The following is a 60948-nucleotide window of genomic DNA, read 5'->3' as shown; positions in this document are numbered from 1 at the left end:
TGTAAACATTTTTAACATATCCTGATTTTTAAACTCACATCGGGTAGTGGAGTCAGACACATATGAAAATTCAGAAAAAATCTAAACTTGTGACTTGTAGAAAATCAACACTGCATCGCCACAGTTTCAATTCAGAAATACGTATGAGTCAGATGAGCCTGATGATCTTTTGTCAGAACTTTTAGGTTTGAGGGAAAAAAAGAGTATATGGAGAAAATCCATGCAGACACAATGAAACAGTGACCAGATTGGTATTTGAACACAGTGCCCTGGACAATGAGGAAGGTATACCATTCACTGCATGACCCACTAGCTTGACATGTGACACACATACAAAAATATCCATCAGTTTGTAACATCTAAGTATACTGATTATTTTCAGAAGTACAACAAAATCCCAAATTTGGTAAACACTTAAATGAAGATAATATACCAAATGTGGCAATACAACACAGAGGCACATTCCTTTGATGTTTTAGGAGGTGCTTTGTTCCCAATAAGTGTATGTAGGCCCCAGTGCCAAAGCCACAGACTCTCCACCAGCAGGGTGGTCCAGCTTGACAAACACAAACAAAAACAACATGGGTTTACATGAATAGGCAGTTGTTTTAATAAACAGTAGTGAGACACAAATCTAGGAAGGTTAAGCATATTTTTTTCCCTGTCTGGTACCATAAAAGCCCAAAGCTTCAGACAGAAAGTCAAGAAACCACTAGGTCCCTAGGTGACAGTATAAAGAGAAAAATCTCCTCAGAGAAGCAAATACACAGACAACTGTGACGTGAGTGCAGTGTGTACAGATACAGCTCTTTTGCCGATTTGGAAAAACCCACACCTACCCTAAGGGTACTTTTGGTGGAAAACAGACTTTAGGAATCTTATAGTCACACTGAATTTAGCTTTTGTTGCCAAATTGTAACTTGTAAGGTGTGTCACACGGAACTGGAAAAAACAAGACTTTGATCAATAGTAAAGGTGATAATTAAAAAGCTGATGTAACTTCCTATAGATTTTGGTGGAGCAATATTGTGTTCCTGAGTGGGTAAGAGTAGTTCCCACCCACTATAAAACTTATTGATGCATGGCTAAACAAGACTGGTTAAATATTTTTTTGATTATTCAGAGGCCTGTGTGAGACCTGTCTGTATTTTATATGGTTGCTTGTGAGTGAACTTCCCTATTGTTATCTAATCGAAGTTGAATGCAGATAGAACTGGTACACAAAAAATAGGAAATATTAGCGCATCCCACATTACCACATTAATTTGGCAGTGGCAGTTTCTCCCTTTGGCCCATATCAGACATACAGTCCCAAAATCATGTGGCTGCAGGGTTGGTGAGCATTTCACCCTAGTAGAAATGCTTACTAATAATCACATTGGCTTCTCAGGCCCAGTGCTGCTCTGCATATGCATTTAACAGTCATTATGGAAATAAAAAGGTTGTGGATTTTTTATTTTTCAGTTGTGTGCAGTCTACCATTCTAGATGGGATAGAGGGGTGACGGTGGGGTTCTCACTTCAACATTTTAGTAAGGAAAGTGACTGCTGATTTTTGACAATGTGCCTTTATTTACAAGCCAACTCATTCATACATCCATGACGACTAGATTTGAATTCTGGCCATGGTCAAATGTGGACCTTACACCCTCTCCCTGTGCTTTTTAGGAGTCCTTCTCTTGGTAATCTTATTTTACTCTTACATCCCAGACACGTATGTGCTGGTTAACTGGCAACACTAAATTGCCCACGTACCCTGCAATAGACCAATGCTCGAATTAAGGATTAGTCCCTGCCTTGTGCTCAGTGCTGCTGAGATAGGCTCTAGTTTTCCAATACTCTGATTTAGACAAAATAGATACAGAAAAAAGGATGCCGTAACATCCTTTTGAACACAACGCAATGTTACATATTACAGTCAAAAATTCTGAACAATATACTTAACAGTGGTTTAATTGCTTTCAAATGTGTGGGTGACTAATCCAGAATTTGCAAAACTTTGCAATTCCCACAAAAAATATCTTGAAAAAATTAAAAGTATGGGTCTTCTAATAGAACCAGAGAAGTACAGAACATTTATATTCTCTGTGTCATTACCAGTGCTATGCAGAACTAACACATAATTACAGTTATTTTGTTTTGTGTGATATGTTATCTTTGTACTGCACTTGAGGGAATGTTCATTGTTTTTATTTTGTGCCTAAGGTAATTGTAAACAACAATTATCATTTTTATAATGGGTTTTTCTAAGTGTAGCTTTTACATTCAAAAATGTATATTGTTAAGAGCTGGAAAGCTCAATATTTCTCTTCTTTATTTGTGACAGAATGTCACATGACCACATAAGTATGACATACTTGCAGAAATCATGGTTACAGTCAAGAATAATAAACATTATTGGATAAACATGTTAGTAACTTTTAAATTATTTGCTATTTTATTGGGAGAAAAGATAGCTCAAGTAGAGGACAGAATGAAAATTATTAAGTTTAAACAGAAAAAAAATGCAAGGTGGTTGAAACTCTCTGTGCTGATAAGTGTAAACTGTAGGAATATTAGGATCCTGACCAACATATTTGTAGATGTGTTCACCTTTAAAAACATCATCTTCCTGATAAAAATAAAATCCTCAAATATGGAAATATTAGTGAGTCTGCAACTGTGCTTAATTTACTAGGTATCATTAGTCTGAGAGTTCTATTGATAATGCTTTTGAGACTAGCTTACAAAATATATACAAATTCTGAAATAGGACAAACATTTTCAATATTTATGGTATCATCTGAAATATGAAACCTGTATTGACCTTTGCTGCAGAACTAATAAACAAAATTATGATTCACAATGAGACAAGAAATAAAACAAGGCAGCACGACTACTCTTGATTTTTTTTTTTTTTTAAATATCCAGCGTTAAATATAATTTACCTGTCAGCTACATACAATACCATCTGTTTAGCTCAGTGTGATTTCGAGTGTGACCTGCAATGAATTGGTGTCCCATCTAGGGTTAACTTCTGTCTTCTGTTCATCACCACACAGATGGGCTCGGGCTTTGGTGCTCTGTTCTGGAAAAAAGTAATTTCAAAAATTGTTGGAAAGACCAAGAAAAATGAATAATGTCCCTTAGCATCTAATTAATATTATATTTCCTCCTATAGTTCTTTCCCATTCCACTAAATCTGCATGAAAATGAATCCAAACAAACAGCTGCTTGACTCAGAGCGCTGATATTTACTATTATCATGCTATTTAAGAAACTGTAATAAATATGATATAATGTGCTTGTACAAGATAGGTCAGATGTACATCTGTTTATTCTGAAATCTTCTTTATCCATATCAGGTTCACAAGTGCCTGAGCCCATCTTAGCAGCTTTAGGCACAATCTAGAAAACAAATGTAGACATGGATGCCTGTCCAGTACAGGGCAATCTCACTTACCTTGGGTTAATTTACAGTTGCTGATTAAGGTTGAATGCCTAAGTTTGGGGGTGGGTTGGAAAGCAGAGTTCTCAGAGAAATCCTCAGGAACTGTGGAGAAGTAATTACTGCTAATTATAAGAATACAGTGTAGTTGTCCACAAGTAAGGATGTGTGTGTGTGCCCTGTGATGCGGGACTGGTTACTGTATTATGCCTAATTCTCTGGCTCTCATGACCTGCAGTAGATAAAAGGGCTTGATGATGGATAAAGGAGTATTTGTTATATGGTAACAGACATCATAAAGTTATCCCCAACTGGCATTTACAGAAGTTCTATGTGACATTTCTAGAACTCTGAGATAAAACTGAATAACCAAAGAAAAATGCTTAAGACATTAATGTAAATGTACAAGGTAGTACATATATGCCAGGGTTACAATATCATAAAAATGATAGGTGATGTACTCCATGCATTTTGCAGTGGCTTCTTACTGTGCAATATTTCCACACATTCATTTACTCATTTTTCCAAACCCACTTACTCAGTTTCATGGTTAGTCAATACAATTTGGAAAAGAACAGGTTAGGTGGATTGGCGATTCTAAATTGGCCCTAGTGTGTGCTTGGTGTGTGGGTGTGTTTGTGTGTGTCCTGCGGTGGGTTGGCACCCTGCCCAGGATTGTTTCCTGCCTTGTGCCCTGTGTTGGCTGGGATTGGCTCCAGCAGACCCCCGTGACCCTGTGTTCGGATTCAGCGGGTTGGAAAATGGATGGATATATAATATTAAAATAGTATATTTTTATTTAAAGACTTTTTATCCTAACGTCAGGAGCATGCTGTTTAACAGACGTTAAAATAAATACTGCATAACAGATAATGATCATTATTATCATTATTTAAAATAAATCTAAGGAATCAATGTGATGTTCTTAGTTAAAATATACATCAAAAGCAAATAAATGAACAGATGAACATAATGACAACTCTGGGTAAGCAGGTTAGGAAATGGATGGATGGATTTCTATAAATATACCTAACAAAATGCTCTAGTTTCAAAAAGAGATGGATGCAGGTGCATATATACTGGAAGGTAATTTAAAGAAATGGAGATAAATCAAAATCATTTCTTTATGGTAGGGATATGCAAATTGAAATGAGAAAGAAATACAAACAAAACAAAAATAATACACACATTTTAATAGTTTGACAGAACAAAAATTAAAAAGGCTTGAACAAAACAACAGTAAAAAACATTTTATTAGGTTTGGTTACAGATGTTAAGTATAAAAAGTATATAAATAATGCAACAAAATGAGATTACAAATGAAACAGATCACTCATTATAAGAAAACCTGAATGAAAAACATAATACACATAGAAATATGATTTTAAAACAAGGCACCTAATGCAATTCAATTTGGTAGTCTACAGCAGAAAAGTGCAAATCTTGCAAATGTGAATCCTTTCTATATATTAACCCACAATTCATCTGTTTATTTTATTATCAAAAATTCAAACCATCATTACATTGCTGTCAGGCACAGCATAAAATATATGAAGATAATACAAGCCATGATGTCCAAAGTAATTCTTTTCTAGGACCCTTGTTTTCCTTTAAACCTATAACAATTTAGATTTCAGCATCGTCCGAGAATTTCAAATTAGTCAGAAGCACACCATATAATTTTAAACTAATATGTTTCCTCACAATATTAAAATGTGGCATAATTCATGCAACCTTATTACCAATTGCACCTTACCTTGTAATCGGTGCCTATCAATTCTAAGACATTTTCTATCGTCTAATATTGACAGGATTATTTTTGGCAGCAAATACAGTTTCCAATGGTAGCTCTAGCATGGCTAACACAGACCAATATTATTTTTAAAACATTCATTCTGTGTCACACACATGCTTCTTCTATGGTGTATGGTACTGGGAGATGAAAAACAATATACATCTTCAAACACACAACCAATGAACACAATTACATTAAACTATATTATGCAAGTACAAAAAATAACACTTTGTAATGCCAAATAATAGAACAATTGCGAAGCTATATTCATATTGAAGTGACTGCAACAAAACTTAAAAACAAATCTACATTTCAAGCAAAGGGCTCCCAGCTCAGTGACAATTTTCCATCTATTTGGACAATCTTCTCGCTTATTAAAAACATCAATCATTACTCATACCAGCCATTGAGAAATCGCAGTGTCCAGTTCTCCCCCTGCAAACAGGATTTGCACAAACAGTCTGAGCTCATCTTTTGTCAAAAGACTTTATCCATGTAGCAGCAAGAACATAAATGTTCTGCCTGATGCTTGTGCTTTTTAACAAGATATTATCATATTTCTGTTTCGTCTTCAGCAGCTGGAAGCAAGTTATCAAGACAGCAGTCTCCAGAGATAAAGCACTGGAAAGACAGCAGTAGAAAATCTGCAGGCCTTTTAAAAAGGATTCGGAATACATCTGGTGGCTTTAATTTCCAAAGAAGGAAAACAAGCAGTTGGTGTCACAGTTGTGCCAAGAACATGGTGTTCGTGCTCATCTGGGAATCATCTCCTCTGGTAAAGCTGTGAAAAAAAATGGACTTGTTGAAATGGCTCACACTTTGGGGAAAAATGTGAGTGGCTGGAAAAGCACTTTCTTTAAATATAGTACATAGAACACAGATATCACTGATATACATTTCTGAATTTCCCCCTCTGAAAAACACTGCAGAAAGCATTATATATAGCCTTTGTAATAAAATAATATAAGGCAACATACATTTCCTTGTTACATTCTCAAACCTACTTTAATGGTTGTGGGAGATCAAATCTCATTTCAACAGCACTAGACACATAAAAGAAAAACAGCCCAGGACAGGGCACTAGTTTATTGCAGGCCCCCTTCATTCACACACCAACAATTTTAGGAATCACCAATCTAATAAGCAATTTTTTGGGATATTTGGTAGGAAAATCCCACACAGACATGGGAAGAATATGCAAAAATTGCAACTACACAAGTGAAACATTGATATTAATTTTTGAAAACCAAAATAACACTTTAACAGAACACAACAATTCCTCACAAACTAAAACTATAAACCTGAGAAAGAGCAAATAAAAGCTGATGACAGTTAAGAGCAAATGTGTGCAGTATTATTTTAGGTTCTTTTTTATATCTCACATACTTTAGATAGCTTATTTGTAAGCAAAGTCTGTTGAAAAATTTAACAAACACAAGAAAAATGAGAAGGGTGACTTTACTGTTCTAATATTAGTAAGCTGCTTAGGATAAAATTTTATAAACTTGAAAATAAGATATTGTACTTTTATGTTTGTGACAGCGGGCAGCACGGTGGTGCAGTGGTAGCGCTGTTGCCTCGCAGTAAGGGAGACCTGGGTTCGCTTCCTGGGTCCTTCCTGCATGGAGTTTGCATGTTCTTCCTGTGTCTGCATGCATTTCCTCCGGGTGCTCCAGTTTCCTCCCACAGTCCAAAGACATGCAGGTTAGGTGCACTGGCGATCCTAAATTGTCCCCCTAGTGTGTGCTTGGTGTGTGTGTGTGCCCTGCGGTGGGCTGGCGCCCTGCCTGGTGTTCGTTTCCTGCCTTGCACCATATGTTGACTGGGATTGGCTCCAGCAGACCCCCATGACCCTGAAGTTAGGATATAGCGGGTTGGATAATGGATGGATGGATGTTTGTGACAGGTTGTTGGGCTGGCAAAGTAATGTAGAGTTAGAAGTCAGGAGACAGAGGCTGAAAAGGAGGCAAGGATGATCTATACTATACTATACTTTATTTGGAGGACCACTGTTACAGTTAGGCAGGTCAACATCTCTTAATGGGATACCTTTCTCCTGAATATACTGTAAAGTATGAAGAGCCCACAAAACGAAAGAGATTTAACAGTTCTGGGATGGTTGGGTGTGCCACAACATTACATTACATTAGTATTTGCCTAAAATAAAGGTCACAGAAGACAGCCAGGAATGCTCCTGTGGACTACTAAGTAGTAGATTATGTCAGACTGTCTCCTGTAATGGTGAACCTGTAACCAAGCTCTTTGTATATGTATTATGAATCAGAAGTGCACTGAGAATAGTAGTAGCCAGAAAAACCTCTTGGGATGATTCCACCAAACCCAATTTTGGGGAGGTTCCTGACGCTGGAAGACATTCTAGAGAATTGCCTCAGAGTATGGTGTGCAGCTGTCACTTGGAAACAGGTCATTTGAATATAGAATTGGGAGGAGAGACAGGCAACGGTTCAACATGGACAAGGGTAGTGCATCCAAGACTGAACTTTTACCTGTGGCATAGTACATTTAGACGATGGTTAAGTGGAGAAACAACTCCCCTTCACACACAAGACTTAATACTGGCTTGCTGGGATAAGTTCAGCTCCACTTTCCTGTGATTATGCTTTATAAAAGAAGGTGCAGAAAATGGATGAATGGTTCTGGTGGTGCTCTATTGAAGCGATATATGATAGAGTCTGTCTGAGAGGGAAACTGAGACACTAAGTGTGGGTGAATCAATGCCACCTAAAAGATCTAGATAAGGGCTGTTTAAACACACTAATCACATATTTAAATGACATCTAGTTAGTCTGGAGATGAATGTCTGAAACTTGTTGACTGTTACCAGAAATTGCGGTACATGGTTATTGCTTTTCACCTTGATACACAAGGTGTCTAAAGACCAGAACCTGTGGAAATTAAAATATCCCCATCTGAACCTCTTTTTTACACCATGTTAAAAGTTGCGGTTAAATTCTAAGTAGTAATTTCTGTAAGTCATATTCAGCTAATTAAAATAGATGTTAACCTTACATACACTATTGAAAAGTAAAGAATCAAAACCATGAAATAAAAAGAGGGAATGGCAAGAAAAAAACCAAAGAAGGTTATGAAGGTTAGTTAAAAAGAAAAAAAAGGTACAGATTAAAGAACATATAAAACAGAAGCAGTGAATGCATAGACATCAATTGTTATAATGAGATAAAAACAAATTTAAAAATGAAGAAAAGCACATAAAATCCAAGAGCTGGCCAAAATAGTCCAGTAAAGAAAATAAGAAAGCAGGAAACACTATGTAGGGCGGCACAGTGGCGCAGTGGGTAGTGCTGCTGCCTCGCAGTTAGGAGACCCGGGTTCGCTTCCCGGGTCCTCCCTGCGTGGAGTTTGCATGTTCTCCCCGTGTCTGCGTGGGTTTCCTCTGGGTGCTCCGGTTTCCTCCCACAGTCCAAAGACATGCAGGTTAGGTGCATTGGCGATCCTAAATTGTCCCTAGTGTGTGGGTGTGTGTATGCGCCCTGGGGGTTTGTTGCCTGCCTTGCGCCCTGTGTTGGCTGGGATTACCTCCAGCATAACCCCATGACCCTGTAGTTAGGATATAGCGGGTTGGATAATGGATGGATGGATCGATGAAACACTATCCGAAACTACAGTGAAATATGGAATAACATAAAAGAAAAAACATAAATATGCATCGAAACAGTGCAAAAGAATTAAAAAAAGAGAAAAAACAATGACTTAGGAGACTATTTTTCTGTAAATAACAATATTCTAAAATGATTAGTAAAATTGTTTGCAATTAAATGTATGAGGATTCTCTGCGGTGGGTTGGCACCCTGCCTGGGACTGGTTTCTGCCTTGTGCCATATTGTTGGCTGGGATTGGCTCTAGCAGACCCCCGTGACCCTGTGTTCAGATTCAGCGGGTTGGAAAATGGATGGATGGATGGATTCTATAGTATAACACAATAATATATGAAAGGAACATCCACTATAGCCAGTTTAAAACAAACAAAGATGCTGTAAGAATACACATGAAAAGCAGCACATTTTTAAATATTACAAAATCATACAGAATAGAGAACAGTAAAAAAAAAAAAACAAAAAAAAAAAACAGGAAAGCATTAAAACACGAAATCTAAAATAAAAATAAAAAACTAAAGACAATAAAGAAGTACACAACAATAACTGTACATGTAATGCCCCAAATGTATGTAATGTAAGTTTTAAATAAGATATGGTTCCTGCCTTGTGTCCAGTACTGCCAAAATAGGCCTTGGCTCACTGCTCCCCACAAATTGGAATATGCAGATTCAGAAAATGGCTGAATTGAGTAACAAGGTACAACACAATAAAAACTTCTTACGTTTAATTGCAAGCATTGTATTGCCATGGCAACATGCAACTGAAGTTACTAGGTAGGGAAAGCTGTTGTCCATCTGGACTAATCTGGGAACTCCAGTGTCCTCCTCCTTTCTCCCCAATCTGCCTCTTGCTCCTTTACCCCACGTGTAAACCTCTCCATCTGGTGAGACAACACAGAAACACAAATATGTGAAATATTGAATGTACGTAAACCCAGCAAAAAAAAAATCCCTGAGGTCCGATTAATAATCATGCTACCATTTTACTCCCTCGCTAACTGGCATCAGAGTGTCTTTGGCAGTTAAGTGCGATACTCAGCATGCATTTGTATTCCACTTACAGTAGTTCAATCCAGCTATCTATTCCTTATAAAACACATTATAATAAAAAGATTAAACAACGGATACTTAGGAAAAGAGCGAAGTAATGGAAATGGAATTTAAAATAAATCAGTAATAATTGAAAAATAATTTTCAAACACATCAAGAAAAAAGGCTTCTAACATAGTTACTAAAGATTAAAAACAGCCTACTTACACTGTGCCTCTCGTGTGCCAGATAAAACAGAATGAAATGTTCTCTTATTAAAAAAATCTCATAGCTGGTATAATGTTACCTGCTCCAATTGCAACAGTGAAAGCATCTCCACAAGATACCATGATGACTCTGACACCCTCAAGTCCAGCCACAAGATGGGGCACACGGCTGTTCCTTCGGGTATTGCTGCCAAGCTGGCCATGCTGATTACTGCCAAATGTATAGCACAAGCCATCCTCTGAAAGCATACAAGAACTTAATTGTCAGTAATAGGAAAGGAGTGTGAGGACTACAGGTGGCATAAACACTAACAGAAATTCCACATTAACTTCAACCTATTTGCTTTTTTTAACGATCTATTCATTTGATGATTAGCAATATTATATGCACAGGTAAGCATAACCGTTCAGCAAAAAATAAGTTCATAAAATTTGAAGTTTTATTTTTTAGTCTATACCAGGAATTCTTAACCTGAGGTCTGTGGAGCCTTAGGAAGTCCATGGGTGGTATTCAGGGGGTCCGTGAGGGAGTAGTAGAAACGTAGTAGTAGTAGATCTGTTTTAATTTGCACAAGAGGGTTGTATTTCATAATTATAATGAGTGGCCATTACTTTTTGCATAAAAAAAAGTTTTGGTTTTTTTTTTAGATTATTTACTTTAAAGTTTAATAATACTTTGTGTTTGTCATATATGTATGAGACAATCAAACATCGATAAATACAGTACATTACATTCATATCATGCAAAGTTGTGTTTATGTGAATATTTCTGGGGAAGGGGGTCCATAGCTTTTATCAGATTCTTAAAGGGGTCTAAGACTCAAAAAAGGTTAAGAATCACTGGTCTATACAATCTGTAGGTTTTAATGTTAGGATAGAAATACACAAACTGTGATCCTTGGACTAATGCTCATAAAATTATTTAATATGAGATTTCATCCAGAAAATATCTTGCATGCTCATTTGTGTGTGTAAAAATGTGTTTTCACATGCAACCACCTCATAAGGACTGATGAAAGGGTGAATAACCTTGATATTTCTGCAGTTTGATTAGAACCTAACTTTTCTTTATATCTCATGTTACAGTAATAAACTACACTTACTTATATTTTAACCTGAACTATCTACAGTCTATCATAAAATATAAACACATACCAAGGGACTCAAAGTGTGCCATGAAAACCTACTTTTGACTATTAAAACTCCTATTTGACAAATACGTTCTGAGACTTTTATGAAGGAAGAAAGATAGAACTTTCAAGATAAAGTAGTCATTTTTGGGTAATGTTGTTATACTCATTAATCATGGCACCACATGCAAATAAGAATTTCATTGTATACTAGAACATGTAGTAAAATACTACAGACATCAATATTTGAAAAGTATAACTTTGGAACTACATTTGACTTAATGTGTCTATAATGAAAACTCAAACCCAACCAATAAAAGGAAGAATTACAGAAGCAATGTGACGTGATGAATTGAGAACCAAGTTACAAACGTTATCCCACTTAAGGTAATATTAGAAAAACTTTCATAGCTATTTCCAGGTCAGGTTTGATAGTTTAAAGAGACAGCACATAATAAAAACAGTTTATATGTATCAATTTGTACGATATTATGACTATGACTATGTGTTCCAAATCACACTATATTTGAGCATATCCACAAAGATTAAATATATAATCAGGTATTGATTAGTTGAGAGACTTAATCATATAATGCACTAGCCTCATTTAAACTGTAGTCATAGCTTCCATTTAAAAAAAAAAAAAAAACAGATTCTCTTCATAAAGAAAGGCAACATGAGCTGTAAGCAAGGTGCAAAATACAAGGGTCTTGGTCTCCTGAAATCCTTAAAATCCAAATTGTCTGGGGTTCCTGAAAATACATTTTAAAAACATGCTATGGTGTTATAAATTACTCAGTGACATTTACTAGGCTTGTGAGGAAATAGTCAAATACAAATTTACAGGAAGATCATTGGTAGGGTGTTTCCTTTTATTTCAGCTATCCATGGCAAGGTTCTGCCTAATGCAATAGAGTTGTAGCACATGCAACATGCCATTAATCAATTAGCCCAATTCTGCTTTTACGCAAAGAAAAGAAAACTAAGTTGTTTTCAAAGTTTAGTTTGACATTTAAAAAATTCAAACACATCAATCAAAACAATGAAACTTCAGCCGAATGTTGCACTACTTTTGAAGTGAACATCTGCACCACTACAGCTTGTACATAAGAGTGCATGTGTTTCACAAAAAGTGGATTTTCTACACAGTGCTTGTCAGAAGTATGTGAAAGTGTGCCTTTCATTTGGAGCTTGTGTATCCAATTATGATGTGATTAGTGTATTTGTGATATTCATATTAGTTATAGCATTCTCTGTAGCTAACTGCATATCCCATGTACCAGGGTAAGATTTCAATATTCAGTCAACAATGGAGTGTTATTGCCACACACTGAACATAACCCTGTCATCCTTCAATGGCTACCATAGGGTATTTCACAAACTGAGTCTTACCAAACAGGGTACAGAAGCTTTACTAAATACTGATGGTGGTAATTTTAAATACTCACCTGTAATCGCAGCTGAGTGAGCTGTTCCAATATCAATGTATGTGATCTTCTCCACATTGAGGGGGTTAGACTGTACAAGAGTGAAAATGTGGACTTCTTCAACTTGCTCAGAAATAGGTGGATCTTCAGAGTTATTACTTTTATCTAACCCTAATTTGTTAAACCTAAAATGAAAAGCATACTTTTTTAAAATTAACTGAGTGCATGCCACATGGTGCTAAAAATATAAATCACAACACTGTTTATATGAGTCAAATATTTCTAAATGCAATAGGTAGCTATTACATTATCTTCAAATTCTCCTCTCACTCCTTTGTGGTCACATCAGCAAATGAAACCACAAGCATCTTCTGCTCTAAATTTTTTACTAGACACTGAAGTAAACATGTAGCAATTATTTCAGACAGGATGTATCAAATTTCATTTGGTTTACTTTTCTCCTGCCTAAATAAACTTTCTACAAATTCTTTTACATAATGGCCAAAAGGACATGCATCTTCATAAATAAGCTATCAGTGGAAAACGGGCATTACCATGACCAAAATATACATGTAAAGAGATTAAATCAGCAAACAATTTGTGTGACTGAGTGATTTCTGTGTACTTTGCATTCAGTTTTAATGGAAACACAACACTAGTGACACTGTCTAGAATTTACCAGCAGCTCTCCAACACAATTGCAGGTCAACTAAACTTTATAAATAGAGCTGTATGGCTAGTTCTATTTGTCACTCCTTTTCAGCCCAAAAACCGAGCCAAGATTAGAATATCTCAGAACAATTTTAATGGTCTTCCACTCATTTTTATAAACTAAACAGCTTAAGAATGTGGTAAAGTATAACATTCATCATTGGCAATACTGTTGTATTTTATTGTCATCATGACTGAAATGTAAGTAGCATGGATACAGCCCAATTTGCCTTAGATTTAACTTGTGTAAGATTATCAAAAGGATGTTAGATACACTTAATAAAAGATATTACCAAAATACTGTTGAAGACTACTAGCACAAAAATACTTTAAATAATTGTAAATGTGGATGCAGGGAAGGAACACCATTTTTAAAGAAGAAATTATAAGTAAGGAAATACACCCAAACGACAAAGGTAACTTCCAAACTAAACTTCCTACTGATTAGGATGAAAGGATGAAACAGTACAGATTACAAAAATGTTCAATATTAGGGGAGACGGAATCCTTCAAGAGTCTGTGCTAGAACCGTTACTCTTTTAATTTACATTAATGACATTGAATCTTATTTAGATAGTCATCTTGTAGTATTACAGATGACAAATATAACTTGCAGTTACCAAATCAAATACTAAGGAAGTAACAAAAACAACTGAACAAGACAATATTCACAACTTTGCAAACAATTGGAAAATGTAGTTTGATGTTGACATGTGCTGCAAACAGTCAAAGAGATGAGCCTGCTGACATACAGAAACAACCTAAAAGAGACTCAGGGTAATGTATAAACACAATATATAGGGATTTCTGGAGATACATAGGGATATTCTAAATATTAAATTAAGGAATATTATACTTCAAGTGTATAATGCACTAGTGAGGACACATCTTGAGTACTGCATGCATTCTGGCCAGGATTCCACAAAAAAAAAAAGACATTAACTGTAAAGATTCCTGGACTAAAGTGCACACATTATACTCTGATACATTAAGGAAAAGAAAATAGACCTATTCAGTCTTGAGAGAAAGCTACACTGGAAACCAATCCAGGAATTAAATCATTCCCAAAGGCATCACTAAAGCATATACAGAATTATTTCAGTTAAACAGTGTACCACTTACTCAAGGACACTGATGGGATGGAATTTAAGGGGAAGGACAGTCAAGAATGAAACCAAGCAACACTTCTTCACACAAGTGGTCATGAAACTCTCAAACAAATAACCAAGCCATGAAGTTGAAAGCTCTGGCGGCTTTTATGTGGAAGAGATTGTGGGACTATATTGAAACTAACTAACAGAAACAGGCAGAATGGCCTCCTACTGTTTGAAAGAAGTTTTGTACTGGCCAAAGCAGGACCTCATTTAACATTACGGGTACAATGCTTCCTTCCCAAATAATGTGGACAGCAATTTCATTGTCTCACTGGATTACATCTTTTGTTGGCGAGCATGTTATGTAGTCCTTTTGGGGGTTTGTGTTAAGTTAAATTTCAAAAAAAAACAAAAAAAAAAAACATTTTCCCTGTTTATATTATACAGGTCTAAAATGAGTGTACATTGTTGTCAAACACTCAAGGAGCAGTGTTCCTTTATTTCAAGAACCCAAAATACCAATAGCAAAGAAAAAATAAAATGGTTAAAACTACTACTAAATCAAAATCAATATACAGTGCCTAGAAAAAGTATTCATTCCTTTAAAGTTTTTACATACAATTACAATTTGCAAATAATTTAAATCACTTTGTGTAGATCAGTTTTCATTTTTACAGTGTCTTTTTCTATTGATCTGTGTCAAAAAAGTCGAATCAAACACACCGTCATTCAATGTTTTATAACAATAAAATCAGAAACCTTCCAAGGGGTGAATACTTTTTATAAGCACTGTATTTGCCCTTCCCATGCATTGCCTTTACTTTATATGGTTACAAGTAAACAGTTCATAAATGTCTGTAACATATAATTTCATTTGTATATTGAACAGCTCAAAACCAGGCTTTATTTTAATTGACTTTACCATATGAAAATGCACACATTTGTCAAGACAGAATCTTGCAAACAAAAAATAATTATCTTCTCTATAGTACCACCTAGAAAGAAACGTAATATATTCATAGAACTTGAAGACCCCCTGCAGTATATCTGCATTTACAATACAGATGATTGCAGTTTCTAGATTTAATAATAAACTGGCATTTGCAGACTAGTTAGTCTGCATTTAAATTGTATTCTACTTTCATAAATTTTACCTGCTTAAGAATTTTGTTTTCATTTAGCAAGATCATTATTTTCATGCAGGGAATTCACACTAAACTTGAGATAAACAGAAGCACTGGGAAAGGCCATAAACACATGGAAGGATGAACTAACTAATTACCCAAGATAATGCACAGCACATGGGAACTAGACTGCTGTAATTTTAAAAAAGACCCAGAGGAATTCTCTGCTGCTTTAAACAATAAGGTTAACTATTGATGGCTATCTCAAAATTTATGGTTGAAACACTCTTTCTTCAATCAATTCTGCATCTCCACATCCATTACAAAATAAATGACAAATTTTAACTTTCAGGAAAAGTATCTTTCTCTCCAATTACTACTGTCATAAACCTAATACTGTGGATTACAATGGCAATTTACATATGTTCAACAGGATATGTGAACATTTCTAGTTGCAAAACCAATTTCTGCTTCCCTGACTTGCACAGACTGGCTAAAAAACAGGTTGGGTATAAAACATGTAAAGAACTACAAGAGATAAAGATATTAAAAGAAGATGGACAATATTCTAATGAATTGCCACATTATATGTTAAGGGGAAATGGAAAAAGATCTACAATATTAGAATAAGCACACCAAGAACACAAGAAAAGAAGAAAATATCAAGGAAATTAGAATTTTAAAAAATCCTTAAATTTCATTCTCAAACCTGCTTGGTTTCAGTCAGGAATCACAGACAGTTTGTATAGCAGTGGGAGCAAGGTAAGAAACAACACTGAAGAGGATGTGGGTACATCACTTGCACACACACCCACACCAAGACTCACATAAGGGCCATTTTAAAATCACCAATTAACTTGTTAGAAAAAAATTTAAAAGACAGTTAACGCCACAGAAAAAGTTACATTAAAGAAAGGATTGTGGACAACATACTTGTTATTTCTGCAATATATATTCATATAGTGTATCTCTGGCTCTCTACCCTTAACCTTTCGCATAACTCCACTGCTTTAAGTATACAGTAATCCCTCCTCCATCGCGGGGGTTGCGTTCCAGAGCCACCCGCGAAATAAGAAAATCCGCGAAGTAGAAACCATATGTTTATATGGTTATTTTTATATTGTCATGCTTGGGTCACAGATTTGCGCAGAAACACAGGAGGTTGTAGAGAGACAGGAACGTTATTCAAACACTGCAAACAAACATTTGTCTCTTTTTCAAAAGTTTAAACTGTGCTCCATGACAAGACAGAGATGACAGTTCTGTCTCACAATTAAAAGAATGCAAACATATCTTCCTCTTCAAAGGAAACAGAGAGGAAAGCAAACAAATCAATAGGGCTGTTTGGCTTTTAAGTATGTGAAGCACCGCCGGTACAAAGCTGTTGAAGGCGGCAGCTCACACCCCCTCCGTCAGGAGCAGGGAGAGAGAGAGAGAGAGAGAAAAACAAAGTCAAAAATCAATACGTGCCCTTTGAGCTTTTAAGTATGCAAAGCACCGTGCAGCATGTCGCTTCACTAAGCAGCTGCACACAGAAGGTAGCAACGTGAAGATAATCTTTCAGCATTTTTAGACGAGTGTCCGTATCGTCTAGGTGTGCGAACAGCCCCCCTGCTCAATCCCCTACGTCAGGATCACAGAAAGTCAGCGCAAGACAGAGAGAAAGTAAGCTGGGTAGCTTCTCAGCCATCTGCCAATAGCGTCCCTTGTATGAAATCAACTGGGCAAACCAACTGAGGAAGCATGTACCAGAAATTAAAAGACCCATTGTCCGCAGAAATCCACGAACCAGCAAAAAATCCGCGATATACATTTAAATATGCTTACATATAAAATCCGCGATAGAGTGAAGCCGCGAAAGGCGAAGCGCGATATAGCGAGGGATCACTGTATTTAGATGCTATATATGAGACACATTTTTACCTGTTGCTTCCACAGGCTAGTATTTGATAATCAGTTGTGAGGATCATGGAACAGTCAACGCCACAAGGCACTTTAAGTATTTTATATTCAGCAGGAAGAGCAACTTGCTGAGGACTGTTGTGGGACTCTTGAGAGCCTAAACCTAGCCGACCTGAAACAAACAAAGCACACATTAAACTTGGTAAATGGAAATAAAAACATTTTTTTAAAATGTCATACATAAATTTAGCTCCAAGTATTTAACAACGAATCGTATTGTGCATAACAAAAATTAACATTCTGGCACATTTTAGGCAATGGTACAAACTTTCATAGTCAAGGCACAGATGAACAATGTTACAGAATAATGTAGACATATGTACAGTATATATATACAGTAAGGAGAATGAATAGATATTATGAACTGAAGCAAAGGCATTTCTGTTTAAAAATGGGAAATTAATATTTTTTGAGAAAGACTAAAGAGATCTAGTAGAAGATAAGGTTGTAAAAGTTAAGGTTGAAACAAATTAAATAACAGATGCTTTAATTTAATATTTTTCCATTTTTATTTACTGCACTTAAATTGTTTCCAATTTTCTTATTCATCACAATTACGACCAAAAATATTAAGTGCATGTGCTATCACTGACTTTGCTTAATGTGCCAATAGTTAAGTACATTAGGCTAGCATGAATAACCCTAATGCCAATTGGACAATATGGATCAATTCACTCTGAAAAGTCAGTTCCAAAAACCAAAAGCAAAGGAAGAAAAGTGAAAAGTTAAGACTTTACTACATCTACAATTATACATTGAAAAGAGACCACAAATGAATAAAGATATGGAAGACAATCCTCTCAGTTAGGCTGCAGTACCGTTGTCACCTCGTCCCCATGTAAAGACCTCATGTTCATTGCTTACTGCTACAACATGTGATGCTCCACAAGAAATCTGGACAATTTCATATCCAAGCAGGGCTTCAACAATTTTAGGCTACAAAAAAAAAAAAGAAAAACAGAAAAAACACACTCTTGAGATAACTGATAAACTGCTTTAACTGTGATTTTTAATTGAAGAACTAGAATATTTCCTTGTGGGTAATAACATTTAGACACTTTATATTGACTAGATGTTGCCAGAACAAGTGGACAGTTACAGCACTTGATATTTCTCAGATGTCCTGGAAACCTTAACAGGCTAATTTTGACCAAACGAACATCATCATGTTTGAGGAAGAAATGCAGTGTTGCTGACCCAACATTGATGGAAATATTTGGAAGAACTGATAAAAAAAAGTAACAAGGGTAAGGAATGACATTGCCATTTAGTTATCAATAGAATGATCTGAACCAAAGTGTTGCTACTCCAAAAGGAGGCAATGTAGGAATAAGATTTAGACTACTAACTCTAAATTGTACTTGTGTTGAGTGTATCGGGGAATAAGGGTGTCCTGTTATGGACTTACTCTTGACATGGTCACTATATGGCTGTTGCATGTTCTCTCCATGGTCATATAGATTTTCTGAGGGTACTCATATTTACCCTCACAGAAAGACATATGAATTAGGTTAGTTGCCCCAGTATGAGTGACTGTGAATATGTGTCCTAGTATGACCTGCTAAGGAATAGTACTTTGTACAAGGTTAGCTGATGCATTGTACCAGGTGGTAACCTATGTAATAATTACAACTTGAACAATCAAATGTATTTTGTATCAGACCAACACCTGTTGGTACAGTTAACCCCAATGTCAAACTATGGACACACCACCAATTAAAGGTAGGATTATACCTCAGAACTATATAGAGCTCATTAAATCAATAAAATAAAAAACAATTAATAAAAATAATTCTCTAATAATTAAGTGTAATTAAATATGGGATATTGGGAATTAGAATAGTACCAACCATATAATAGTCACATTCTTATTCATAAAAAAAAAAAAATAGGTGCATGATTCATCATATTATCCATCCCAGAGTACAATAACATAATACTAGTGATTAAGATTTAGCCTTACTCACTGTAGTAAAGGCACAACATAAAACAGGTTTGTGACAAATAACATATACCATGCCTCATGGCGAAGTGTCTCAGTATATCTAATACCACCACTGAGGTGTAAATATACAAAATACTATGGCCATCACCATACAATCCATCCAGTAAACCCACAGTTGTTGTGAACTGTGGTCTTATGGAACAATCAAGACTAAAAACAATCATGTAAAAGAATGTCTACACCTGGGGACCAGAAACCACTATGTCTCCTATACAGAGTTGGGCTATTCGTCTCCCAGGTTTCAGAGGCCAAGACATGTGTATAATTTACAAAGGAAGAAGAACTAATGTTGTTGTAGTAGAGATTAATCATCTTGTCTGACACATTCTGAAGCCATCATGGTCCCTTTCTCAAGGATCACACATAAATGAATACATCCTCGCCTCATCAATTAAAAAATGGTAAATTTCTTAATAACACAGAGTGGTGGGGGTGGTTTTGGAATTATTTTCTGTTTACCTGAGTGACATCATTAAAATTGCCATGTCCCAGACAGCCATTGCTTCCACTTCCAAAGGTCATGACGATACCCCTGTCTGTACAGAAAAACTCAGTTACTAAAGTCCAATTTCATTTGTAAACTTAACAAATACCTAATTCATTTTTTCATTTAAATTTAAGTGCTGATTTTTTACATGTGGTATGCTAGCAAAATGCCTACTGGTGCTGCATAAAGTTTATCGTAACCTGTTTTTAGAACTAGTCTGGTCACTGTCTATATGGAGTTGCATATGTCTGCCTAGTTTTTCAGTTCTACGGTTTAACATGAGGGTACAGTAGCTTAAGTGAGGACTCTAAATTGGTCCAGTATGAGTGAATATGATTGTACAGAGCGAATAGGAATTAGAAAGTGGATTTAATGTGGTTTTTCTGACATGGATCAACGAAAAATTACTCTTGAAAGTTAAAGTGATCAAACTAAACATAAATATAATGGTTTTAGAAGTAACATAATTAGTTCAATGGAGATAGCCTGTCTGTAGAAACAGGGCTGTCAATTAGTTATAGTATAAATGCACCTGCAGGTGGAAGGTCCAACTTGTTGTGAGTCAGTGTAATGGCCTAACCTACAGACAAAAACACCTCAAGCAACTCACTGAAAAGGTGAGTAAAAAGCATTGATCAGGGGAAAGAAACAAGAAAATATCCATGTCATTAATATCCCTTTGAGTCCAGTTAATTCAATCGCTAAGAAATGGAAAAATATATGGCACAGCTGTAAATCTGCCTAGAGCAGGCTGTCCACAAAAACACCATCATGTTAACAAGATCACTAGTGAGGAATGCCACCAAGAGACCTCTGAGAACTCTGGAGGAGTTGCACACTATAGTGGCAGAAATCAAAAAGGCTGTGCATGCATTGACTGTTGCCCGGGTGCTTCATCAGTTGTAGGTTTATGGGAAAGTGGTAAAGGGAAAGACGGTGTAAAATAAAATTTACATGAAATTTCAGACAGAGTTTGCAGGAAGGTGCATGGAAGACTCTGAAGTTACCTAGAAGAAGGTTCTATGGTCTGATGAGACTAAAATTAAGTTTCTTAACCATTAGACTAAACACCATGTTTAAATACTGCACATTATCAAAAACACAACATTCCCACTGCAAAGCATGGTGGAGGTAGCATTATGCTGTCAGGATGCCTCTCTGTAGCAGGTTCTAGAAAGCTTGTGAGTGTTAAGGGTAAAATCAACACAGCAAAATATGGGAAAACCCTGAAGGAAAAGTTGATACACTCTGCAAGAAACCAGCCAGAAAAAGACCACAAGCATAAAGCCAAAGCTACAAATGACGTTAATGCTCTGGAGTATCCAAGTCAGATTTCACACCTCAATCCAATTTAGAATTTGTGACTGGTTTTGAAAATGGTTGTTTACTCGCAATCCCAATACAATCTGATAGAGCTTGAGTAGTTGTGCAAAGAGCAGGGAAAAAACTGGGGTATCCAGATGTGCACAGCCAAAAGAGACCTGTGCACACAGACACAAGACTTTCTGCCAAAAGTATGTCTACTGACTTGAAGGAGATGACTACTTATGCAATCAATTATTTTGTGTTCTACACTGTAATTCATTTAAACCAGTTTGCAGATGATCTGTGTTCACTTTGATGTTGAATAATAATAAAATGTGAAAACTTCCATACTTTTCACAGGATCTGTATGTTTACAGGTGAGCCCTGCACTGGACTGGCATCTCATCTTTGGAAGTTTTCCACACAGTGCTAGAAGCATAAGGTTTCTCTCTCCCCATAAACTTGTAGGGGCAAAACAGCTTCAGAAAGTTGATAAAAAATCAATTTGGTAAAACTTCTACTGGGTTCTGTCACTATTATGTGTTGTACATAATGAGCTTTAATAATGCAACATTTTGGAGCTGACTGAAAGAAGAACATTGGGACTTGGTATAAAAGTGACAGGGACACTGACACAGATGCAAATTAAAATAAGTAGTTTTTAAGTCTACAATACTGCCTTACAGTGTTACATAAAGAAACAAAAGTGGCAGATGTGCTACATTTGTTATAGACAATGATAGCAACAGTACTCTCTTCATACTAGTATTTCAGACAGGAAAGTAATTCTGTGTAATATGAACTCCCTTCTGAGGATTAGGCAGGAAAGATGAAGTACAGTTACAGTACATTTCATAACTCTTCCTTTTAACACCAAGCATTTTTGCTATTTTTAACTTTACAAAGTATGGCAATATAAAGAGTATAAAACAAATGCAAAAGACACATGATTAATATCCAGATCAGAAGCATACTCCATTTGTTTGTTTTAATAAGTCATTTTACATTGCATCAGACTCATAACACTGAGTTGATGCTATCTAAAAAATACTACGTAAAGCAGGCCCAAGTGTATATACAATGTACTGATGTTCATATGAGTTGAAATATCATATGAGAAGTGAAAGAGGACAAATGAAAAACAATCTAAACAATTTCAAGAAAGGTTATTCATTTTCTAAGGTGAGTTATTTTAAAAGTATCTATGAAATTAATATGTATTGAAATAAGTGAATTACTTTCCATCTAAGTCAATTAAATTGTCGAGGTCAGCTAACACCAAAAACAGTCATGACATCCAATTTAAAGCCTGTGTTTTCAAGAAGTGAGGAAAGTGACACAGCTGGATGGAAGTGAAGCAGCTTTACAATTGAAGATGGGCACAACATGTGGCACTTATCTTCAGAAAATTGTCTTTTGTGCAGCTTTTAGGAAAAGTGAAAAAAAAAACTCAATCACCTACATCTCTTAATCTTTAATATTAAATATTTGGCTCAGTTGCTTACCAATTTCTAACCTAGCTCTAACTGATTATATTTCAAAGTCATGCATAAAACAATAAGTACTGTATATAGAAGAATTGCAACATTCTATCATTTCTGCTCAGCAACATAATGATTTTTAAAATAAAAAAAAAACGTTGATGGTTTGTGAACCTTTGAGCACTTTCAGAATTCTCCATACCTAGGATGAGACTTCAGCCTTAAACTTGGAAAACTTCGAGCTTGCTCTGGTTTGTATAAACGCGATAATCCCAAGTAAATTCCTGGGACATTTGCCCTGGTTTTCCTAGGTTGTATGCATGAAACCATCTAAAGACAGCCTAATTTACCTCCACAAAATGTAGCATGAAAGTGCACAACTATGGATTGCTATAATAAACAGAGATTAGAGCTACATTAGTGACTGAATAAGAGACCCTGTGAGAGAGTGAAAGAGAAAGAATGTGACAAAAGGTAGTAAACTTCTAACTAACACAGTGAAATTCAATGTGATAGCTGTGCTGTGCTACTGACTGTAAGGTGGATACTAAAAGACAGTGTGACAGAAAGAATATAGTGTTGACATAGGGATGATATGTCACTGATTATATGGTAAGTACAGGGAAGAGAACATTAAGAGGCAGTGTGTCAAAGAGTGAGAATCAGTTATTTAAACATGGTGTGATTAAGTTTCTACAATAATGAGGTAAAGAGGGCACTTCATGACTATGTGATAGAGGAGTACATATTATGAAACACAGCTTTAGGGAAAATTGTTGAGGTACAGAGAAAGAACGCAACATTAAGGGTTTAAATTAGACCATGCCTAAAAGGGGGTAATGGGCAGGTTTGGGTGAATTGATTTAATTTTAAGCATACCATTTACCTAAATTATAAATTGCTGTCTAGAAGAAATTGACCCAGTTTTCCCGTGATGTAATTCACTTCACAGATTTTTAAAACATCATTCGAATTGAACTCAGAAGCTATAACGATTAATCATGTTTCTCTTTAAAAAAATTAAACAAAATTTATTAAATTTGCACAGTGTCCAAAATCCATGTCTACGAGATATTTACCCATTCCTTTATGCCCAGTTTCTAAAAGTAGTAGTATTTTAATGATTTAAATATAAAATGGAATTTGCTTATGCTTAACAGTGACAAAAAAGAATAATTGCAAGCCTCTTAACCAGAGAAAATATGCTTAAAGATGAGGCATATAGCTTTTAATTACTAAAATAGCATGAACTTCAGTAATTTAGAGTAATATTCAGCATTGCTAAAAATTACACAGCTTAAAAAAAAGAACATATAATATAACAATAGACAGGGATCATGTTGCTCTTTCTATTTGGTAACTTCAGGACAATGCAGAAACTTCTTTTTACATAGTTTTGATCATTGCTATCTGTCTCTTGCTGTTTTTTGTGTGTAAGCAAAAAACAGAGCTTGTTAGGCTTGATGATACACACATGAGTTCTAGAAAACAATACCAATAGAACCACCTTGTGCTTGAACGTTGAATGCCTAGTGCACATACTAATTGGTTAATATTGACCACTGGCAAGAAAACAAAAGGGTGAAGAAAGGAAGTATTTATCATATTTACAGCTTAATTAACATACCACAAGTATGGTATCTGAGTACCAGATTTAAAATGTTCAGGATAGCAAAGTGTTTCTATCAAAAGTTATACTGTATAGCCTTTAAAATGAATTCAAAAATAGGACCAGAAAGAAACCATGTATAAAAACGGATATAATACTTGAGTAGACTACTTGACAATAACAAGCATTAATATTTTTTAGGGATTGTGATATTACTTTGTCCAGAGATAACAAAAGAAGCTATAAACAAAAGGGATGAAATTGTGTTTTTTAGTGCCTATGAAAATTTCCCTCAGATATCACGTACAACAAAATGCCACTGATATGGCAGGCTTAAAGTGGAAACATCAAAGTGAATGCACTTTATAAATCTTAGTCTTACAGTGTCCAAGTTGGCTTTATTACAAAATAATAATAAAAGAATAATGCAGGCTGAGGCATCATTAATTCTTTATTAAAACACATTCCTTATTGTATATGGTGCATTCTATATATACCGATTCCTTATTGTATATGGTGCATTGTATATAGACTGATGTGTACATTCCTGCAAAAAAAATGAGTACTCCATAATGTTAGTATAGTTAAAGGGCGTATGTGTCGGAATCATAACAGAAAACAATAATATGTAATACTTACAGTTAAAACTACAGGAAAGAAAATTTGCTCTCATTATATGACTCAATTATAATGGTAAAGATCGATCTCCTTGTCAGATAAAAAATCAATTATTATACCTGTCATGCAAGTTGTAAAAAGGTCCCCACAGGAGACCGATTTGATAGTCACTGCTGACTGTCCTTCCAAATACCTAGAAATGAACTGTGGTTGAACATGATCCACAGACCCAGGGAGGGAAACATCTCCAGCATCGATGGATAGAGCCTTCAAATAATTAAAAACAATAATTTGGTCAGCTTCTTCCTTAGTTTATCCAAAGATGGAACTAAAATACAAATATATGCCTACTGCAGTAGCTCACCTCCCAAGTAATGAGTCGTCCAGAGACTGTAACACCAGTTTTTTGTGTCCTTCCCAGTGAGACCTGTGTGACCTCAGTATTTAGCATGGGTAGACGTAAGGGTATGGTGATCCCGCTGCCCCAGGTATATACCAAGGAAATAGGAGGTGGGTGACATGTTTTTCCTGACCCACTGGCATTAACTAAATTGCCTATGATAGGCAGACAAGAACAAAAAAAAAGATTAATAAAAAAAAAAAACAAACAGAGGTTGATGGCAAACATTTAACTTTTAAAAAAGAAGGATGAATTATTGAAAGAAAGGGCTTTTATCTCAGATATGACATCGACAAAGATAAATTAAGATAAATCTAGAATAGTGTCATCAAAAATTTCCTTGCATAAACAGCTCTGGTGTACAATAATGAAAAAAACTTGTTGAGATGTCAGAAATGAATAATATTAAGTTGGAACACATTAGATTCATTGTTGCCAAAACAGTAATTTGAAATTCTAAACAGATTTTAACATCAGCTGTTTTAATACTATGGGCATCAGGCTCCTCACCGTCTTATAGATATACACTTTTTTTTTAATCATGTCAGATTGCCTTCCTTTTTTATTCTAAAACTAGCCGTGTTACACCAATTTGTCCAGGAACCAATACAATGGGCCTCAGTTATAGTGTTGGTTTATCGGGTATATCAGAAATACCAAGTAAGTAAGTGCTTTTCTGTATACAATACATGTTTTTTTTTCACCAATGGCTAATTATAGGCAGGCAGTCTGGTATAGTGGTTAAGGCTTTGGGCCTAGGACTTCCAAACCAAAGTGTGTGACCATGAGCAAGTCACTTCACTTGTCTGTGTTCCAGCTGGAAAACCAAAAGGCATGTACAAAAATTCTATATCAGATGTTGTTAGTTGCGGGCGGCACGGTGGCGAAGTGGGTAGCACTGCTGCCTCACAGTTGGGAGATCTGGGGACCTGGGTTCGCTTCCCGGGTCCTCCCTGCGTGAAGTTTGCATGTTCTCCCCGTGTCTGCATGGGTTTCCTCCCACAGTCCAAAGACATGCAGGTTAGGTGGATTGGCGATTCTAAATTGTCCCTAGTGTGTGCTTGGTGTGTGGATGTGTTTGTGTGTGTCCTGCGGTGGGTTGGCACCCTGCCCAGGATTGTTTCCTGCCTTGTGCCCTGTGTTGGCTGGGATTGGCTCCAGCAGACTTCCGTGACCCTGTGTTCGGATTCAGCAGGTTGGAAAATGGATGGATGTTGTTAGTTGCTTTGGGTAAAGGCATCTATCAAATAATAAAATAATAATATTATTAGGTCACTGGAACTGCTTATTCTTGAACATGCTATTCACTATTATCCATGAGGAAATCATTCTTGTATTAGATGAATTCCTATCTTTTTCCTGCTTTTTCTAATGATTTGGTTTTGGTTGAAAGTCATTGCAAAACATAATTTTACTAGAAAGTGTATTCTTTTGCATTGATATGGGTAATCAGTAAGAGTAATGTGAAATATGAGTTTATGTTATTATCATTATTACATGTTTATGATTTTCATTTGTTTATGTTATTCACTCAAGTATAGCATTTCTTTTCATGTTTTTAATCAGTTATATGTAGTCCCAGTTTAAGTCAGCAGATGCGAACGTATACGGAAAGAAGTGCTTGAAGTGCATACACATGTATGCCAGTAGCTTACATGTTACACTGATGCATTAACATCAAGAGTGAGGAGCGTGAAGCAGTGACTTTGAGTATTGCAACATAATTTTTGTGATTTTCCTATAGTAAATTCAAGCATCACAATCTAAGACTGACACTGCGATTTTGCGAATTTAAGTGCTGCAATCAAAGAGAGGATGAGGGCTCAGTCACTATTTTAGTTTTCAGCACAGCATCTGGGGGCTAGAGGTTAATGGAGCAGAATACAGTAATCCCTCGCTATATCGCGCTTCGCCTTTCGCGGCTTCACTCCATCGCGGATTTTATATGTAAGCATATTTAAATATATATCGCGGATTTTTCACTGCTTCGCGGGTTTCTGCGGACAATGGGTCTTTTAATTTCTGGTACATGCTTCCTCAGTTGGTTTGCCCAGTTGATTTCATACAAGGGACGCTATTGGCAGATGGCTGAGAAGCTACCCAGCTTACTTTTCTCTTTCTCTTGCGCTGACTTTGTCTGATCCTGACGTAGGGGGATTGAGCAGGGGGGCTGTTCGCACACCTAGACGATACGGACGCTCGTCTAAAAATGCTGAAAGATTATCTTCACGTTGCTATCTTTTGTGCAGCTGCTTCCTGATACGACATGCTGCACGGTGCTTCGCATACTTAAAAGCTCGAAGGGCACGTATTGATTTGTGCTTGAAAAACAAACTCTGTCTCTCTCTATCTCTCTCTCTTTGTCTGCTCCTGACGGAGGGGGTGTGAGCTGCCACCTTCAACAGCTTTGTGCCGCGGTGCTTCGCATACTTAAGCCAAACAGCCCTATTGATTTGTTTGCTTTTGTCTCTATCTCTGTGACAGTCACTGCTCCTGACACGCACTCCTTTGAAGAGGAAGATATGTTTGCATTCTTTTAATTGTGAGACGGAACTGTCATCTCTGTCTTGTCATGGAGCACAGTTTAAACGTTTGAAAAAGAGACAAATGTTTGTTTGCAGTGTTTGAATAACGTTCCTGTCTCTCTACAACCTCCTGTGTTTCTGCACAAATCTGTGACCCAAGCATGACAATATAAAAATAACCATATAAACATATGGTTTCTACTTCGCGGATTTTACAGTAATTACAGTAATCCCTCCTCCATCGCGGGGGTTGCGTTCCAGAGCCACCCGCGAAATAAGAAAATCCGCAAAGTAGAAACCATATGTTCATATGGTTATTTTTATATTGTCATGCTTGGGTCACAGATTTGCACAGAAACACAGGAGGTTGTAGAGAGACAGGAACGTTATTCAAACACTGCAAACAAACATTTGTCTCTTTTTCAAAAGTTTAAACTGTGCTCCATGACAAGACAGAGATGACAGTTTCGTCTCACAATTAAAAGAATGCAAACATATCTTCCTTTTCAAAGGAGTGCGTGTCAGGAGCATAGAATGTCACATAGATAGAGAAAACAATCTCTGGCAAACAAATCAATAGGGCTGTTTGGCTTAAGTATGCGAAGCACCGCGGCACAAAGCTGTTGAAGGCGGCAGCTCACACCCCCTCCGTCAGGAGCAGACAAAGAGAGAGAGAGAGAGAGAGAGAGAGAGAGAGAGAGAGATAGAGAGAGACAGAGTTTGTTTTTCAAGCAAAAATCAATACGTGCCCTTCGAGCTTTTAAGTATGCGAAGCACCGTGCAGCTGCACAAAAGATAGCAACGTGAAGATAATCTTTCAGCATTTTTAGACGAGCGTCCGGTCCGTATCGTCTAGGTGTGTGAACAGCCCCCCTGCTCAATCCCCCTACATCAGGATCACAGAAAGTCAGCGCAAGAGAAAGAGAAAAGTAAGCTGGGTAGCTTCTCAGCCATCTGCCAGTAGCGTACCTTGTATGAAATCAACTGGGCAAACCAACTGAGGAAGCATGTACCAGAAATTAAAAGACCCATTGTCCGCAGAAACCCGCGAAGCAGCGAAAAATCTGCGATATATATTTAAATATGCTTACATATAAAATCCGCGATGAAGTGAAGCCGCGAAAGGCGAAGCGCGATATAGCGAGGGATTACTGTACTGTAGATAACCAAGATGAGAGCCAGACAACAGCAAAGAAAAAACATTGCTGCTAATCATTGAGCTTTGCATCTTCTTTGCAAAACCATCTTTTTCTGTTTCACAACATTATCACATCTCTTTTTTTTTGTCTAGGACACCGCCCCATCTTTAGTCGTCCATCCACTCTGTCGGTTAATGGTACTATTCCTGTGGCAAGTCAATTGCCTTTAGTTTGTCCTTTGTTTGCATAAAGCCACCTGTCTGCACAGTGCAAAGCATGTACATTAACATATTATTAATAAATATCGATAAATAAAAAGTTTACCATGTTGGCTAATTTTAGTTTTTCTAAAATGTCACCAAATTTCAATCAAATCAGTCAAAGCACTTTTGAGATTTTGGGGTACTTTGTTTTTCTGTTGGTTCGATATTGATATTATCAAAATGTTCTTTCCTAGCGGATACCTAGTGTCCTAGATGGTCAGCTTTTTAACTAAATAGGATAAAGACTAATCTTGTCAGATCTCAGCTTCTTTTTAGCTTGAACGTATGGGAACCTTCTTAACCCTAGTGATTCCCCATATTAACTTAAACTAGTGAGATATTAAATGTGTATTTTCTGAATTACTGTTATTATTTCTTTATGGTTATCTTTAATATAACAGAATACAAGAAATACCCTTTTAGGTGTGATACCCTGCTGAGACATTGTGTGTTCTGCCACAAATTGGAAAAAAATATAAAATGTACGCTAAAGTTTTGTCTGCTTAAAAAATGAAAACCTCATAAAAGATTGCTTTTGCTTAGAGTTACCATATATCAAATGATAAAACGAGGGCAGTGTTGAGGCCTGTACCCATATTTGCTTTCTTATGGGAAATGAAAAGTTTAGTAATACGGTATTAGAAGGACTGCTATAAAATATATACTTTACAAACTCATCAACATACTTCTTGATCTTGCACTGGGAACCCTTCCTGTTGGCCTTCGATTTGAGCCAGATTGAACTGATAAAGGCTTCTCAATTCTGGCAACAAAAAATAAATAAAATATTACTATACTGAACAAAACTACATTGTAACTACCCATATTCAACTTCAGACTTATAGGTAACAGAACAGAACTGAATATTCATAAAGCATTTAATCTGAAAGGCAGATGTTTTAGGAAGTACAGTGGTTGCCTTGGCATGATTTAATTTTTCTAGTTAACCATAAACTAGCAGAAAATCTTTTTTATGTCAACTTTATCTGTTTACATGGAAATCCAACTCAAGCAAATTGCATACCTTCCAGTAATAATGGTCAGAGTTCAGCCAGCAAAGAAAAATGATTAATGTAAACAAGCATTTATTTTGAGTAGACAGTTCCTTTTTAAAACTGTTATTTAAAATGTTTATTTATTACACCAATAATAATTACCTTTTTATATAAAAAGATGGGCATCTCATCTAGGGTTGGGTCATGCACTGTTATTTAATGCTGCCAGAACAGGTATTGACTGCTCATACCCCTGAAGTGAATATGCAGGTAAGAAATCAGACAGACAGCAAAAGAAGAAAAAAGAAGCTTTTGTTTGCTTTACATGGATTTTCACATAACTGGAATAAATCAATACAGCATGTATCTTTGTCCAGTTTTGGAATATTCCAGAAATATGTAAGTTCAGTCTATTCATCACTGAGAAGAGCATTTAGAACTACAAGATTTACAAATTTAAGGCTACAATTCCAAAATACTATTCTAACAATGCATAAGTACAGGCACACATATACCCACACTTAGACATTATTATGCTAATTAATAAGGAAAAAAAAAACACTTCACAGCAATTTTGCTCCAAAGATGGAAAAATAAAATCAAGTTTAAGGTAAAGATAAGGTGCCAGTAGGCAATAAAGGAGAGGAAAATAAGAACTACTCCAACTGCAACAGGAGTAAGGAATACATAAGGTAAACTGATTTGAATTTTCGATTATTTATAATGAAGTTCTTTATTTCAACACACTCTTATTTATCATTATAATGGAGAATGGTGATGTTGCATGTTTGACATGCAAGTAAGAATTTCACTGTACTCTGTAAATCTGACATTACTACTACTACTACTTGTTGACCTAGGCAGTTTACCAAGAAACCCCAAGTACGTTCCTTAACATACTACAATATAGAATATATTTCATGATTGTAGTTGAATTACAAAAAGTTAGTATATACAGTGAAATCAAACAAAACATTTTTCTGCCTTTCATGTAAACAGTGAGTTAATAATATTTACAACACATATTCAAAGGATAATGCTATAATAATTCTAAATAAAATGGCAGGGGATAAATTTTTTTTATTCTCTAATTTTTACTACAGTAACATTTGAATTTTTATATTTAGTATGGATTTAAAGCTATATTTTCATTTACTGGACATAATATGTCACATAATAAACTTAGAATGTGCATATGCTAAGATAAATCAGGATGTTCATGATAATATCTTTTTTTTATTTATTATAAAACTTATGCTGAAATCTTCCCAAGATTATACACCCCACATTTGTTGTTATACGCTGGGTGATGGGGAGATCCCAATGTCTGCCATACATTAAAATTCAAGCCTTGCATTGTGATATTTATGAATGACAATATTGTTTATTTAAATGATAGTCTGGTAACTACTTGATATACAGTATATATTCAAATTTTAAAGTTGATGTTACTATTAGTACTTGGCTATAGAAAAAGGCACAATAAAGTTCACTTCAATAACGAAATTACTTTAATAAACAGTAACTGAATGGGATTTCTGTTGTTGCCATTGTATCGAAAATTATTGAGTATCGTAAAATTTCACTGGTGTTAGTATCAAATACAAAAATTCTGACATTGTGACATTTCTAATGAGCGACATGCTTCAATGTGACTTTGTTGAAAAGCACAGCCCGTGAACTTTGCTCTTTTAAATAGCTATAAATACATAGTATGTCAACTAAAACATCCCATCTGTTGTCCAGGAGTGGAAACATAGGAAAGTTCTCCAGAATGCTTTTGCAACCATTCACAATTGTTCATATTTTCTCACTGGCATGACTAAAAAGCATCAGTAGCAACAGGTTGCTGTAGTATCATTTCAAGGGTACTTCCATGTGCTGTGCCTTACAACACACTCTCTTCTTTTACCCAGAGAATGCATAGCAATACTACCTTTACAATTGACCTTCCCTTTAAATTCAAATGTCTGTAATTTCATGTTACATTTGCCCTGTACATCAATAAACCTCAGGATTATATTTACAAATTTATATGTCATGCTTAACAGTATAAAATGGAATAAAAGTACAAAAATAAAACATTATATACAGTCAATTGTTCTGTAATACAATTTTAAAAGAATAACATTAATTACACTCGTAAAAAAATGTAAAATATACTTCACAAAGTTTCTTTCATTTTAATTTGCTGCTTTCCAAACAGCAAAATATTACATTTTCCAAACAGTGTGCAATACAGATGAATAAGGTTAGCACTGCAGTTATCCACCCCTCACCCACATTCAATATTAGGGAGGCATGCAATTGATGGAGCTGATGACAGACCAAAGGAAGCATCTGAATATGTTATGATATGCAAATTGTTGGTGTTTACCTAAGAACATTCATGTTTTAGTCCATAAATGCCTGCTAGAACACCTAACAATCACATTGTAAAATATTGGCACATAGTTATTGATAAAAAAGTTTATTTTGGCTGCAAACAATTCAATGGCGACCATATATAATGTGCTAAATGGCTGGATAAAGCTAATTTTTGTGTGTTGAATCTTAAATTTAATATTATACTGTAAATCCCACTGCTTTCCCCAAAAAACAATTTTTTTTTTAAATAATAAATTTTGACTATTCATAAATATTTCAGCCATAACATACTAGGCCTCCAAAGCTGATAACTCCCCTATTATATAATGTATATTAGATAAGATCAGATATGAAAACAAACATACGAAATTAATAAATGCCTTTTGGTTACACGGTTTTATCTTTAGAAAATGTGCTCTTTAACTTAGTTTGTAGTATACCACAGAAACCACTATATTGGTTAAATCATTTTAAGACGTTTGATCGGTAAATTATTTTGTCAAAACATCAGAAAAACATCCCACAATATAAATTAGTGCCCTGCGAAAGAACCCCCTGTGGGGCGTTTCCAATATAAATGACTAGCCTGTAAGTCAAACACTTGGGTGTGTGTACGTGTTTTTTTATTTTTGTAGTTAATATAAAAAAAAAAAAAGACAGCGATACAATTTTTTATAGCATCTTCTGATCCAACACCCTTACCTTCTCATTTTCACATTGCCAATGTCAGTATATAGGTTAAGCAGGGGCCTAATGCAGATGGGCTGTGCCATTATCTCATTCAGCTGTGGCCGTTTGGATGGGTCAAGATTGAGCATGCTTAAGATTAGCTGCCTCAGATCAGGGCTATAGCGGTCTGAAATTGGAGCAAATGTTCCACTCATGATCTTCAGTACAAGTGCAGGCAAGTTCTAGGTACAAGAAGGCATTTGAAAATTTTTAAGCATTTATAATTGGTAAAACTGAAATGAAAAAAATATATGCCCTTTCATTTTATTGAAACCATGTTTTATTTATGGGGAAAGTTCTTTATATTTTTTCAGTGCTTTTAATGGTTATTAAACATTCAAGTTATTTTCCAGCAGACACAACAACACAATCAGACACAAAAATGACGGGTTTAAAAAGTCCCAAAACTATCATCTTGTTTAAAATAACCTCTGGGAAAGTTCCACTAGAGCACCTGGAAAGTTATCTAAAAACAAAAAAGACCTGTAGATAACAGAAATGTCTTACTGCTGCTTCAAAGGCTCGTTTCAGACTTGCCAGCTCATACAGAACACAACCTAATGCCCAAATGTCACTCTTCTGATTATATGGTTTACCCTCGCAGAGCTCAGGAGAGATGTAACATGGAGTACCAACGACCTAAAATAATGCAATAAAAGACAGACATAACTGTTTCAAACAGCAAAACTGGACAATGTTAATAAGATACCCACTGGTACATTTCATATGAATACGTAATTCATTACTAACTGTAAGGGTGAAGAATGTGCAGCACATGTTGTAAACAAAAAGAGTACTTTGGCCTTTGCTTTTCCTTTGCTCTAGGATTATCTAGTTTACATTACAGCCTTCTTTTCTGTTGTTAAAGTGATACACTGCTAACAAGAAAAAGAAATACACCCTTCCGTATTTTAAATTTAAAAGAGTGGTATAATGGCCCAGAGGTTACCAGCACTGCCTCACAACTGAGTTTTAATATTGGCCAAGAACTGCCTTGGACAAACTCATATATACTCCTCATTATTACACAGGTATCAAAGTTTTCTTCCACATCACAAACATGTAACATTAGGTTAACTGGCTACAGTAATCTAGTCCCAGTATCACTGGGTATGCATGTGTATGTGAAAGTACTTCATCCAATTATCTCCCTGTCTTGCACCAGATACTGACAGCACTGGCTCTAGCATCCTGCAAACCTGAACTGGATTAACGTGTTCAGAAAATGGGTGGATGGATGGATGGTAAACAAAATAACCTAAGTGATTTTGTACTAAAAATTTTACCAGCTTGAAAATATCTAAAAATATTAATTTTAGATGATGGTTAGTCTTCAATAACCCACCATGTTTTCTGCTTGTGAAAATCTATTACTTAACCAATGGTAAATCCACAAAGGACAGCTCAAGTTTACAAAACGCACTGTAAACCCGTTAATGGATATTAAACATCTTGTGTAAAGCATTACATGAGAATACAGAATAGAGATATGCCAGATTCATTCTGAATATGAAATGACCTGGAAATAGTGCAGTATCTATTAACTTTAAAAGCTTATTTTTTAATGTTTAGAGTAGCAGGGAAACTGTAGTATATAAAAGGCAGCAAAGGGTGCAAAAACGAATGTCCTTGATTGAGGTGCCACTCCATCACAGGGCACATTCGGTCACAAATCTGCACTCATTGATACTAGACTAATTTATATTTTTTTCAGTTAACTTAAGAATATGTTTATGATTTTCTGAATGATCAGGATTATGTGGATGGAACTCAGGAGTGCACAGAGAGAATCAAAAACCTCCATACAGTAGAAGATCAACTAGTAATGGATTCAGGGTCCAGTAGCTATGAGTATAAAACACTACAGGCTATACCACATGCCACCAACAACATATTTGCAAAATAAAAAGTTAATATGTGCTTTTTTGTCCCAATTAAATATATTATTCCTTTATTATACCTTCTTTCATAATCCTTAGTGACAATTGCTTCAGCTATGCATATTTGGAAAAAGGTTAAAAGAATAAAAATTAGTCAATATATTGAGGCCTCCCATATTTAAGCTGTAACTAAATGAATGCAAGAAGAAATTAATTTTATATGATGCAGATTCCAGCTTTGAAGTTATGAGATTTGAATCTTAACACTTTATAAATTAGTGGGAAAGGCAGTTTGAAGGACCTACTGTGTAAGCTTTACTCTTGCTGACGAGGATCTTGGAAATACCAAAATCACCAATTTTGACAATCATCTGATGTTTGTCTAGAAGGATATTTTGAGTTTTCAAGTCTCTATGAAGAATGAGCTTGTTGTGAACATGATGCAGGGCCAGCAGAATCTGAGCAAAGAAGTGGAGGATTAAGTCTTCATCCAACAGAGAGTTACAGCGTTTCTGAATGTACTCTGCCAAGGTACCACCTATACGTAATGGAAGAGGGTAAATTAAGGAGCATGTCAATAAGAGGATGGCACACATTAAATTGTTTATAATAGTGAGATTTAAAACGCAAATGAACTTATCATAAAGTAATATCCATGCAGTACACATAAATGAGGAGGTATTAACTTCACAAGCATAAGTGTAGAAATAAATTATTATAATATTTAAATAAGTCACACTGAGGGAAAACTGAAGTATAGAACACTATTTTATTCTCAGAGTTAATCAATCATCAGACTTTCAAAAGCTTTCTTTCTCTGTACAGATGTATTGTCACAATTTGGGAAAATATCCCTTTGAAACTATTTTATACTCAAGAGTTAATCAAACTGCAGACTTTCAAAACCTTTGCTTCTCTGTACAGGTGTCTTGTCTCAATTTGGTAAAAGGTTGACTTTACAGTAATAAAATTGTTTCTGATGGCCACACTATTTATATTTTAATATTATTGCTAGGTAAATATACTGCTTAATAGAAGGGAGTAGAAAGTGTCATTATATCCTTCATTCATCCGTCCATCTTCAAATCAATTTCAATTCCAACTCTTAGTAGTAGACGCTACCCTATCAGTATCAGCACAAGGCATGAACCAACTTTGAATGGAGCAAATTTATGCACACATCCACATTCACTCACACCACGTCAATTTAGAGAGTCAAATCAACGTATTACACGTCATTGGGATGTGGGAGGAAAACTGGGATTTCCAGTGCAAAACCAACATGGACATGGGAAGAATGTTTAAACACAGACAGTGACTGGGTCAAGATTTGAACCCATTCTCATCGGACTGTTAGTTAGAAGCTAAGACGTTTCTCATAGTTTTTGCTGTTTATTCAGTACATGCTCATTTTTATATATTTACTTGTAATATGTACGCTATCCCTTTTTTATCTGTGGCTTTTTGAAGATTTGTACTACTCAGGTGATACTAGGCTTTCAAGAAATCAGCAGGCTAATAAAAACAAAAGAAAAAAAAAAAAAAAAAAAAGCAGCAGTGGGTTAAATTCTTTCTTTCTCTGTAATAACAAATTCATGTTAGGTCATATAAAATATCTTGGTCTATTACAAAAATTTTTAACAACATACCTGGTGCATATTCCATGGCAATCATTAAAGCTTTGTCCTCCAGGAAGTTCTCATAATACTCAATTATGTTGGGATGGTTCAGTAACTTCAAGACCTGGCATTCATTCTGAGCAGCCTGTCTTTCATCTCTGGTCATCTGTTCAACAGGAATTTCTTTAAGGATTACTAGTTTTTGGTCAGTTTTTCTTCGGCATAGGTGAACAATTCTGGACAAAAAAATCAAATGTACAAAACAATGTTATGTGAACATATAAAGACACTTGCCACTTCTTCAGAACAAGAGGCTTCTTAAAAATCTGCTCTGTGTATTACACTGAAAATAGTTTTTAAGGAACTGCAGATAACATTCACAAACCTACTTAATTCAATTCAGGGCTGACACATGACAGGAACTAGCCTTGATTCATTCTGGGACAGGGCACCAACCCATTAGAAAGCATACTCACTCACTCACTCACTCACACATACAGTCAATTTAGAATCATCAAGTATCCATGGTAAACATAGTGGTGAATTGATTTAGACGCTGGACTTTAAACTCAGGACTGATGGTATCACATGGATACTGATGTAAAAAATACATGTAGACAGTTTTAATATATTCTAGTGTAAGTTATCTCAAATAAAGGTATCAGCCATGTAAATAAATATATGTGGGAGAAAAACAGGAACAGCTAGAAGAAAAACCCATACAAACATCAATACATACAAAGCAATCTCCACACAGACAGATGACTGAGGGCAGATCTGTGAGGCAGCAGAGTCACCCCATCACTGTGATTATAAAATAGTCTTTTAATCTAATTTTCATTTTCACTATGCACAATTCACACCTACCACTCAAAATTCACACAATGTACACTTTGTTTGTTTGGTGTAATGAATGGTTATATTGTGCTTTGTTACTGAGAAGAATTCAGTGTTCTTCAATCAACACCCCCACTCTCTCACTTCCTAAAATTTACAAAGCCCACATAGGCCTGTCTTTCTAAGAGCATCTGCATCGCATACACAATTAAACAAAGAATCACACACTGACACTGTCAACAAAAAGCTTTGCTTCCGTGTACAACTCCTCTTGAAACAGCTGTCGCATTTTGCTCATGTTTATCACCTTTTCCATTCCTTTCTTCTTAAAGACTTTCACTGCAGGCAATTTAAAAGCAAGACACCTAGACAGCAAAAGACTTCATGATGTTTCTGTCGCTAAGTGTGCCGCAAGCCTTCTGTTGCAAGACAATGAAATGCTTTTAAGCGACACATCTCAGAAAACCTCAATTCTTATAGCTTTTCTAAGAAGCAGACAGGAGGAAAGAAGCTTATTTCATTGCTTATGCCCTACATAATGACTAGAACCTTCCAAAACAATGGGGTTGGAGCACAAGAGTCAACCTTCACAGCTGCCAAGTTGTCTGGAAACAGTAAGGCTCACTTTGCTTTACACGTGTACCTCAGGTATCAAGCAGACATACCAATGTAGCAAATTGCAGGAATATTCTGTTATTTAGTGTATTAGCAGAAAGCCATATTTAAAGGCTGTTTGATTTGAAGTGAGTGCAAAAGTGCTGCTGCTTTATAGCTCTAGATATATTACTTTTAATTCACTCGCTGCATTTTCAAAGACTTTCACTAAGAACTTGGGTATCCTCCCTCATGTTCAACCTCAACACATATGTTATTTGGTGGCTCTAAATTGTCTTGGTATGCATGACTGTGCTCTGCAATGTATTCATGTATTGCACCGAGTTCAGCCTGAAAAGGTTCAGACCCACTTGCTATGCCCTGTAATGAAAAAACACATGTTCAAAAGATATGTAGTTTGAGCCTGTTTAGACATCATGGACAATTTTTAACAACAGAAAGTGTAAACTGTGACTAAAAATGGACACTACACACAAATATGATACACGTAAAAGTTATACTGTACTGAACAAAACTGTACACTTGGTGGACGAGATCTATTATTCAGCAAACATTATTAAGGAGTATAATTTTATAAACACATTATCTTAGACCTTAAACCTCAAGCCTACAGCTTCAGTTTCACATTGGCAGCAACCTAAACAAGCTGATTAAATCACATAGAATTCCAACACACTGTACATACAAATCATAAAGGCGATATATAAGAAAACAATAAGATAGGGAAACAGTAGGAAAAGAAAAAAAAACATAAAAACAGACTGAGTCAAACTAACAGTGACAATGCCATAAACAATTACAGGCTTCAAACAATTTTGAAGATTCAAAGCCAGAAAAAGTTGTGAATACCTAAAACAATGAAGAAGTTGTTCTTTGTGACATTCCTCTGTATAATTCTTACCTTTCTATAATGCATTTAAATGTCTACAGAAATTTGTGAATCAACAGGCTCACTGAAAAAAATTTAATGCCCATACAAGACTGTCTGTGACAGATAATTTTTAAATATCCATTTCTGAGTGTTCAAAAGGTGTCAAGTTAATAAAATAATAAATTCAAGAAATATTAATTATTGCTTTTTGTATCCGTTTCCTTATTATTGCATATTAAAAAAAAACTCCTTTAGAAAGACTAGATAGGACAGCTAAGGCCCAAAAGTATAGCTAATCTCTCTAAATAACGAAGCCATAAATAATTCGATATGTATTGCCTGGAGCAAAATTATTAATTGTTCACTAACAGCTGATGCAGTTAAGGTGCAACAAGTGCAAATGGTTCAGTGAGTTTCCTAACGCTGCAACATTCCGTAACTTCTAAACTTAGCACAGTCTGTAGAATGACACAACCCAAAGAAATGAAAAATGTCTGGTGGGTGTTTGTTATATTCAACTTCCTGTTAATCATATTAATATAATTTTTTAAATAAAATCTGGAAGGAACTGATTGAAGTGCATTTAACAGTGAGATTTTCATAATTAATATTCAGAGAACATTTCCAAGATATTTATTTTCTCTGAATAACAATTGAGAAATGATGAGTGAATGATGAATAAAGCAACAGCAGATCAAAACAATGATATTAAAAACCCATTTTATATATATATATATATATATATATATATATATATATAACACAATATATTGTATCAGCTTGCTATGGTAACAAGAAGCAAAGTGTGAAGCCATCTGTTGAGGCTTTTAGACCCATAGTGAAAATTTGAGAATCAAAGTTTAGAGCTTAGTCACACTGGAAGCATAAAATGGGTTATATCAGTTACGTACTTTCATTAAGCAGTAGAAGCTTAGATTTTAAAGTCAAAGGGCAAGCATTCTAGGCAACAAATGCCCATGACATTCCTAGAATATACCTCCGACTTCATACAGTAGCTACTGTGTTTGTTTAGTGTCTGGGTAGTCTCAATATTTGCCAAGTGTGTATGAATAGGTATCATACATATATAATATATATATATATATATATATACACACACACACACATATACATATAGAAACTGTATATACATACAAGTGGACTTCTTCCGACATTCCAAAAGCATCCATGTTAAATTAATAAGCCTCTCTAAATTGCTACATAAGTGTGTCCTGTGATATTCTGCCATCCTATCCACAGTTCATTCTGGCTTCTCAAGTCCCTCTAATGAAAAAATGTGTCTTAGAAATCATCATATGTGCCTAATCTGTCATCAAGGTACCTGGCACTTTCCAACATGGAAACAAGTGGGAAAGTATAAAAGAACAATGGGCTTCTTTCACCAGCTACCGTATACTCTCTGGGATACCTAGCTACAGTGGTAACACAAAATAACACCAGCAACATTAAGGGACCCACAAGTAATAATGTTGAATGCAACAATAGCCATAGCAACCGTAACAATTAGCTGCAAGATCTGCTACTGCAGAAACAAAGAAAGCAACAAGAAGAATACACAAGTAACACTAAAAATCCACAAAATGGTCCATACTAGCAGGTCTGGTAAAATCATTAATGCAAGAGCAATACAGTAATTACTACAGCAGAAAAAAGGCATGTTCATAGAATAAATTAAAACTAATTAGTAAGAGCATTATAACAAGCTTTAGTTGAGTAATAATGACGAAAGGAACACATGTACACAAAGCTTAAAATAAGTATAGGCGTGAAAAACATCAACAAGAAACTGTGTAGAATTAATAAAGACAACATTACTAAAAGCAGTAAAAATGACAAAAAAAACCGAAAAGCAGTATTTTGAATAATGTTACTTTTTTATACAGCGATTTGCACAAAACACACACATTGCAATACAAACTACATAAAACAAAGTACAGTCGATGTTAAATCAGATAAAGACTAGCACACTTTCTGCATTGAAAGAATTCCATTTATGTACTTTAAAAATATATTAACTTCACAATGCAAACAAACAATGACTGGAAAGCATTCTACATGTATATAAAATTTAAAGTAAACATTAATCACGTTGATTACACGTTTTATTCCTACAGCCTACCTCCATGTTTGTCAAGATATCTGTACTACTAGGGTGTTGTACCGTGTTAGTCATTATGAATGTAGTGAGAAGACAAGCAAAATGACACAAAAGGTGTCATTTTGCTTGTCTTCTCACTACATTCAAGATATCTGAAATTACAATTTAAGGATAACAATAATCTGTTCTATCACTTCAGAAACTGCATTGTCCACTAAAAGGTCTTGGGAAACAAAGATTAACTCAGTAGCAAAGGGATGCCAGTAATGAAGTTGCCCTTCATCATTACGTCATTGCATGACTGGATACTATGGGATGAAAATTGTACTTGATTGGCAATGCTAATCAATTGTTAAACCTCCATTTTTATACTTTTAATTCTATCAAATTGTGCTACATTTAGGAGTAAAACTACCAAATTTGGCTAAACCCAGTGTATAAAGCAACCAATTTTTCAAATTTAATAAAAAATGTTTTCCTGTCGGGCGGCACGGTGGCGCTGTGGGTAGCGTTGCTGCCTTACAGTTGGGAGATCTGGGGACCTGGGTTCGCTTCCCGGGTCCTCCCTGCGTGGAGTTTGCATGTTCTCCCCGTGTCTGCATGGGTTTCCTCTGGGCGCTCCGGTTTCCTCCCACAGCCCAAAGACATGTAGGTTAGGTGGATTGGCGATTCTAAATTGGCCCTAGTGTGTGCTTGGTGTGTTTGTGTGTGTCCTGCGGTGGACTGGCACCCTGCCCAGGATTGGTTACTGCCTTGTGCCCTGTGTTGACTGGGATTGGCTCCAGCAGACCCCTGTGACCCTGTGTTCGGATTCAGCGGGTTGGAAAATGGATGGATGTTTTCCTGTCAAAATGTGTCACCATCATAATGTGAAGATCCTACATGTTGGGTAGCAGCAACATGACATCCACTGAAACATCATGGACTGAATCACTCACTTGGAAGACATGTTGTTCTATTCCACAAACTCTTTGCCTCTCACAGATGCACCTAACTACTCTTGGTCACTGTCTGGCCATAACAGAGAATGCACAACACAATATTTATGTGCCACCAAGAACAAAGCAGAGAATGCAATGTATTTATTATTACTGTGCTGTTAGTGCCGCCATCATGTTGGATGTTGCAATAATGAAGTAATTATAATTTATAGCACTATTGATTCCTCTGCTTTCTCCTTCCTCCTCTATGATAATTTTTCAGTTACACCCCACTCCCTCCTTCCTCCTGTACGTTAATTTTTAGCTATTGGTTGTTCAGATGGGTTTTTTTACTTTTACCTTAGTTATGTCCTAATGGTAGATAGTGTTGTAAACCATGTTCATTAGATTTTTCAGATAAGGAAGACAGACGTTTCAAAGTAAGGTTGTTACACAAACTAATCAAAGCACTGGAGAGTGGTATCTTACTATACTCTACATAAGACACAATAATGACTCAATAAACCTGTAATGATTCATACATTCATTTTGTGGTGCCAATTTTTTCAGTATAAATGGACGATGACCTGAGATTTATTTGAAAAACAACAAGTGAAAAGCAAGTAAAAAAAAAGTGTCCATCATGCACATGTTCTTGCACATAGTTACACAGGATCAGTTTGGAACTGCTACCCATGCTATCTCAACACAGAAGACACCCTACTGCTGTCTCCTGATAGTAAATCAATCTATCTTCATTAAGATGTATTGTTAAATAATACACACCTCCTTTCTAAACTTAACAAAATAAAAATGCAAACAGTGTACAAGAAATGTTTCATTTAACTTACATATTCCTCAGTAAGTGAGAAAAGACATATTCAGTGTCAACACAGTTAACCAATAATTGGGATTGAACTAGCAACCTTGTGCTTGACAGCTCAGTGACTTGTCCATGCCTCCTACAACTCCTTCCATCAGCTGACCTGGAGTTGAAGGTGGATGGAACCTGTACTGGAAGCATCGGGCACAACCTAGAAGCCAACTTTGGATGGGAAACCAGTCCACTACAGGATCATAACTTTTTTATGTTATGCCCACAGTTACTATATAAAAAAAATCTTATTTACTGAAGACTTTGACAAAACTTTACAGAGCAGATCACATTACACTAAAACGTTGCACAAAAACCTTACACTGTAACCAAATATGGGTTGGGTTTGTCCATCAAGTAAAGTTAACAAATCCATATTCTTTATTTTATATAGAACCTTTCATACCGAGCTGAATAACTAAACTAGTCCTAATACAGCAAAAATTGAAATTAGTATCTGACATTGTGTACAAAAAAATGATAAGATTTACAATTCATCTGGAAATCAGCTTAAAGGGCCATGCATAACGAAAAATGGAGAAAACCACCCAACCATTTTTCCTAGTGATTAATGTATTAACGGCACACTTTTACTCAGGACTAAAACACTGAATAAAAAAATCGCTAATGCACCCTTGTTTACTACCCGTTTCGGCTTATGTACGCATATGTACATCTAAAAATCTTTAAAGGCTATCCTGAAACTAAAAATCGCTCTTCGAAGTGGGCCCTCTGACACGTCTCATCCCTGCGTCTTTCCTCCCGAGACGAATTTCCATAAGAAACAAACTTTAGCGGTCGCACCCCTTCGGACCACCCGCGACAAAGCTACAGTCGTGACTCGTGAACGCGCGCCCTGTGCGATAGCTGCTCGCGAGAGGCGCTGCTTTTAAACCGTTTACCCAAAGGCTCCTCGCCCAACAACTTTGATTTTTTCGTATTTCTCCATGACGCTCTTTGGCAAAAAAAGAGAAAAAAAGCTGAGCCCGTCACCAGGCAACAAGACCCGGCGTTTACGGAGGGGCACGAAGGACAATATTCGTACTTCAATTAAAGTGAGTGGAGGGGGACATTAACTTTAAGCGTAGTATATTCATTCTCAAAAACAGCTTTATTACTGAGGCAAAATGTTGCAATACAGTCACAGTTCTTCAGAAACAGAGCTAAATGCATGCCAGATATTAACAGATTAGGTTCTCAAGATAACAATGTTAATTTAGATAATTTGAGAATACTTGAGCACATCATCTTCTCATTGTCCTGTGGTCTCAGGCAGGCACATATACTACTATTCTGTTAGGAGTAGAAAGATTATTATTATTATTATTATTTCAGTTGTTTAATGTAGATGACCCTTTAACCAATGCCATCTATTGCAATGTCTTAATACTTTAAACAAGACAAGAGGATATTTCTGTCTCCATCTGCATATGATACTCGTGTTAATTACACGGTCTCAGCTCCCTGTGCCTTGATTGTTGGGTCTGGTTTCGACCGTGAAAATTTCACATTGAGGCTGCTTTTGTTGGGGACTTTTTTTAAGTTTAAAGTATTATGCCTTTCAAATTCTATTTTTTATAGTCTAGTAATATTCTGGCACATTGTATATGTTATGTTTTGTAATGTGCTTCTTGATTTGTTTTGACTGGAAGTGCTGGTGGCAAGGTGGTGCAGCAGTTAGTGATGATAGCTCACAGTCCCAAGAGACTCAAGTGACCAGCTTGAACCCCCAAATGGTTGCTGAGTTTATGTTCTGAAAGTTTTCAGGTAAGAAAGTCAGAAGTTTTGAGATAAGATATTAATTAAGATACATGCAAAGAAGAATTTCACTGTTTTTTTATACAAATGACAATAATTAGACTAGATTTGATTAGATTTGGTTACATAAAATAAACTTTATTAATCTAAAGGGAAAATTTAGATGCATACAGCAGCAGAAAAATAAAAAACAAAGATACAGACTAATATAACAAATGATACCATCAATCAATAAAAAATATATATTGTGCAAAAACTGCAAAATGAACTTTAAGAGTACATCAGTTTGAGGAGGAAACACTGAATTGCTTGATAGCTGCAAGCAGAAAAGACCCTCAGAGGCACTTCTTAGCATACCGTGGTGAAATGAATCCATGGCTAAAAGTGCTCCAAGTGCTCAAGACAGGTATTGTGCATCTTTTGAGCTCAAGTTGCTTCCCAGGAGACCATAGTGTAGAACAATACACTGGCTACTACAGACTGGTAGAATATTTCTAGCAGCTTGCTGCATACATCAAAAGACCTGAGTCTCTTTAGGAAATACAGTCTGCTCTGGCCCTTCTTGTACAGTGACACTGAGTTTTCAGACCACGCCAGTTTACTGTTTATATGAACCCACATGCACTCAGGCACTTGAATCTCTGCATTTCTACATCTCAGAGTTTCTTTGGCACACCTGACGTCCACCACCAGCACTTTTGTCTTGCTGATGTTGAGTTGTTGGTTGTTCTTCCTGCACCACAAGATGAAGTCTGCCACAAGCTTCCTGTATTCCAACTCATCTCCTTTATTAATGCAACCTATGATGAAGGAGTCATCTGACAATTTCTCTAGATAGGAAGTGCTGGTATTGTACAGGAAGTCTGTTGTATAGAGGGTAAAAAGGAAGGGAAGCTGTGCTGCTTCTGTGTAAACATACCATAATTTCTGACACACAGTCCCTGGGCCTTATAAACTGTTGTCTGTTGCTCAGTTAGTTCATGATACAAGAGATTGTGGGGGATGCAAAGCCTTGACATTTTTTTAGAGTCAATTACACAGAATGGCGTTAAAAACACTGGAAAATGCAAGAATATGATCCTGACTGTGGTGCCAGCTTTGCCCAAGTGGGAGTAGGCTCTGTGCAGCATGTAGATAAGAGCATCCACCTAACTTATACATTTCTGACCTGCAGAGGATCAAGATGATCTGAAACCAGGACTCAGAGCTGTTTCAGGACCAGCCTCTTAAAGGTTTTCATAATGTTAGAAGTAAGAGCAACTTAAGTCATTGGGATCACTAAAACAGCCTTTCTTTGGCACTGGGACCACACAGGATGCTTTCCACAGCTGGGGAACCTTCTGCAAGCTCAGGGAAAGGGGGAACAGGTGCTGAAGGACCCCACAGAGCTGGCTGGCACATGTTGTCAGCAATCTGTGGCAGATTCCATCCAGTCCTGCAGCCTTGCTTATGCATAGTGTTCCCAGATCTTCTCTCTTGATCAGCAGAGATAGACAGTCCAGGAAATGGAAGGGGGCTGTGGTCCACAGGTGTGTCATTGTAGGGGAAGGTCATGCAGGGTACAGATGGCAGTTGGGATTCTCAAATCCACTTAGCTTGTTCACAGAGGTTGTCAGTGTTGGGAGAGGGCTAGACTAACAAGAATGAGACAACCCTGTTGACGAACTGGCTCTGTTCATGTTCCTTTCCTCTGCATGTTTTACAGCCTGCTTGAAGTCAGTGATAGTCCTCATCTCATTCCACACTTCCTTCACAGTCAGTTGTTGACTTTCCCCTCACAGAGCTGCTGCCTCAGTTGATTTCCTCCTTACTGAATAAGGAGGACCTGAAGGCTCTCTTCTTCTTATTTAGTAGGGCTTTTAGGTCTTTTGTGATCCAGTGTTTGTTGTTGGGAAAACAGTGCACTGTCATTGTGGAAACTGTGTTCTGCACACAAAACTTGATGTAGTCTGTAATGCAGTGGCTGAGTCTTGCAATGTCTTCACCATGTGACTCATAAAGCACCAGTTGATTTTCTTTATTCTCTTTTAAGGACAACTATTGTTTGGAATGTACTGTAACTGAATAACTTGTTTTTTTATCGTTCCTTTTAGAGCATGTAGCAATGCTAATATTTTAGCATGTTCCAAAAAAAAGGAAAATAGCAGGAATTAAATCTTAATAATGTAATGTTATGTAAAGGGTTCAAATAGCTATGTACAAATTAAAAAATACCTCAAGCTATAAAGATCATCCTTGCAAAACAGTAGGGGATGGTAGTGGTCAATATAGGTTTAATGTTCATGCTTAAAATAAGCAGAAGAGAAAGAAACATCTCTGTAGCTCTTTCTTAATAAGGCAAACTCTTCACATTTTAGGAAAAAATTGAAAACAAATTCAGATATCATTGTCTGAAACCAGTTCATAATGAATAGGATCAGAAACTGAGGTTACATTTGAGGACAGCTATATACAGTAAATGACTGAGCAAATTGCTTTGCAACATGGGCAATTCTAAAAACAAACTGGGTAGATTTCAGCCATGCCGTGTTATGTTACTGTCACATTGTGGTTCAATGTGTTGAACTTGTGTTTTCCAAAGTAGATGTGTAGGAAGCTGGAACCTATTCCAGCAGAATATTGCTGGAACCAGCTGTAAACATGTTGGTGGCCCACCACACATCACATTCACAACATGCAAACTTAGAGTCATCATGTATGTAATTTGGGAAGAAACTCTTTCAAACACAGTGTGAACATGCCAGCTCCACATACAGTAGAGGGTAACAGCTGAGAATTTAGTTACCAGGTGAGAGCTCAGCTGCACTGCCTGACCATTTAATTCTCCACTCAGGCACTGATTGAACTTAGTTTCTCCATTACAGGGTGATTGGGAGCTGAAGTCTTACCAGCAACAGCTAATCCCAGACCAGAGCCTACATACACACCAGAAAATAATATTGACACTGGTTAATTTGAAATTCACATCTTTAGCATGTGGAAGGAAACTGAAATACCCAAAATAAAACCATACAAACACAGGGAAAAAAGTACATCAACAGCACCCAAGCAGAGAACTGCCTGCAGCTGTGTGGCTATAGTGTTAACACCACTATTTTAATTATGCTTTTCAAAATTCTGTGAGTGTTTAAGGTTCACCTCTGCTGCTTTTTTATTCTTTTTTTTACCCTAGGAAAGAAAAATTTATGGCGACACAAAATGCTTCTGAATGTTTCCTGAAAAAAAGAAAATTACAGCATTTTGACTCTCTGCAGTGGCATAACTGTTATCTAGCAATGGATGATTGCCCATGGGGAATTTCCATTTATGAAGGCCTCCCTGAGCAGGGAATGTGTGGATCAGATAATCTCTATTACTGATAACAGCAACAGCAGGGAACCTTGCTGTGTTGCAAATTACAAAAACTGGATTTTCAGAATTGTTTAAAATGACCTCAGAAGAGACAAACACTGCAGATTATTTCAGATGGATGATAGTATTTTTTCTTTGAAGGTTATATATGTATACAGTTTGTGATTCTCTGTCTTTGTTATTTTAGTTAACCTTTATCCTGTATTTTAGTGTATGTATGGAAGGGAATGAGGCTCTTAGATAATCCTACCAATAGGCAGAGTGACATGATGATATGAACCGGGAAAATAGGAGATGAAAGAAAGGAAAAGCAAATTCAACATGTCATAGTCGAATTTCTAGTTAATATCCAGGCTAGAGAGAGGTGACCTGCCAAAGGACTGCACAACACACATTTTGCTTTTCAAATTACATTCAAATCCAAGCTGACATTGTTTTAAAAAAGTAATTTTGTGTAAAATGTTTGTCATTACAGTGATTCACTGCGTATCAGTACTGCGTAATTGTGCAGAACTTGAGAAAATTAATGCAATTAGTAAGTGGAGTAAAAAGGAAGCCTGACATTTTTTTTTCTCAGCATAGATCAGTATGAAAAAATCTATAATTGCTTATTTTCTAAATTACATTTTGGTTTTACCAAAAATGATCTGGTCTAGACATCTGCTATTTAATTGCATTTCCTGGCGTCATTTTTTACCTGTAGACAGATATACATTATTAACTGCTATAGTTTCTAAAATATTTCTATGAAGTATGTCATTTATCATGAATGAAATGGAATTCAAGGAAGAATGAATTCTTTTTGTTATGGTCTTACAATCATTACCAGCTCTCCAGTGCATTTTCTCATGTTAAGTGATGCCCTACTAGCTACGCAGGTAAATCAGTATCAGATTATAATGGCATGTCAACAGCTTCTCTCAGCAATGGACACTGCTCCAGTCTCACATTTTTAGTAAAGCATGCATTTCAACCATATTATTATTAGCAAATAAACTAGTTCTATTTTATAAAACTCCACTGCCAGTGATCACTTTGCATATAACAGAAGAGCATATGTAAGCAATTAATTGATTGCGAAATAGTTCAAAGTTAAGCCTAACTTTGCTTTGTTGGCAAAGGGTTGCTAGGATAATGAAAACTGAAGGCTAACACTGGACACTTGAAAAGGTGGCTCGGTCTTTTATTTGTGATTGTTCAGGATATCTTTGAAGTCTTTTAATAGAACAAACTTTGTAAATTCTTTTTTTAATCAAATTATTTGATTTTCTTATAACACTAAAAAATGTTACCATCAATTGGTGCCCTTGTATAAAAAATGAATGAACAAATAAGTCAAAAAGAATCCTAAAATATTGTGACAGAGTGCTGGACAGCCGCCTTCACATAATGAGGCCAGACAGATGGTAAAAACAAATGCTTTTTCATTTTTATGCTTGGGAGCGGGGAAGCAGGCTAAGAGAAAATCTGAAAGAGACAGAAGCAAAAAAAAGCAATAGAGCAGAAATCAAAGGAATAAAATACAACACAGTTTACCAAGAACTGCACAGATCACCAAACATAAAACCATCAGTCAGTATCTGAATTAAATAATACATGAGACAAGCAAAGTAAAAACACAAGGTACTGAACACATCAAAACAAAATGAAGAAGTGAGAAAAGTAAACTCCATCATGAAGTAATCCCAGTTTTAAAACATTTTCAGATAGAAGTTTTGAGATAGAATTTGTATGCTCATCTAATAATGGTGCCAGAGAAAGGCAATGTGTTGCATATCAATATGCACATGCAAGTAAGAATTTCTGTTTTACTCAGTACACATGATAATAATGACTTGTAAACTATAAACTATATATTTTGGCAAATATGGGGCCACTGACTAGTCTTTCTCAAAGCAGAGAAAAACTGCCTTGATGCTGACTATGCAGCTCCATTTCTAGTATGAGACTGTAATAATGTGAAAAGAACATATAAAAGTCAAGTTAAAAAACAATATTCCTGTCCATCAATGCCTAAAATGACTAGTTTGGTTGGCATTTGTTAGAGGTGGCATAGCTGCCCTGCTTTTTCCAAGTTTCATATGTCATCTCCTCATTTTTTCTTGTTTTTCTTCTGTGGTCATCACTGAAAATGCCATGTTAATTAATTTCAAAGTATGTTGTGTTTAGAGACAGTCCTTGGGGGGATGTCACCCAAGCTGTCCATCCTGATTTAACAGCAACAGCTTTGTGAGATCTGAAGGCAATGGTGACCTTAGGGCCCTTAAGCTTCACCCAACAGTTCCAGACCTCCAGGTCTAGCACCTGGTGACAGGAATTTAACAGATTGTGCTTCCTTGTTGGAAGCCTGAAGGCCCTGTCATCCTGTAGTACTCATCTCTAACCCTGATATACTCTTCAATGAAACCCCTAGGTTAGCATGAACCCCACCTGAATGTTTGAGAGCAGAAAAATGTAAGCCTAGTTCAAATTAATGTCTTTATCTTGTTTATTTAAGAAAATAGCAAAATACAATGGGTATATGAGTTAGTAATAAATTCATTAGTATTAGTAATAAAAATTTGGTCTTGCTGTAGCACTTTTATAGAGATTCTACCCTTCTGAATGTATTGTAGACCAAGGTTACAAGATTTGATTACAATTAGCAAAAGGTCCCAGGCTAACTATTTAATGCCTTTAAATAAGAATACCTATTTAATTTGCTAAAATATTAATTAAACATTTCATAACATAACATAGCAGGGAGAGAGGGCATTATACATGAACCTCTCATTGTTTCAAATGTTTTGTCAATGCTGACTGTCAATAATTTCTACCTTTTCTGACTGAGCAAGTGTTGGCTAGATTGTTACATTCTTTTAACTGGACTCCCAAAGGTTCACACATTAACTTCCATTTTTAGTCCTCAAGCATCACCATTCTATTTCTGACCGTTATTGATTCTGAGGCCGAGCCTTTATTAGTGGCCAAGTTGGCTTGTCTTTGACAGTGTCAGTAAGCATGAAAAGACAGCAGGCTTCCCAAAATGTCTGCAGTGGGTTTTAATATTAACAAGCTTGTCCACATGAATGTTTAGGCTGTCAATGACAACATTTTACTTGCTCATTCAGATATATAGTAGATATATTTATCTAGGAAACCCTGAACCAGTGCCATTTTCAGTTACAGGATCATCCCTTTTGACTTTTGACCCCTTCTTCTGGTAAGTAAAAAGCCTGTGAAAACAAAGTACAGTATGCCTCCAAGCCCAAGGAACCCAACTTCTGTACATTGTTAACATATGGCTTCCTTTTTGCACAGTACGGTTGTAACCAGCATTTGTGGATGTAAATACACAGTGTGTTACTTGATAAAGCTTTGCTAATGTACTCCTGAGCCCATGTGGTTAAATCACTTATTAATGAATGACAATTCTTGATGCAGTGCAGTCTGAGGGATCAGAGATCAAAAGCAGTCAGATTTGACTTGCGCCCTTGCCTTTTACGCACTGAAATTTCTCCACCTTCCTTGAATCTTTTAACTATACAATGCATTGGTGAGGGTGAAATACCAAAATCCCTTCTGAGCTGTCATTGAGAATATTGCTTTTACACTTTTGAATGATTTTCTCACAAATTTATGGGAAAATTGGTGAGTTTTGGCCCATCTTTGCCCTTAAACAACTAGGTCTTTCCTGGATGCAGCTTTTATACCAAACATGATTACAATCACCTGTTGAACATCATCTGCTTTTACTCACATCCTTACTTTCTTTTTTTAACTAATTTTTAATCTTAAATTGCACAAATCTTGCTTTTTTGCTTTGTGCCCTCCCCCACCATAACCTATCATCTTTGAGGGAGAAGTGAAAGCTTTAGATTCTTCAAAAAACTGTGATCTCGACGTTTTAGGGTCCCCTGCTACTGAAAACATTGATATCTCGATGATGGGTGTATGTCTGCCTCTGTCTGTCTGTGTGTGTGTCTGTGTGTCACACTTAAGCCAGTTATGAGATGACAATGTGCTGATTAGTTTTTGAGACAAGTCATGCAAGAGAAAGAGTCACTCTAGAGGAACCCTCAAATACCGTAATTCTGCAATTAATTATCTTCTCATCAATTGCTATCATAATGACCTATTTTATGATCAGAAAGATCAGAATCAGAGCGGTAAATAATTACTGAAATGTTATAGAATTGTTCGGGTAACTTGGTTCCTAGGGCACAAACCCTAATGACGCTCCCATCCTAATTTTTTTTTGTATTGTGTTGGATGCCCTAACTGCCAAGAATGTATGTACATTTATGGAAAAAGGAAGTTGACAAGACTAAAAATTAAATATCTTGTGTTTATACTGTTTGTGATGGATTTCAAGTCAATGTCCATTTTGAAAACACTGCTTTTCTGTTTTCATTCACATTCCATTCCAATTTTTTTCAAGTTAGGATTGTAGAAAGAAAAATCCACACATAGATCAATAGAAATAATGTGATAGAGAGCTCCTTTGAGGGTTCCCACATGCATACCTCATCTGCTTCCTGTTTGTCAGGTACAAAACTAATGAAGACTCAAAATGAAAGACTGTGCATTCAATCCTTTTATATTTCTGCATGGAAATTTTCTTTCCTAGTTTTTTTTCATGGGTGAATCTGCAAACTTTACTCAGACAGTGACACAGGAAAGAATTATTCCCTGATCCGTGGCACTCTGAAGCAGCACCGCTGCAATGTGACTCCATGTCTTTATTAAATGTAGGTTTCAAAAAATTGAAAAGAACAGAGAGCATAAATCATTCATAGATATCCTTGGAACAGTAGAGCTGCTTCTGACAATAAAAACAACTTTTGAAAAATTAAATATAACTAAACAATTCAAACCTACTTGACCCTACTACTGGAAATCAGAAATATGTCATCTGTTTAATGAAGGAGCTATGTTAAAAGAATAAATTAGCCTCTGCTTTGGGTGACATTAAAACAAGCAGCCACAATGAACCAGTTTGAGAACCAATGCTTCATACAACATTAAAGTTCTATTTATTTGACATTGCGTGGCATAATTAAATAGTTTGTATAGTTTGCTACATCACCATAAGTATTTCATTTATGTTCAGAGTGCATGTTCCTTCCTCCTTCTCTAACCTAATTTTACATCATTATTGGAAAATCACTATTAGGTCCACCACTGACAATATATGAGGGGTGTTCAAAAATGTATCTACCTGAGTATTAAAGAAAGTAGCAAGCATGTTGTGACATGTCTCAAGATTAATCGTGTACAGTTGTGGCTCAGTGTGACTAACATTCCAAGAGATAGGATGTCAGGAGAGTCCTCGTGCGAAAACTCACAGCAGACATGCTGCTTCTTCATGACAGTGCGCAGGTTCTCATGTCACGTCAATCACAGGCTGCCATCCGAGGATGTGGGTTCCAGCAGCTGAACCATTCACCCTACAGTCCTGACCTGGCTCCCTTAGATTATTTCCTGTTCTGAGTTTTGAAGAAACCCTCTGTGGAAGCGGTTTTCATGCAATGATGATGTCAAGGCAGCTGTGACATCCTGGTTTGAAGGTCAAACTGAAGACTTTTTTTTTCAAAGGGATTAAAGTCATTGCAGCAAACGTGGATGAAGTGTATGGAGCTATCAGGAACTATACTGAAAAATTAAACAAAACTGTTTTGAAAACTCTTTTTTTTCCTGCTGAGGTAGATAAATTATTGAACACCCCTCCTAGCAGGTCTGTCAAGATGGAATGGAGTTTCTGGTGTCCTTTTATTAATTGGTTCACTATTTCCCCACAGGTCAATTAATCTAAATAGTGTGCCATTATTTTCAGAAATTTGAGACATGTCAGGGTTTGACCCAACCAGCGCCAAACACAAGCTTCTCTGGGACTCATTGGTCTATCAACGACAGAAGGAAACCTCTAAATGATAAATTAACAGGTATTGTTTATTTAGTCTTCAGTTACTCAAGCAACCTTTAGTCTAGAATTTATTGCAATATGTGCCTTATTTACTGAAGGTCAATGCCACCCTATTATTAATTCTACTGTTGTTCTGGCCTCTTTGATTGGGCAGGCAATAGAAGTCAGTGCCAAGTGCACTTGTGCCTTTAAGGATGACTCTGCCCCCAGCCACACAAATTAAAAGGAATTCTTGAATGAAGGAGCAACACCGCCCCAGTGCTGATACTACTACGGTAAAATTAAAGATGATCTCATTAGAACACCAAATATAAAATAAAAATACCATGGGGAAACACTTTTCTCATTCAAAATGAAGAACTGCAGCAATCTCATATTTCAAATGCCAATTTTGAAAGTGGACTATCAAAGAGAGGGAATTATAAACCAGTTCTGACACATTCCATTTTCTTATTTAAACCTATTGTTTACAATACAATGTAAAAGTGTTCACATACTTACAGTTTCTCAAATTCTGTAGCCTTGATAGTTTCCAAGGAAAAGTACATTGAAGTGAGGGTCTGTTTGACATATCCATGCAACATATACTCAACACTCTTAAAAACTATTTACCAATAAAGAAAGTCTTGATCACACAAGTCATAGCATAAGTTGATATATATATATATATATATATATATATATATATATATATATATATATATATTCCACTGGGGGAGGCTGGGGATTCTGGACAGTTCATTCTCCAGTATGAGAGGTGGCAGGACTCCTCTGGTTTGGCTTCATTCTGAACGCCCACATGGCTTTCTGGGACTTAAAGAATCAAAGGGAAACACTGTCAGGATCCTTGGGTGTCATCAAGGGGTACTGTTGGGACTATACATCCTTGGCTTGGGAGGTTTCCATATGACCCAGAAGTACTTCTGTTGTATAATACCGTGGCTCCGGAGGTTCTCCCAGGTCTATCATAAAAGGTAGCCATCTAACTTCCAGGATTGATTCAGAGTAAGGAGGCAGAGGGCAAAAAACTCAACTGGAGGAATAGAAGGAGACATTGTGTTCATTGGTAATTGTAGTGTGCACCCTGAACTGTCTTGATGTAATTGTGTCTCAGGCTTGGGGGGGTTCAGTGACACCCACTGGAGGTCACAGCTGTTAACAGCAGGATGGTAGCGACTTTTTTGTACCCACTTGGGCCACGTGAGCAAGATTTAAAGCTGTAATGCTAATGACTGTTAAAATTGCGTAGTGGGCAATGGATGAGTGAAAATAATGATGATTCAATAAAGAGAATCAAGAAAGAGCCCTGACACAATTAGGCTGCCATATTTTCCCAGCCAAATACTTAAACTATGACAAAAAGGGATCAGATGCGTATCATTATACCCGACCAAATGGACAACCCATGTATCAAATAAAAACATGAATTAGATTTTAACCCATTTTATACAGGTAGCACAGCTATTCCCGTTGTTACACATGTGCACATGGGAGGGAGCTAAAGGGCTCGAAGGAGGGTAATTCCAAGCCAGACCGGGATGTAGCAGAGTGCACTGACTCTTTTTCTCGCTTTTCTACAGCCCTTTCATGGGAAATTCGGCCTAGTCCTGATGACATCAAGTCTGCTTCCGACCACTTTGATATCACTTCCGGGTCCAAGCCTATGGATGAAGACCCTTCCAGGTCCGGCCCCTCTGGTGTAATTTCCGGGGCTGAGCCTATGGATGAAGACCCTTCTGGTTCCGACCCCCCTAATGTCATTTCCTATATTGGCCTTTAAAAGCCGCCACCTTTCCCCTATCCCCTCAGTTCTATTTTGGACTCTGAATCATGCACCTCAGTGCTATCATGTTTTCAATTTTGCAGCCAGGAAACAATATACGGGTGGCTGCTCCAAACATTGCTATGGCTCTTGGTCGAGTTTGTGACACCGTATAAGTGTTTTGTGAAATAAAAGCCATACATGTGCCTAAAGTGTCAAATTTATTTTCAGACAAACTTTCACTTCTACAGAAGACATATTGGGAAATTGTCATTTTTTAATGCATTACTTGTCCTGTCATTGCTTTCTTTGCTCATGAAATATAATAGATGATGAAATTTTCTCAGCACATTATCAGTCATTAAAAAATCTTCATTAATGCAAAATATAAAGCTTGTTTGCAAGAATCACAACAGGTTATTTTGAAGATTTTCTATTCTTTTCGTAAGTTGTTCCTTCTTAATAGGGGTTAGATGAATGGGCTGATGCTTTAAAAGTTTGTTTTTTTATCTGAGGTTGTGGGAAAAAAAAGATACAGTGGAGCCATTGGGATATTGTTAAAGACAGAAATTTAGAAACCAAACTCTAATGATGTTCAGAAAAGACGAGTAAGGCGTAGCACTCACCACACCCCAATGGCCCCAAGTGCTGTGTTCATGGCAGCCCCAGTTGCCCCCCTGAAAGGACTGGATTGGTGACTGACCTGTGGACGTATGCTTTAGTGTATACATCAGTCCAGGATGTAAAATCTGCCAGTGTCTCTGTATAATATATTTTACGTTCATGAGCCTTCATCTGTTATACTCATGCTTACGTCCGTCATCTAAAGATTTTAGTTTTCTTAGATATTCTGTTAGTCTTCTGCTTGTTAAAGTGATGAAGACTTATTTTCTTTTAAATTTTGAGTTTTTCACAGTAATAACATTTGTTGTAGTGAATTTTGCACAATGAACTCTTTATCAAGATACTTTATAAATATACCATTATATATATGGTGTTTATTTTTTAAACTGACGCACAAGCTTATGACTTTTTCAGTATCACACAGCAAGTTCAGTTTGGCGATGGAATGCCTGTTGGCACAGCCACTAGAGCACTCTTAACGATTGTTTTAACATGAATGACAAAAAAAAACTTACTTTTGCAAGCCTAATACAAAATTATTTGGTTTGTTTGTATCATGTGGCACCATTAACACAGAACACAAAAGTAAGGCAACTTTGAGAAGCATAATGGTGCTGTAGGTAATATTTGTGTATGTGCCTGTGGTCAAAGGCCACAAAGTGTTTTAAGGCGCTTGATATTGTGGTAGATGTCCAGGGACATTGCCCCACTGGGACGCTGGGAGAAGGGAAGGACCGGGAGAGGGGCAGTATTTTCCCTGCAACATAAGAAGGCAGCTTTCCTGGGTTGCATGGGGGCCACGGAGCTGGGATGCTCAACCCTGTGGGGGGGCGTGGACACCACCAGGGGGCGCCTAGACAGCTCTGAAACGGTGGTCGGTAGCACTTCCGCCACAACAGGAAGCGCTGCCGGATGTTAACAGAGAAGCACCTGGAGCTTTTCTGGGTGCAGTATAAAGGAGGCAGTCGCACTCCACTCGAAAGCAGAGTCGGGAGGGAGAAGATGGAGCTGAGTGAGGACTAGAAGAAGAAAAGAGAAAGGGGACTGAGAGCTTTAGCACTGCTGATTTGTGCATTGTGGAGATTGTGTTGTGTAAAGGAAACACAATAAATTGTGTGTATATTCGGGACATTCAGTGTCTGTCTGTCTGTGGTCGGGCTGGAATATCACGATATCGATAACAACATTTATTTCTTCAGCACATTTTCATACAAAGGTTGTAGCTCAAAGTGCTTTACAACATGTCAAGGATACATGCAAAGAAAATTAAATAAAATTTAGATAAGAAAAATAGGGAATAAACTGTATACAAAAGATAAATAGATAATTCACACTTACATAAGAAAGATATATAATCGAGAGAAGTAGAATCCTTAAACTAAAGATTTTTTTTTTATTCTCTTAATGACAGTCTCTGATTATAATATCAAATGGCCAGGGTGGACAGAAAAAAAAAGCTCCAGTTAAGCGAGAGAAAAAAACAAAATCTACAGGAGTTCTAGGCCAAAAGACCACCCAGCCCCGACTGGATACTCTGCCTAACATACACGCCCTTAAGTAGTTCTTTTATTGGTTCTGTTCTTGCTTCATCTCAGAGGATTTGATGCAGTGGGTCTTGTGACAAACTGGGCTAACCCCTTTCATTCAGACAACACAAGTGGCTGCACAGAACTTTGATCAGGTTGTGGTGGTATAAAACACCACCCCAGTGCAAAACCGAGAAAAGTAAAGATTAATAATGAATGCAGATTCACCTAAAGAGAATGATCATTTTATGCATATCTAGGGTATTAGGAGTTGAACTAAACTGAAGCTATGAAAAAACAAAATTAAAAAAGTGGGATTTTATGAGTTTCATACAATGTTCCATAGTACTGTATTAGCCTGGTGTATTTAAATTGATATTCCAGATTTTTAGTGCATAAGAACAAAAGGCCACATCACCACTTCTTTTAAGTTTACCTTTTGGAATTATAAGCAGGCTGCTATTAGAAGGTCTAAGGTTACAACTTGGAATGTAGGGGGACAGGCACTCCAAGATATAGGAAGAAGTAAGATTATTTAAGGCTTTATACACCATTAGTAGAGTATTTTAAAGCTTAAAAAAAGTTTTGTGGAGTGGTGAGCATAACCACATCCATAAATACTATAGATGAACACGTGATCAGTCATGAAATCTAAACCCATTCTGGGAGTAAAGTGCACAGAGAAGACTTTCCATTCTCCCATTGCATTAATCTCATGGTGGGAGGTTACAGTTCAGGAACAGGGTATTTTGTGCCTTGTGTGGGGTATCTACCTTCAACCAGGTTTGATATCTGGCTAATTTGCATTGTATGATTTCCTTATATTGAAAATGGTTTTTCACTCATAGTTTAATTACGTTGTTAGGTTAATGGAAGTTTTATTGATTAAACGGGCATTGGCTTCTGAGTTTGCTTGTAAGGATGTGTGCTGTCTGATGTTAGCCCTAATTGTGAAATAGTTTATACAGTCTTCTATTTATTTTAAAGTCCTTTCAGTTCAGGAGTTGCGGAGACCAATGCCTGGGCCAAAGAGATGCAATAATCAACCCTGGGCTGCCAGGCTAACTAAGCATGTTTACACCCTTTACACAAATGTGCAGTTTAGAGTTGCCAATTAAGCTAAATGCACTGTTTAAAATGATAGAGAAATGATATAGTCCTTATAAAACAGCTGCAAATAAAAGAAAAAAATTAAAATTAATAAAATGCTTAACTTCTAATTGATACAATAAACAGCATCAAAACCCATGAGCCAATATTGGAATTTATGAAAAGATGAGGCTCATGGACAGGACAGGACCTGGCAAAGAAACTTTGTTCTTTTGTCATTCATCACCTTCAAGAGGTCTGTCCCTCGCAAACACCAGTTTTTTTGCATGATTATAAGCAATACCTTATTATGCAAACTTATCGGTGGCACAGTATATAATACTGCATCCTCACAACTTCAGAGTCCTGGGCTGGAATCCCATGCTTGGTCACTGTCTTTATGAAGATGGAGGTTACATGTTCAAACCATGTCTCTTTGAGTTTTTCCTCCTGGTACTTTAGTGTTCCATTCGCAAGTTATCTGGGGACTCTGACTAGGCCTTGTAACAGTGAGTATGTGGGGGTGAGACTGGCAACTCTTACAGGGATGGTTCTTATCTTGCATCTGGCCCTGCAACCTTTAATGAACTATGCCGCATTGCATTTACATTGAATGTTGAAGCTGGGAATGACATCAAACCCATGCTGATTACATTCAAGAAAAACCAAACTGGATGCACCCACCTTTGTTGTGATTACTCCATCAAAATAAATAATAGTTGATAACAACTCATTACACTGTATTTTGCACATCCATACACTGTAGCAACATGTCCAGGGATATAAGCTGGTCAGTACTGTTTGTACAACTGATTTAATTAGACACAATTAGACAGAAGTGCTAATAAATCAGTATACTACTACAGCTATTACTAAAGTTTGCATTGTATGTCCCGGAAATTCCGAGATCCTACTTCAAATGGAACTCAACACTAGATTTAATGACCTTGTAAACTGGTGGATGGATTTAACTTATTACCTTTCTGTAATGTGTGATTTATGGCAAACTTTTAGGAGTGTGGAGGTGTCTAATAAAGAAGTTAATATCCTAAGGTGCCTCTCATACTATTGCCATAATGTTTTACGGATAGACAAGGTACACTTTTGCCTTGAAGTCCATTTCTTTCTTTTTTACAGAACATGCTGACACAACCATCATGACCTGTCAACTTCTGTTCTTTCCAAAACCCAAGCTTATCTGCGATCCCTCGATGTTTCCTGCTCTTCAGTCATTTTTTTAACAAGTACAGACATTTTTAGTCTCTTCCTGGTTCTACCCTCAATTTGAACTTATCACCAGCTCAAAGATGTCCCACATTCAAAGACGGATATTGTTAAACTGTTAATATTCTTTCTATTTTTTTCTGTGGTTCATTGCTCTTTTTGACTTTTTAAGGCATATTTATTACAATACTTTGCTTGGTATGTACCCTCTTCAAAAGGAAGAAGATACCACTGATTGACTTTGGTAGATCATGCTTGTTTGGCTGCTGCTTTCTATGCAGTAATGGCACTTCAGTTTCGTGTTGGGGAGGCGGTCTTCAGTATTCCAGAATGCAGTTTCAGTTGAAACCACTTTTAGTGAAAGAACAAACAACTGCGGTACATCAGTTCTTCTATTCTGCTTTCACCTTTCATTGGGATTAGTTTAGCACAACACCTTCAGCATTTTGAACAATAAGTGTTGAAAATGCAGTCAAGCCAGTTTATCTT

General features: G+C 36.5%; 1 protein-coding gene across 2 annotated transcripts; it reads right to left on the bottom strand.

Moving 5' to 3' along the window:
* Positions 1-4604: 4604 nt before the first annotated feature.
* On the bottom strand, positions 4605-44240 carry nek8 (NIMA-related kinase 8). 2 transcript variants are annotated; one of them, XM_028806590.2, is made up of 15 exons: positions 44123-44240; positions 37015-37220; positions 35671-35903; positions 33993-34124; positions 33459-33667; positions 30081-30157; positions 25432-25622; positions 25187-25334; positions 20027-20103; positions 18381-18498; positions 17524-17674; positions 12693-12856; positions 10195-10353; positions 9581-9739; positions 4605-6002 (listed from the first exon to the last, which is right to left on the bottom strand). In XM_028806590.2, the coding sequence occupies exons 1-15, from the start codon at positions 44167-44169 to the stop codon at positions 5974-5976; spliced, it is 2100 nt and encodes a 699-aa protein (XP_028662423.1). In that variant the 5' UTR covers positions 44170-44240; the 3' UTR covers positions 4605-5973. The 2 variants fall into 2 exon arrangements, with proteins under 2 accessions (XP_028662423.1, XP_051786514.1); XM_051930554.1 differs by lacking the exon at positions 44123-44240 and adding an exon at positions 42365-42935.
* Positions 44241-60948: the final 16708 nt, after the last annotated feature.

This window comes from Erpetoichthys calabaricus, chromosome 8, assembly GCF_900747795.2.
Source record: "Erpetoichthys calabaricus chromosome 8, fErpCal1.3, whole genome shotgun sequence".
In the NCBI taxonomy this organism is placed as follows: Eukaryota; Metazoa; Chordata; class Cladistia; order Polypteriformes; family Polypteridae; genus Erpetoichthys; species Erpetoichthys calabaricus.
The sequence above is the reverse complement of the archived record's forward strand: the minus strand, read 5'-3'. Positions and strand labels throughout refer to the sequence as shown.

What these genes read in the sequence shown, in the direction of transcription:
- nek8 (XM_028806590.2), bottom strand. Translation starts at nt 44,169, where the DNA reads ATGGAGAAATACGAAAAAATCAAAGTTGTTGGGCGAGGAGCCTTTGG. An exon ending in GCAAGAGTAAAGCTTACACA is followed by an intron (nt 34,125 to 35,670) that starts GTAGGTCCTTCA and finishes GCATTATTTTAG; the next exon opens with GTCGTTGGTACTCCATGTTA. An exon ending in CTAGCCTGTGGAAGCAACAG is followed by an intron (nt 12,857 to 17,523) that starts GTAAAAATGTGT and finishes TTTTCATTTTAG; the next exon opens with GTTTAACAAATTAGGGTTAG.